This window comes from Chenopodium album, chromosome 15 (assembly GCF_948465745.1).
Source record: "Chenopodium album chromosome 15, dcCheAlbu1.1, whole genome shotgun sequence".
In the NCBI taxonomy this organism is placed as follows: Eukaryota; Viridiplantae; Streptophyta; class Magnoliopsida; order Caryophyllales; family Amaranthaceae; genus Chenopodium; species Chenopodium album.
The window spans coordinates 38,090,851-38,162,939 of record NC_137848.1 but is presented as its reverse complement, the minus strand read 5'-3'; the positions used below and the strand labels follow the sequence as shown (position 1 = coordinate 38,162,939).

The 72,089-nt window shown below is 35.8% G+C and overlaps 2 protein-coding genes across 2 annotated transcripts; one reads left to right on the top strand and one right to left on the bottom strand.

Annotated features, from left to right (window-relative positions):
• The first annotated feature begins 29,656 nt into the window (after positions 1 to 29,656).
• LOC145583127 (uncharacterized) lies at positions 29,657 to 57,684 on the top strand. The gene is made up of 43 exons (XM_081640282.1): positions 29,657 to 29,775; positions 30,023 to 30,152; positions 31,769 to 31,847; positions 34,216 to 34,296; positions 34,378 to 34,458; positions 36,653 to 36,729; positions 36,846 to 36,900; positions 37,059 to 37,107; positions 37,622 to 37,759; positions 38,405 to 38,486; positions 39,709 to 39,784; positions 39,881 to 39,927; positions 40,073 to 40,267; positions 41,626 to 41,701; positions 43,181 to 43,261; positions 43,744 to 43,824; positions 43,966 to 44,036; positions 44,455 to 44,509; positions 44,608 to 44,656; positions 45,113 to 45,250; positions 46,637 to 46,718; positions 46,804 to 46,882; positions 47,422 to 47,468; positions 47,701 to 47,912; positions 48,130 to 48,217; positions 48,300 to 48,416; positions 48,503 to 48,621; positions 48,698 to 48,770; positions 48,854 to 48,973; positions 49,229 to 49,297; positions 49,398 to 49,568; positions 49,665 to 49,712; positions 49,904 to 50,045; positions 50,760 to 50,857; positions 51,558 to 51,702; positions 51,875 to 51,963; positions 52,046 to 52,156; positions 54,008 to 54,082; positions 54,761 to 54,826; positions 54,963 to 55,151; positions 55,243 to 55,353; positions 55,796 to 55,876; positions 57,193 to 57,684. Exons 2-43 carry the CDS (start codon positions 30,042 to 30,044, stop codon positions 57,370 to 57,372), a joined length of 4,134 nt encoding a protein of 1,377 aa, XP_081496408.1. The 5' UTR covers positions 29,657 to 29,775; positions 30,023 to 30,041; the 3' UTR covers positions 57,373 to 57,684.
• Positions 57,685 to 66,725: 9,041 nt separating this feature from the next.
• Positions 66,726 to 70,755, bottom strand: LOC145581127 (uncharacterized). Its single transcript, XM_081638190.1, has 2 exons — positions 70,566 to 70,755; positions 66,726 to 67,129 (listed from the first exon to the last, which is right to left on the bottom strand). Exons 1-2 carry the CDS (start codon positions 70,753 to 70,755, stop codon positions 66,726 to 66,728), a joined length of 594 nt encoding a protein of 197 aa, XP_081494316.1.
• Between the last annotated feature and the right edge of the window lie 1,334 nt (positions 70,756 to 72,089).

The following is a 72,089-nucleotide window of genomic DNA, read 5'->3' as shown; positions in this document are numbered from 1 at the left end:
TAAGTCTTCAATTGATAAATTAAAGTTTTTGTGAGATAATTTAGGGAAATTGAGAGGGAGAAGCCATTGCTAACCTTGATTGAGCTAGGAGAGAGAAAGATGAAATTGGGAATTTTTTGAGGAAATTGATGAAGAAGATGAAGAAGAAAGGAGGGTGTAAGGGGGAAAGGGAGGCGGGTTGCCGGTGGTAGGGGGCAAGGCGGCGGCTCAATTGGGGGAGGGGGGCTGCTGCCGAGGGAAGGGGAAAGGGATGGAGAGGGAGGGGTGGCTAGCTGGTGGTGGGGGTGGTGGTTCTTTTTTATTATTATTATTATTGTTTTAATCTATAAATTAATTTAATTATTATGTACTAAAATGAGAATTAGAGCTTGATTAGAAGAAATTAGAGGTTAATTAAGTGAATTAGTGGGACTAGGTTGTTTTAAACAAAAAAATTTCAAGTTCGGGTTTTCTTTTACGATAAAGGTTTTAAAAGGTTTTCTTTTGCGAAATGGTGCTTTTAAAAGGTTTTTTTGACAAATTTGCCAAATTTTAATCGTTGTGTCATAAGAATTTTAATTGGCCCAAACCCACCTTCTGCTACCTTTGTTCAGCATATTATTAATCAAAGGTGGATAACTCGAGGGCATGTGCGTGTTCACCAAATTGGGGACTATTTCCTGTTTGAATGCCTCGTTCCCAGTGATATGGATGGGCTTCTTTGACAATATACAACTACCTTTGATGGTCGTCTAATTAATTTGAGATGCTATGATGCTACTCTCATCCCTCAGCAAATCAATTTCTCTACATCCAGAATCTGGGTTTGTGTGTATGGGCTGCCGCTTCCGTTTTTGACGGAGGCGTGGGCAAGAAGAATTTTTGTTCACTTGGGCTATCTTGACCAGCTGAAACCAATTGTGAATGGCTGACTTCCTCAAATAGCTGAGCTGCGTGCACTGATGGTGATTGACATGACACAGCCGCTAATTCCAGGATGCTATATTCCGATAGCAGGTGACCGTGTAATTTGGGTTTATTTCAGGTATGAGGGTGTTTATCGTTTTTGTAAGCGTTGTGGTAGAGTGGACATAATTCTAGTAACTGTGCTTTGAGAATTAATGTTGCGAAAAGGAGACTTTCTTGTCGTCTTGAAGCTGTTGAAAGGGATGGTTTGAGAGTGTTGCATGGCCCCTTAGACTATCCCTATTACACTAATTTTATCCGAGGTTTGCCAGATACTTTTAGGTTTCGCAACAAGGCTGTTAATTTGACTCAACTGGAAGAGCCGAAGGATGCACCTATGTGTGTAAGAAATCAATTTGATGATAATCCCGACTCTGATTTTAACTCGGATGAAAGTAATGATACGGTTTATTTCACCGGCTCTGATAGCTCGAGTAGCTCAAGGGTGGAGGACGGCAATTCGAGGGAGGTGCGAATTGGCCAACACGCGATGCGTCTCTCTTTAGGGCGACGACTAGGGATGAGACAGTACCCATATGCTGAGTATACCATGTCGAATCTTAACAATCCTCCTTCTCCGTCGAATCTGGGTTTGAATACTTTTTCAAACTTGGATAACAATATTCGCACTTCAACAACAAACTTCTCACCTGTAAGGGCGGCGTTTCAGCCTTATAGGGGGAATGGCAGAATTTCGATCAACGCTCTTTCTTCTTCCCCACCACCTACAGCACCTTGATTTGGTGGTTCCACTTATGAGGTGAGGGAGTCGTCTTCTACAGCGGCACACTGAGAGGTTGGGGAGGATTAGCCTCGTACTCTTTTTTAGGTGTTAGGGATTGATACTTGGGAACCAGATGGAACGAAAATGGCGGCGACTGGGTTATTGCAAGATGTTCCAAACTAGGATCTTGGTGGATCGGCTACTGGTGTACGGGCCATTGATTTACCTGAGGAGCTGCCGGTGGTAAATTCTGAATCTTATGATGAATTTCTTGATACTAATCACTTGAATTTTGTGGAAGCAGGACGAAGATTGGTACAATCTTTATCTCTTTCAAGAGCGCGAAGGGTGTTTCCAGATCACGCTAGAGCTTTGTTTTTACCAGACTCACTGACCTCCTTTGGTGGCGAGTTCCAAAACCTGCCAATGACTGAATTTAATCCACCAAATTCGCCTGTTTCCCAGCCTGGATCCTTTGATATTAATGAAATTGATCCGCCAAATTTGCCAGTTTCGCAACCTTGTTCTTTTGACATTAATGAATTCTTGTAGAAACAAAGTGTTAGTAAGGCCCTTGGAAAGAGACCAAGGAATATTGAATGTTCATCAGCAAATTCTTGTGATGATGAGAATGTTAGGGCTAGCTCATATGACTTGGGTTGGCTTGAGAAGAAAAGATCGAAAACCTTGCACAGGTGGGATGACAAGGGAAGCTTTAATATTTGGTGGCGTGATAAAAATGGGCTTTTTGAGTTTAAGTCTAAGGACATAACTGATGTGGATAGTGCGCGGCTGCGAGGGGTCCGTGCTAGCTCCGATTTACTCAAGAAGGGAGGCCGAAAGAGGGCTGCTGTTACCTCTTCATCCTCGTCGGGCCCAGCAAAGAAACAGCGAAGTGAAGAGGTCACTTCAAAGCCGTATGATTCCCTTGATGCTTTTAATATGGAAGTACAACAAGTCCTTATGGACTCCATGATTATTCACGATGGTGAGGATGCTGCGCCGAATCATCTCCCCAAGGAATTATGAAGATAATCACTTGGAATTGTAGGGGACTTAATGACCCACTCTCCCCTACTCATTCTTATCTAGTGTGGTTATTAGCTACTAATTTACCTTCTTTTATGTTTATTTCGGAAACTAAGATGTTGTTTAGTGATGTTAGTAAGTTGATTGTTAAGTTTGCTCCTAATTTTTCTTTTGGAGTAGACTCAAATGGTACTAGAGGAGGTCTTGCTTTGTTTTGTTGGTATTTGGGTGATGTCTTTTGTATTGCCTCATCTCCTAACTTCATCTTTTGTAAGTTAGTTGATGTTAATGGAACTAGTAGAAATGTTATATTTTTGTACGGAGCATCTAAGGTTGAGGATAGAGCTAAGGTGTAGGATTATTTATTTTTACTTTTACATAATACTCCTAATGTGTTGATTATGGGAGACATAAATCAATTGGAGTCCTTAAATGATAAGTTAGGGGGTTCAAGTTTGATAAAGGGACTGGATAGTTTTCTTGATTGGAGATTTCAAAGTGATTTATTTGAAGTTCCATTCTCCGGACCTCGTTTTACTTGGTCGAACAAAATATTGGGATCCGAATTGATAATGGAGCGGCTAGACAGGGCATACTCTTCGTCACAATGGTTTAATGACTTCCCTGAGGGCAGGGTAATTCATGAACCTATAACGATTTCGGATCATGCGGCGATTACTTATGATACTAACTCCATGGTATCAAAGTCAAATAAGCTGTATTAAATCGAAACATGGTGCTTGATTTTTCCAGAAATAAAGAATTTTATTGATGAAGTTTGGAGTATTGAATGTAGTGGTTCCACTATGATCAAGCAAGCTCAAAGATGTAAGTGGCTGCGTCATAAGATGCAAAGATGGTGCTTGAACAATAAAAAAACATTTGGGTTATAAATTGGAGGAATACTCGAGTGAGCTGCAAATTCAAGGAGCAAATATTACTACCTTACAAGAGGGGATTAATTATGTGCAAGCTATCAATGATCGTTTTTCGAAGAGTACTATTGTAATACCCCGTATTTTTATGTATTTTTATAAAGTATTTAAGTATTAATAAAATGTATTGTTAAGGGCTCAAGTATTTTAATTAAATATTTTAAAGGGTTAAAGTATTTTAAATATAAGGTTTTATAAAAGTAAAATATATTTTGGGCCAAACGTTTATTAATTATTGGGCAATGTAAATTATTCCTACATACTCTTATTGGAATAACCCATCCCAAAACCCATAACTTAAGCCCACATATTTATAAGCCCAAATTTAACCCTACATTCTCTACTCTACAAATACACCATGAATCCCCAAAAATTTCCCACACAAAAAGGTTGGTCTTATTTTCTCCTTTGTTTTATTAATTTATGTAATTATAATTATTGATTTATGGGTTTTGATTTTATTGTTTGAAATTAATTTAATTAGTATCAAATTGTATTTTGATGATTAAACTTTATAATTTCAGATTTTATAAATGTCATAATTTTCAGATTTTGTAAATTTTATAACATAGGGTTTTAATTATTGAAAATCACGATTTTAGGGTTTTTACGAACAATTGATTTAGGGCTTTTATAGTAATGATGTTTGAAATTTTAGTGATTATAACTACTGATTAGTTTAACTTAATCCCAGAATATTTTGAACACGTAAATTCGTGTTTTAATTCTTAGATTTCCATTCGTTAATATTAATCCCGTTTTAATCCCGATTAGGTTCTGAACTCATCCGATTTTGATAAAAAAAAGTAGTGTTTTCCATGTGGAAACAATGTTTTTGATTTTTAACGAAGTTTTTTTTCGTGGCTAAATTCAGCCTCTAAATATGATTTTCGGGCAGTTTTTGATTTTTAAAGAAGTTTTTTTTATGCTTTAAATTTTATCCTTGAGTTTTAAAGGGTTTTTGATTAGTTTAAAATGTTGGAATTTTATTTAAAGTAGTATAATTGTGATTTTAATGAAAGGGTGTGATTACCCATTAAAAAGGAGTTTAATTAGGGGTTTTTAAATAATTTTCAGATTTTTTTAAAGTAGTCTAAAGTAAATTTAAGTTGCTGGAAATTGTGTATACAAGGAGAATTAATATAGTATTATTGTCCCTTTATGTAGGAGACTTGATTAGGGAATTGTTGTAGTGTAATCGGCTATTTTAAGGGCTTATTTGATGTAAGTTCGCGTACTTAGCATAATTATGTTGATGTAATAGCATGCTAAATGTGTTTGATTGATTACAAGTAGTATCATGCTAGGTTTGGATTGGAAATTATGATTTGGATGTTATTGGTGATTGGATTATGAAGCATGATTTATTTGTGATGGATTATTGGATGGAAAATAATAGCTTGGAATATTATTTATGAACCACATATTTATTTATGGCATGATAGAGAGCATGTTTAATTAAACTAAATGTTTAATTTGGTTTGGATTATTGAAAAGGAATTTATTTATGGTTCATACAAATTTTATTGATACTATAAGCATGAGGAAATGAGCTATATAAGTGTCTATGTATACGAGGAGTAAATTGTATATTGGTGCCTTAGTGCACTTAAGGTGTTTTTAACACTGAGGGATAGAATTTGTGGCGCTTTATGCGTTTAAGGTGTCATTGGCACTGAGGTAGAATTAAAAAGGGTTCAACATTAAATATTATGTGGTCACTAATTATTCAAGAATTAAATTGATATATTTGATTGTTTGAATAATTATTGTTGATTGAATGATTATGTTTTGAGAGTCATCACCAAGTTTAATAATCGGTAAATAACGTAAAGTGAAAGAGATTGCGCACCAAAACTCTTGGAACGTATATACCTTGAGTATGAACATATGGGGGGAGTTATGTGACTTTATATTTGATCATAACTTCTAATGGAGTACAGGATGCTGTATATTCCTTTTATTATTATTATGCGCTAGAATTCCGCCACCTATGTGTGGTTTTTGATGCTGGCACGGTTAGCTCCCGTGTCAGTAACCTCAATTTATTTGGGGGAGGTTAGTGGGAAACCCGTTCGATGCGTAATCAACGCTAAGTAAATTATTTAGTGTCTAGTGAGAACTTTTATTGAATGTTGTATGCTTGAAAAACAGGTGCAACAAGGTAAGTAATGTATTGATAGAGAATTGTATGCTAGTGTATTAATTGCGCTTATGTACTCAGCTTTGCTGATTGTGTGTTTTGTGTGTTTGTTGGCCTTGTCTTTATCTTGGCCCTATGATGACCCATTTTTAATGGAGAGTAGTGGAAATAGGTAGAGATAAGCTTTTCAGGTGATGAAGCATTTTCATGAATGGGCATGAGTGAAGAGCGTATTATGCTAGTTTCTATAAGTATATGATGTGTTATTGCTTTAATTATTTATGATAATATTATTATGCGTGACTAATGAAAAGGTTTTGAATTTGGTTTGGTTAATAAGGGCCTATAATGGTTCCAAGTTGTAGGTTGATTTTATTTTACTTCGTTTGACTTTGGTTTGATTTTACTTTCGTTGATTGACTTTTCAAGTTGACTTGTTTTGAAAGGTTTTGAAATTAGTCTTCCGCTGTGTGTCTTTGATAGTTGCCTTAGCCGTTCTCACGGTGGCGGTAATGTCTTAGATATTCCTATTTAAAGTTTTAAACAGGACAAAACAGATATTTTAAAAGAAAGGAATTTCTAGGGTGTTACAACTATGGAGTTTCATTATTGGCAACAACGTATGAAGGACATGTGGATTAAGGAAGGGGATTGCCCTTCGACCATGATGTACAATCGTGTTAAGCAAAGGGAGAAAAGGAGAGAGATCATTACTTTGAGAAGAGGAGATGACGAGTGGGTGACTGGTCAAAAGTATTTGGAGGTTTTAATTCATGATACCCTCAAAAAAGTCTATATTCCAACTAGGACAGCTGCGGATAACCGAGAAGAACGGGTAGACTTAGTGCTTCGGGAACTAGCTTTACCAAAATTTTTGGAGGCGGATGCGATTGATCTGGTTAGACCCTTTAATGCACAAGAAATTCGAAAGGCGATGTTTTCTATTCATAACCTGAAAACCCCGGGGCCGGACAGTTTTATAGTGGAGTTTTTTCATCAACATTGGGATAAGGTTGGCAACTCAATAATTGAGTCGGTATAATCCTTTTTCTCTACAGGTTACTTGTTAAAAGAGGTTAATGCTTCTTTGTTAGTTATGCTACCGAAAGTGGATATTCCTGAGGATGGCTTCACAATTCCGTCCTATTAGCTTATGTAATACTATTTACAAGTGCATAGCCAAATGCCTTGTAAACAAAATGAAACATCTACTTCCTTCTCTTATTAGTGAATTTCAACATGCTTTCGTTCCAGGAAGATATGTGGAAGATAATGTTCATTTAAGCCATGAACTTCTCCATTAAGTGAATTTCAACTAGCAATGGGGCTTCTACTAAAGAGGTGATTAAGCTAGGTAAGTCCAAAGCTTATAACCGGGTCAATTGGGTGTTCTTGTTTAGAGTCCTAAAAGTGTATGGGTTTCCTCCAGCCCGGGTTCAATGGATTTCCCACTGTGTGACTACAGTGTCTTATAAAACACTAATCAATGGACAGGTTTCTGAGTTCGTTCTTCAAACCGACGTGTGGGTTGTGTCAAGGGGATCCTCTATCCCCATATTTGTTTCTCTTCTGTATGGATATCTTGTCCTGCATGCTCTATATGGCGGAGAATATTAATCAGATCCAGGACTTGCGGGCAACTCGGCGGTCGCCTCATATTTCACATTTATTTTTTGCAGATGATCCTATGTTATTTTTTCAGGCTACTAAAGTTTCCTACAGGAACGTGGTAGAAATCTTGAATAGGTTTGGTGATGTTTCAGGCCAACAACTAAACTTGGACAAGTCCTTTGTCAAGTTTAGCAAGTGTGCACAAGTAGCGGAAATTAAGGAGTATAAAAATATACTTTGTATTGGACAGGTTCCTCTGATGGAGAGGCATCTTGGGGCCCCTATTGATTTTTCTGCAGGCAAGAGGGGGGCTTTCCAGTTTTTGATAAATAAAGTTTCCAGGAGGATTATGTCTTGGAATACTATAAATTTATCTCAATCGGCTAAGTTAGTACTGACCAATACTGTGTTGATAAGTATTTCATCCGATGTTATGAAATGCTTCAAGTTACCACTTTTTGTTACTAATAGGATTGATTCTTTGGTTACGAGGTTCTTCTGGGCAAATAAAGGAGATAAGGGTATGCATTGGGTGAAGAGAGACACTTTGCACCTCCCAGAAGGAATGGGGGGGGTCTTGGAATTAGATCGATGGTGTGCTTAAACGAGGCTCTTTTGTTTAACAAATTGTTAGAATGCATTGCAACACACAGTTGCTTGTGGCTCGAGTGTTGGAGCCAAATCATAAATGCTCAATTTGTACTGGAAGACCTATGCCTGGGAGTACTGGTAATATTTCTTGGGGACGAAGAGTTCTTCGAGATGTGGGGAACAAACTAGTTTAGGGCTATGCCTGGAAGATAGGGAATGGGAAGAGAGTTAAAATTGTAAATATGAAGTGGATGCAGGTCGGGTGCTGTTCCTGAGCTGAAGTCGGATATTATCCTTCGTGGAGTAGGTTCTGGTAGGGTTAAAGACCTCATTTTGGATAATCCAAGACAATGGAATGCGGCTATTGTACGAGAAAGGTTCGAGTGGGAAACGGCTAAGAGAATTCTAGAGATGGAATTGTCAGAAGCCGATGAGAAGGATTTACTTTTCTGGAATTATCACCCTTTGGGCAAGTATATTGTTAAAACTGGGTATGCCTTTTTAATGCGTGTTTTTTATTTGGAACAGGTAAATGAGCAGGACTTCTCTTTCTTCAAACTCATTTGGAGGTTAAATATTCCCCCAAATGAAGTTTATTTTTATGGAAACTGTTTATGAATGGTTTGGCTGTCAAGTCCAACTTAATACAACGAGGGGTGGACATAGACGGAGAGTGTGACTCATGCGGCATGGTGGAAGAAGATTTACAACACCTCTTTAGGTTTTGCTCTTTTGAGAGGTATGCTTGGCAAAATTTCTCTTTGCATATTAGCTCTAAAATTAATGAATCTACTCCTTTGAGACACTGGATTCAGCAACATATCCTGCTCTTTCATAGCGAGGATGGGAAACAAAGTGAACGTCTACATATTTTTATGGGAGTTTTGTGGAGTCTTTGGTTAACGAGAAATGGTAGGGTTTTTAGGAATGAAGGGGGTTATCTGGCATACTATTTCAGACATTTCAGTCTCACAATGAATAGTCTTGAATCGTTCCTCAAGCCAAATGTACAATCTATTGGTGTCTTACGCAATTTGAATAGTAATGGGGATCCACCACCAGGATTTAGCAGGATCAACATTGGAAGTCGAGTGGATCTCCGTGGCACCCATTTAGAAGGAAATATAGTGGTGATTCTTATGGTGGATGGGTCTTGGAAGAAAAATACGGGGCAAGCTGGTTTTGGTTGGGCATATTCTTCTGATGCTGTCAACTTCTTGGATGGAGGAGGGGAGTTTGGTATGGCTCTCTCGGCTTTACATGCGGAATTGTTAGCTTGCTTAAAAGCTATCAAATAGGCACGCTTGAAAGGTTATCAACGCATTACAATTTTCACAGACTCTATAGCTCTTATCCAACTTTTGCGTTGTCCTAATCGTCGGGAGGTGAGACTACTTTGGACTATTAGGGAATTATTAAAGGAAGGAGGACTCTTTGATATGTGCATTATTTGGAAAGTAAGTAGGGACCAACTAACAAAAGCACATAATATTGCGGGTTGGTGTAGAAGCAATTTATTTAGTTTTTCGTTATAAGCTCTTTTTTAGTTGCTTTTGTCAAAAAAAAAAAAAAAAAAAAAAGACATACAAGTATATAATGAAATATTAGTATAATGAGAGTGTATTACGTGCGTCTTGCCGCACAAAATACCTCTTATGTCAAAGCTTAAATACAGGAAATAAAAAAAGGCGCGGGTTTAAAGCCCGGCTGGTACAATCGGGCTTCGTCAGCCCGATTTAAAAACGCGTGGATTTGAAGGCTCATTATACAGACTGATATCCTCAAATGATTTTATGGTATCATCTAAACAATAATTATTACTTGATATCCTTTAAAGACAAGATTTTATCATTCAACATATTACCATTAATCTTCAAACACAGGACTCTATCCTATATTAACTATATGATATCCTCAAACACTAAATACTTCTTGATATCCTTGAAATAAATATGATTCAATTTGCTCCAATCTATACTAATATTAATTTGATATCCTCCTAACTTAAGTTGATATCCTGTAAAGACTAAATAGTAGTTGATACTCTCCTAACTTAAGTTGATATCCTCTAAATACTAGATTTTATCATGCAACTGTTAATAATATAATCTAAACACTGGACGATATCCTACAACGACTGGTTGATATCCTCTAAAGACTAAATACTAGCTGATATCCTCCTAACGAAAGATCATTTCCTTAAATGGCTAGATGATGAATGTCATTTCTGACACTATTTTATATATATGTTCCTTAGATTTTGGATAAGTTCCTTTAGCATTTTAGTGTTTTTATTTAGGTTTTTGATATTTTGTGGCTTATTTCTCATTTGTGTGTTTTTATAGGTTATTGAGTGGTTTTAGAAGGTAAAAAGATCAACCAAATGAAGGAGTCAATGCAGAGCACAATTGGAAGTTCCAACCGAGGAACTTGAGAAACTGACGGAGATGAAAACAGCTTGCTGGGCACGTTTTGTTCGTCTAGGTTCATTGAATCCACGAATTTGGGAAATCTTGGGGAATAATTCACAAGATCTACAGCTGTTGGAAAAGATAAATATGAATGAAAAGAAGATCTTATCAATTGGTTAAGATATGGAAGAGATATATTTTTCACAATTTTATCTAATTACTTTCCTTATCTTTGAAAGATTCCCAATTATCTCTTAGCCTATTTAAAGCCACGAAATCATAGAGAAAATAAGCCAGGCACTGAAGAAGAGACGAGAGAGAAGGGAGGCTTCACTCCAAAACCCTTCTAGGGTTAGGAGTCGTTGGTCACTCTTCGTGATACATTGCAGCGAAGGAATTCGGAGTTTCCTGAGAGGAACTCAGATCCGAATCTGAGAAACTTGATGGGTTCTTGTTTCGTTTTCTTTTCTTATCTTTGTATTATGAGTCCTTAGCTTGTTATGCTCAGTAACTATTAGTTTGAAGCCATGTATTAAGTATTTGAGACGAGTATTGTTGGTTTTAATGATTAATGCTTTAGAGTATTCTTGAATTATTGTTTTGTTCATACGAATGATGATTTCTTATAAGTAGGTGTACAACTATTTGTTTGGGTCTGATTTCTTTTGCTAATTAATACTACTAAGTCCGTAATTGCTTGGGAACATTAATCGAGTAGCAAACAATTGTAGAGGAGGACGTTCCACTCTATTAATTGAAAAGTAATTCTTGATCGAGGCCAAATCACGTAAGTTCCGGAGTGTTGTGGTTGTCTTGGCCAGATGTTTTCCTAGTTCTTAATGCTGTCATCAGGTTAAATTCCTTGCTCGTAGTATAGGGGTTATCTGTTGGTTAGGGTTAGTGAAAGTCGTACGGGATCTAACCATTAATAAGGGAAAACAGAGGAACTTGTTCCATAAGTCAAGCTATTCTAAAGGGTTAAGTAATAAGTCCGTGATTATACATTTGCATGGTGGATTTCTATATGTAGTTGCTGAGTATCTCAAGTTCCTTATCTGTTCTTGTTCTTATTAGTTTAAGTTCCTAGTTGTTAGTTTATCTTTATCCTTAAACACCCCCCAATCATTCTTTTACTGTTTTGAGTCTTTGTTATTCTTAGTTATTTGCAAGCACATTCTTCGTGGGATCGACCCCTACTTCCGCTAATTACAAGTTAGTAGTTTTAGGGTAATTATTATTAATTTGTGTGTGTTTCGATACCGCATCACTAGATTTTATCAACCAACCTGTTACAAATATAATACAAAAATAGGATGATATCCTCCAACGACTGGATGATATCCTATGAAGTTAAAATATTAGCTGATATCCTCCAACAACTAAATAATATCCTGCAAAGACTAAATGATATCCTCTGAACACAAAATACTAGCTGATGTCCTTGAGCAAAGCTAAGGCAAAAGAGAACAAGAAGGAATTATTGAAAGCAAAAGAAACAAAAATAGAAACAAAGAGAAAGAATGTACAATAACTCACTGTCGTAGGAATCACGGTTGTTTTTAGCTACAACAAGCCCTTAAAACCCCAAAGTCGCCTATGAGGACGAGTGAGGTCTCGTGAGGGTTTCCTAAGAGCTTACCCCACAACTCTCGACAAAAACTAAGGCAAGGCAACAAAAGGAAAAGGAAAAGAAACACAAAGAGAAAAAGCAAAACACAAGCTCATATATGGACAAGAGATAAGGACAAGTACTAATGAATGCAAACCTTTCTAAATAGACATATGTATGCACGTTCCAAGATGTCAATGGTTGATTGAAACATAACACATGCTAAGCATAGAGAACTACTTAGGACTCAATCCACCCTAGCCCCAACCAAACGGGCCACGTTCTCTCCACTAGCTTCAAATCAACCCTTAAGCTAGCTTCTCAAGATTCTACGAAGGAACCGGAAAAAGATAAAGAAATGAAAAACTTTGAGAAGGTAATCCCGACGTCTCAACTATGCATACTCTTTCCATAGGTTTGAAGTCTATCTCTCTCCACCGTTCTTTTGACCTAACCCACTAGAGTCTAAGGGTCTTTTTATTGGTTATAACGTAAGGCTAAGGGTTAAGGCGGGGTAAAAATTTAAGATTTGGTGATATTTCCTAAGTGAAGCAAAAAGTGCGGCCGACACTCAAAAACACTCAAGAATTCACTAAATATAAAGCAAAAATACCACTAATGCCATTCCCCCAAGATTATTCAACACAAACACACAATATTCCCCCCAAGCTTGAACAAAGCATTGTCCTCAATGCTTAAACTAAGGAAGAAAATGAAACCAACTAAAATATTTTTGTTGTTTTTGTTTTTTTTTTTTTCAATTTTTTTTTTTTAACTTTATTCATTGTCCTTGCCTTTTTTAATTTTGGACGGCTTTATCTTGAAACTTCACTTGATTTTCATAAATTTGCATATTTCTTTACGAGCTCAACTCTAACCAAATCTCAAAGTGCTTCTTGTTTATAATCAACAACTCAAAACTCAAACCTCACATGCCAATGCTTCACTAACTAAAAGGGTTGCGAAACAAAGGCCATTAGGTTTGTAACTTGGTTTAATCAAGAGCGGGAAACATAAGGCTCAAATTGGTTAGCAAGTAGGTTTATGCAAAATAGAAAATCAAATTTGTAACAAAACAAAAAGAAGATAAAGAAAAATGAGAAAGTAGTGCCCTTTTCCTCCCCTAGAGTGCTTCGGTCACGATCTTGGGAGCTATAAGTCAAAACAAGGATCAAGACATGCATAGCTAAGGATCCAAATGCGCCACACAACAAAGTGATGAAGGCTAGAACAATGTTACCTCACACGGGATTATAACTAAGCAAATACCAACTAAGGGTGCCAAATCCACTATAGAGAGCAACACCATCTTACCACATACCCGTGAACTAAGGCTTCATGGCGCCCTAAAAGTTCTTAACCCGGCTACCTTAGCATGTAATATCCTAGAGTCAACCAATGACACTCTCAAATCGTGCACACATTAACCACTTAGGAAGAAAGGCATTCAAGAATAAACAAATCCAAAAGATATAATGTCCAAAATAAGATCAAACAAAACACAATTTTGCTAAACTTGCCTTGAAGTAAACAAAAATCTTTTTGGATTTTCCAAAAGCATGAAAAACATGGAAATGCATATACTCAAGTGCATGACATATATGAATCAACATCCCACCAAACATGATAGAATACCCTCCCCCAAGCTTGAATGAAACCAAGCTCTCAAATCATAAACGATGAAACCAAGGAGGGGAAAACAAGGAAAAATTAATCCAACATTACCAACACATGATCTTCAAGTCACAATAAGTAAGAGAGAGAGGGAAAAGAAGGATATTACCGGATGTGGGATAAATGCAAAATCACACAAAAAACCCGAAATAACCTCATATGAGCCACAATCTCTACAAATAAGGCTTGAATTCCACATGATATGTAAGTTGAGGCACATTTCCTTGATTCTTGATCATCACCAATGCGCAAGAGTATATCAAGTTGTGTACCTAGCAAGGAACACAAACACGTCCATGAGAGAAAATCTAATCTAAAAACAAAAGAAAATGAAAGCAATAAAACACGGGTTACTTCCCGCAAAGGCTTGTTTAACGTCCAAGCAAGACCGCTCGAGGAAATAATAATTCAACGCACGCAAGAGCTTGTCAAATGCACTACTACACATTTCATGGGGGTGTAAATAGGCAAATGACGGAATAAGAACGTGCAATAAAATCATTGCACGTAAGTGAAGAGGGAGATGCCAAAAGAAAGAAGAAGAAGGATCGAAAGGAAACTCAAGAAAGTAAGAAGTAGAAGAAGGAAAAGAAGAATGGAAAGAAAAGGAAAAAGGCAAATCCTCATCACAAAATTTTTTGTTGGCAAAATTCCTCTTATCCTCAACAATGATGGAAGGAAGGACATGAAAATCATCCATAGAGGGCGGATCCCCAATAGGCTCTTTGAGATAGGAAGGGAGAGAAATAGGGTAAGGAAGGATGTGGTCAAACCTTAGAGAAAGAGGGGTATGAGAAACGGGAAAAGGGGTAGCTACTCCCTCACCACAAAGCCTCGCATCGCCAATGAGGGCATGAAAATCAACCATAGAGTCCTCAAACGAAGGGCACTCACGATCTACACCTCCCTTAAGCTCAAAAACTCCAAGGGAATCAACCTTATCCTCCTTTTCACCACAATAGACAACCTTTCCTTCAACTATCTCTAAACCCAAGGTCCCAAAATCGTGCATGAATGGAGGTAGATTCATCTCAAACTCATCTAAGTCCCAAGAAGCGTTCTCGATGAAATCATCCAATAATCTATAAGTCCTCATATGACTCTCGAAAAATATGTGGGACATTACCTCAAAAGAGTCTATATACTCGTAGATTGAAGGGTCACAAATATACACTTGAGACTCATCAAGATGGGAAAGAGGATTAGGATTTTCAAAATCAACACTCTCTTCATTCTCTACTCCTTCACCATCACTCGAATGCTCTCTAATGGGATCCTTACTCATATGGGGAAGAGAAGAAGAAGGAAGGGCATTTTCTTGAGAGTTGGCTAATTGGAGAATTTGGCTCTCAAGCATCTTCATTCTAGCTTCCACCTCCCTATTCTCAACTTCCCTCATCTCGTTATACCTCTCCATCATCTCCATTATCTTCATTATCTTCTCTTCCTTCAAATTTTATATAGAATTACCCTCATAAAAGGATTCATTAAAAGCATAAGGGAAATCATTTGGAGCCATGTAAGAACAAGAAGATGAGGAGGGAGGATCATTCACATTATATACATGAGCATCATCATATTGGGGAAAGGGGGCATAATCAAGCAAATGAGATTCATTATCAACAATACGAGAAAAAGAGTTGAAATCACTTGTACTAGGTTCACATATAGGATCACAAGACAAATCATGGGGATTCATGCCACCAATAAAACTATTATCACATTGAGAATCAAAATTAGCAACATTACATGCCCTATTGCGTACATCCTTAGCGAACCGTACAAAAAAGCTCCAAGCACTATGAACCGTTAATGCTTGAAATTCACCATTAAACCTACTTTCAACTTCATATCTCGTTTGTTCATTCATGCCATAATAACAAATCTCACAAGCTTCACAAGGATTACAACCATTATAGTTCAAAAACTCTACAAGTCTATGGAAATAAACATAAAAAGGCTCACTATCATATTGAGGAAAAGAAAAACGTGCCATTTTTCAACAACAAAAACAAAACAAAGAGAACAAAAATAAATCAAAGGAAAAATATATACAATGGACTAGTCTCAATAAGATAACACAACGGTAATGGAAGCCGTTCCCCGGCAACGGCGCCAATTTGACGAGGGAATAAACGCGTCGTCAATTGTCTATCCCTAGATCAAATACAATTTATACAACCTAAACAAACCTAATACGAGTATAAGGCAAGCATAGGGGTCGAACCACAGAGAACGGATAAACACCACCAAATGTTATCGACAATTAAGCTAGTCCGGAATAGGAGATAAATAAACTAAAGTATAAATATGCTAAAACAAGAAATAAAACATTAAGGGAAATGGTTTAGGTATAGCATTCACTTGAACATAAACAAAGGCATAGAAATTGAATTAATTATGAACTAAACATGCTCAAATATCGAAGTAAAGGGTCCAATCTAGCCGCCTTCCGGGGTCAATTGGCTTCTCCTAACATAGCCTCTATGTTTCCACATTAGAACCATATACTAGGAGGTACTATTAAATAACAATCGATAATAATGAACCTTAACTAAGTCAACTTTCGTTCCTTGTTAGCAAAGATTCACCTTTAATCAACCAACAATGTGCACTTGCAAGAAGATTAAAGAATATCAAGCATATAAAGACTTTAATCACAAATAAATCAACTCTAAACCTAGAACATGCTCAAGATCCAACTACACCACAACCATCCCCTTAATGGGGAAATTACTCACTAATCATGATAATAACAAGATTAATTAACAAATAACCAAGAATCAACATGATTAACAAATAATACCAACAACTAAAACAATAATAAAAATAAAGCAATAAAAATAGAGGAGAGAGAGTTAGAGATTCTCTTTGATTGAAGATGTAAATCAATAGAAAAGATGATCAATTTCTTCTTCAAAATCCAAGTTCAACAATGGTGAAACCCTCACTTTCTCTCTCTAAACTACCCTAACCCTAAGCTAAACCTAGAGAGAGAAGCTCTCCTAAAAAATAATTAGAGAATAGAATAATAGATGGATCATGATCTTTCTAATTACCCCCAAAAATGGGTATAAATACTAAGCTAATAAAAATAAGAAAAATAAATAAAGAAAACAAAGAAAATAAAAAGAAATAAGAAAAGAGAAAGGAAAAGGGAAATAAAATAAAGGAAGAAAATAATAAAAACTCACATCCCCCAAACAAAAACATCAGACCCCCGATTTCACCCCCTTCATTTCGTGGCTGCTCTGCTTCCATCATCAGACATCACGCATCTTCAGCCACCCTCACCACCGTTCATCAACATCATCATCATCTAGCATCACCAAATTCTCAGCCTTTGGATTAATTGAAGGAATCGTGGCCGTTGAAGCTCATTAATTCCGTACAGCATCACGTGCAAGACCGGAGCGCCCGCGCATATCCTTAGGAGCGTCCGCTTTGAGCTTCTGCCTCAAATTGGTGAAATTAAACCAAGAATGGAGCGGCCGCTTCAGAGGAGTGAGCGTCCGCTCTGAAGGGTATTGCGAATTGAGATGAATTGGAGCTATGGGTTGCGGGCTGCTCTGATTTGGGGCTGCTGCTGTGTGCGGCGGCTTTGATTGGTGGATGCGGTGCTGTGAGTGTGGTGATGTGTGGTGGTTGCGAATTGTTGGTTGTTGTGGGTTTGTGATTGGGTTGATTGTGGGGTTGCGGTTGTGATTGCTGGTGGTTGTTGGGGTTGCGCGAGGTGTGTGAATTGGAGCAGGGGGTTTTGATTTCTGGTGTGCGTGAGAACAGGGGGTAGTGGTAAGGTTGGCTGGTAGCAGGGGAAGAGCAGGGAGTTGCGTGGTTCGTGGTGTTGGCTGGAATTGCTGTGTGGGCTGGTTGGTGCGTGGAGCAGGGGAGTTTGGTGTTTTGGTGTGGTGGAGGATAAGGGGAAAAGAGAGGAGGAGTGTGGTGAAGGATAAGGTGGCAGCTAGAAGCAGGGAAATGTGCACACACTTGTTTCATCCCCGAACTCCGAACTCACTTGACATGAAACCCGGGACCCTACACACAAAACCGAGAAAGGAATTGGGAAAAAGAATAAGAATAAAAATAAAATGAAAATAAATAAAGGACGAAATAAAATAAAACCAAGACAAATAAAATAGAAATAAATAAAATAAAAATAAATAAAATAAAATAGAAAATAAGAGACATAAAACTAAACTAAAAATAATTAAAACTATAAGCAAATAAAATAAAATAAAATACGAAAATAGACTAAAACTAATAAAATAAAGAAAATAAACTAAAACACACCAAAATTACCAAAATAAACTAGAAACTTTATTAAAGAGAAAACAAGAGAATAAAAGGAAAAATAAGGGGAAAAAAAACACGAAAATAACCTAAACACTACCCCTAGGAGTGACATAAATGTCACTTATCAATGTCCTCCTAAATAAATATGATATCCTCTAAAGACTAAATATAAGTTGATATCCTTCTAATTGAAAGTCATTTCCTTAAAATGACTTGACTTAAACTACTAATATAATACAAAGACAAGAATATATCCTGCAACAACTAGACTTAAGCTCCTATGACTGCATGATGATATCCTACAAATACTATATAACATTTTCTAAATACTAAATGAGTAATAAGTCAAATAAAATATATCCTTAAAAGACTAGTAAATATCATAAAAAGAATTTACATTAAATTTCATGTTAATCCACATATTCTTAAACAAATTTCTGATTTTTATGCCTTCACCTCACAATCACATAATTTTAAGAATTTTCAAGTCAAAACATTTATGTAAAAGGCTTTATGAATATTAAATGTATCTTTGACTTAGGTTTTATGACTATTGTATATATAATAAACAATTCTGTGAGTTGCTCTGCTTGCTTGTTCATTAAAAAAAAAAAAAAAAAAGAACAACACTATGAGTGACTTGTTAAGGAGATATATCATAAGAATGGCGAATAACCGTAGCAATACCAATAAAAGGCGTGGAAGAAAGCCTTTGATACAAGGATCTTCATCCAATATGATAGAGGCAAAAGCTTGGGCGGATAATATATCAGCTAGCTGTGAAGGGGATTGTTTTAATTTCATTTTTCTGAGTCTTATCATTCAGAAGGAATTATAGTAAGGCTTGTTTGTATATTAAATTATAGTTTATTTATTTTTTGTGAATTACATTGTAAAATTTTGTTTTATTGATGCAGAATGTTCCCTTAGATTTCGCTAAAAAACATTTCAGCGGGCTTGGGAATTAACTAATGTTAAGTTGCGAATTTATGATACTGAATTCGAAGAGCAATTAAAGATAAAAACTTCTGAGAATAAGATCATTTAATGTTTTTATTAAGAATGGTGTTGATACATTGATTGATGATTATGAAGTTCAACTTGATGAAGGTGTTGTACTTGAGCTTCTACAGGGGAATTCTATTATTTTTTTATGTTTATTTACAATTAAATTGTGATGATTAAGAGGGTTGGAATTTTGATTTTTTGAAATTTTAGTTGATATTTTTTTTTTTGTGAATAATGTTATTAAATTAATAAATTTGAAATATTAGTTACCTAAACATTTATTCAATTTTTCATGAATTTATAGTTATATATTCGTTGTTTTGATGAAAATGATACCCTCATAAAACTACTTTAATCACTAATCAAGATAATATCCTGATAAAATTACATCTAATGAAACTCAATGATATCCTCCAAACATTGAATGATATTCTCTAAAGATAGAATGCTATCTTCTAAAAATTGGATAATATTTTCTAAATAGTGAATGATATCATCTAAAGTTTGAATGATATCTTATTCAAGCCACCTTATTCAAAGCACTGAAATTTTTATTTTTTGGAAACTATAAACACTGCAAATTTTGTATTTTATTCAAACCATTTTATTAAAAGGAACTGAAATTTTAACAATGTCTAGTCTTTTTAACCATTTTGTAGTGTTTAGTCTTTGTTTTGCACCATAATTTATAGCTTTTTTAGGAAATAATAATTCATTCTATTTCTGAATACTAGACAAACCTCCAATGTTTGCATCATATCCTCCAAAGATTGAATAATGTCCTCCAATGACTATATAATATCCTTCAATGACTGCACGATATCCTCTAACAACTGAATGATATCATCTAATTACCTTCATGATATCCTTAAAAGACTATATTTTATCTTCCAACCTATCCTAAAAATACTCATTAATATCTTAAAAAGACTATATTTTATCTTCCAACCTATCCTACAAAGAATGGACGATATCCTCAAATGCCTTGATTATCCTCCAAAAAATGAACAATGTCCTCCAATGACTGCATAATATCCTCTTATGACGAAATGATATCATCTAAATAACAACAAATACTAGTTCATATCCTTGAATGATTGTATTTTATCTTTCAATCTATCCTACAAAGACCGGATGATATCCTGCAATATCTAAATGATATCCTTCAAAGTTGGATAATGTAATTCTAATACAATACAATTTGTTCTAAATAGTATATGATATCAGGTAAAACGTGAATTATATCATGCAGTCATCATATCCTACAATGACTGCATGATATCTTCAAAGACACTAACTTTCATGTATCCTGCAATAACTGCAAGATATCCTCAAATGACTACAAGATATCCTCCAAAAACTCAATGATATCATCTAAATAACAAACACTAGTTTATATCCTTAAAAGACAATATTATATCTTTCAACCTACTCTACAAACACTGGATGATATCCTGCAATGACTGCATGATATCCTCCAAAGATTAGATAATGCCTCCTTATACTATACAATATTTTCTAAATAGTGAATGATAACATCTAAAGTTGAATGATATCTTATTCAAACCACTTTATACAAAGCATCTGAAACTTTGACAGTGTTTATTTTTTGGAAACTATAAACACTGCAAATTTTTATCCACATTTTATTCAAACCACTTTATGAAAAGGAACTGAAATTTTAACAATGTCTAGTCTTTTCAACCATTTTGCAGTGTTTAGTCTTTCTTTTGCAACATAATTTTTAGCTTTTTTAGGAAATAATAAATTTATTCTATTTCCTATATGTATTTAGTCAAATAAAACATTATATTTTCAGACGTAAAGGATAAAAATCATGTTAATTTGCATGAAAAAGTCAAGATTCATTTTCTTAATATATAACTATTTAAAACATTTAACTATAAAAAACAGTTGCCTATATATAGCCTAATTCTATGCAATCCTTTGTCTATCAAAATTTAACTTACTTTCTTTCTTATTCATCATCTTCTTCTTCTTTTCAAAAAAAAAAAAAAAAAAAAAAAAAACACATAATTACTTTCTTTCTTATTCATCATCATCTTCTTCTTCTTTTCATCTTCTTCTTCTTCTTGTCAAAATGAGCTTTGACTCGAGCATTCAAAGAATCTGAATCCCAGTTTCTCATAAAAGGAAATTTAACTTCTGCATGTTCACCAAAATGCACTTTTTGCACAAAACCAATCAATAAAGCTGACAAACACCCACCAATCTTCTTCAAATGATTACTACCAATTGGAGCCTGTTTTTTCTTTTAAACCAAAAACTTTTGAAAATCATATATAGAACTGCACATTTCCCTTAGAATATAACCACACCAGTCAAAATCTTTGATTTTATTAACATCTCTCAAAAATTTAACACAACTAATGTTAAGAGACTTGTCACCATACGGTGCTAGAAAATTAGTCATTGCATAAACCACAAAAAGTCTCTTAAACTCATTACCACCATCCTGTAAAGACTTAAATTTATGCTTAAAAACTTCCAAAGGAACATATCTCTTCTTTGAAACAGATTTAACTCCTCCAGCCTCCTCTTCATTCAGAGACATATCTTCAGAAGACTTCTTCTCAGTCTCAGAAGATGTAGGAGCTAGAGATACAAAAAATCATTACATTAGCATACATAAAGAAGATATCATTAAAGATATGGAAAATATCAATAAAACAATAAAGGATATCAATACAGCAATAACCATATCAATTAAGAACTAAACTAGAGGATATCAATCAAAGAATTGAAGATACAATATCAAACAATAAAGGAAATTAATACCTTTCTCACCAACTTTTTCTCCTTTTAAAGGAGTTGTTCTAGATACAAAATTAAATTTCTTCTTCTGGGGCTTCACAGCTCCAACATTCTCCTCATCGTCTAAACCAAAATAGTCTCTCAATCCCTTGATTATCTCCTTATCTGGATTTTCACCTTGCTTCTTTTTTGACAATTCAATAACTGGAGTAGTAGTGTGAGGAATGCCAAGAACATTGTGTAAATCAACATGTTAAAGGAAATCTTCTGATCACCAACCAACAAAATTTTTGTAGTAGGATTATAATTCAGAACAAGAGGCTGATACAAAGATCTATTTAGATCTTTAGAAAAGTTCATATACAAAAGTCCACCAAACTCAATATCTTCAACAGCAGACTTTTGTTCATCAGATAAAAGACTTATAAAATATGACATTGAATGTGCACTAGATTGACTAGAAACTGTTACATGTCTCATATCATCTGCAGTTATATCACTGGAAGAACAAAAAAAAATACCAAAAAATGATTAGACCAGGAAAAAAGATATAAAATATAAATATAATATTATTTTAACAATCTAATACCACAAATCAAAAGCTTGTTTTTCCGACTTCTTTCTTTTTTGAGGCTTTGGAACATCAATTTTAACTTTTTTTACAGAAGATTCTTTTGCTTGTTTTCTGAAATATAAAATAAAGTATAAGATTGTTAATAAAGGATAAAGGATATCAACAAGATATTATATTCAGCATAAAGGATATAATGTCCAACAATACGGGAAATCACCAAAGCAGTATAGAATATCATAAACAAACACAAAATAAAATCATTACAAAGTGAGACAACGGTAAAAGAAAAGAAATATTATACACATAATATAGGATAATGAAGTACAAGGCATAAAAAAGACAATAGAGGATATCATCTAAAGAATTACAGGACATCATCAAAATAATAGAAGACATCATCAAAAGAATATAAAACATCATCAAGAGAATAGAGCACATCGTTCACATGATTAAAGACATCATCAAGAGGATAGAGGACATCACCAAAAGAATAGAGGACATCATTTATGGAATAAAGAACATTATGTTAAGAATGCAAAACATCGACAAGACAATAAAGGAAATCATCTAAAGAACTCAGGACAAGTTTAGCTAAGGATTGTGATGATCATCTAAAATAACAGAGCACATCATCAAAAGAATATAACACATGATCAATAGAATAATAGACAATATCAACAGAATAAAAAATATCAACAAAAGAATAGAAGACATAATTAATAGAATAGAGGACATCATCAACACAAAAGAGGACATGAATTTATGGGATAAATGACATCATCAACAGAATGCAAAACAGTAGCCAAAGTATTACAAGATATTATATACAGCATAAAGGATACAATGTCCAACAATACAGGAAATCACCAACGCAATATTGGATATCATAAACTAACACAAAATAAAATCATTACAAAGTGAGACAACAGTAAAAGAAAAGAAGATATTATACACATAATACAGGATATAATGACTTACAAGCAATCAAAAAGACAATAGACGAAATTATCTAAACAATTACAAGACATCATCAAAATATTAGAAGACATAATCAAAAGAATAGAGCAAATCATTAACAGAATTAAAGACATCATAAAGAGAATAGATGACATCACCAACAGAATAGAGGACAACAATTATGGAATACAGGACATCATTTAAAGAATGCAAAACATCAACAAGATAATACAGGAAATCATCTAAAGAACACAGGACATCATCTATATTATTAAGGACATCATCAAAAAAATTAAAAAAATCAGACAAAGTATTATAGGATATTGAGAACAGCATTTTTTAGAATAGAGGACATTAGTTAATAGATAAAGGACATCAAAAACAAAATTGAGGACATCATTTGTTATATAAAAGACAACATAAAGACAATACATGACATCATTCACATAATAGAGGACTTCAATTATTACATATAAGACATCATCAACGCAATAGAGGATATAACTTAAGAATAAGATGATACAATAAAAAAAACGAAACATATATTTCGGCAACAACAAAACAAACCTAGTTTCGGCATTTAACTTTCTCTTCGACGATTTCTTCGGAGATTTTCTGCAAATCAACAATGAAATTTTGAACACAAATTTTGAAAACAAAATGTAATTGAACTAAAAACCTAAAAAAAACACAGAAGAATCACGATGAGTTGAAAATCGAAATTCAACAATAATAATAAACAATTGAATAAGTAAATTAGAATAAAACATAAAATAACTTCAACAATCATAATCAAATATAACTACATCAACAGTAAAATCAAAGAACATTTAACATATAACTCAAAAACTGGAAAACCCAAATCAAAACGAAAAAATTCAAATAAAAAACGTTAAAATGTATACCTAGAAGCAGAATTGGACTTAGAAGAACCAATATCATTGGAAGTTAACGGAGGTTTATTAGCATTCTTCGACCTCATCGTTGATTTACGACGATAATAAGTATGACTAAAATCTTTCATATAACAAAACAATGAAGAGAAGAAGAAGAAAAATGCAGAGAAAATAAATCGAAAATGAGTGAAGAGAAGAAGAAGAAAAATGGAGAAAACTACAAACTGATGAAGATGATGAACAAATGGCGGTTTATTTTGGAAAAAGAAAAGAAAAAGGAAATATAAACGTGGAGAGATATAGGACTGGACAAATAAAACGTTGAAAGAAATTGGGCTGAACATCGTTAATAAGGTTATTGGGCTAAACAATATAAGGCCGGGCCAACAAACCCGCGCGACTGACACAACTATTGGTCAGGCAGGATTGACCCAATAGTTTGTGTAGTATAATACTAGTAGTTAATGTTATGAAACTTTATAATAATACCTATTTAACAATATATTTAATGATAAAATTTATTTTTCATGTGTTACTAAATACAATGGTCAAAGTTAGTATATGAATTATGAAAATAAGCCAAACGAGTCAATTATTCAGGACAAAGTATGAAACAAATGTAAAAAAAGTTTGCAATTATTCTTATCCCATCCATCAATGGTCTATTCTCTTTTTATTTATTTATTTATTTATTTATTTTATTTTTACCTTTTATTCCTATCCCTTATACAATTGCACTAAATTCCACGACATGGTTTTGGACTAGATTGAACCCATAAGCAATAAATTATGTGTTTCAACTCAAACACAAGACCAATATCTTTCAATCCGGTACAATTAAAGTTCAGTCTGATCTAATTCACTTTTCGATCTGGATAGGTATTCGAACACCATTAGCATTTAGCACAAACGTCTCCTTACCAAACACCCCAAGAAGTTTGGATAAAAATTGGATAGAGGTGAATCATGTACACGGATGCTTAATTTGGAAACTTGAAGGCATTAACCAGCTAAAGATGTGCTGGCTCTGTTGACACTTTTCCACATCATCATCATAATTAGTGCTGTCAAATTTCAAACCGAAACCGTTTAACTGCCCGAAACCGACCGACCTAAATGAGAACCGAACCGATTAAAAACCGAGTTTTTTGAAACCGAAAACCGACCCAAACCGTATTTTAGTAAACCCGAAACCGAATCGACCCGAATAATGTTAAACCGTATAAGAACCGAACCCGTTAACAAACCGAACCGAATATAAACCGAACTGAAAGAAAACCGAACCGAAAAAGAACCGAACCGTATCTAACCCGAAACCGGTTCCAACCCGAAACCGTTTAAACTGGCATAAAAACCGTTTACACCGAACCGTTAGCAAACTGCTACCCGTTTGCACCGAACCATTTAAAAACCGAACTGATTGTAAACCGAACTGGTTATAAACCGAACCGTTTATGAACCAAACCGCTTATAAATCGAACCGTTTACAAACTTATTTATTTTTTTTTATTTTGAATAGTACAAACTTTTTTATATAATTAAATGGATTGAATATTAGAAATCTTAGAATATATTTAGCATATATTCCAAATTTATTAATTTTTCTAAAGAGCCACACACAATATTCCAAACTTATCATTAAACCTGCAGACTATCGGTTTCTCTATTACAGTCAAAGATGGAAATTTTGGAACTTGGTTAGGACAAATTCAAGTGTCTCAAACTGTTAGACATGGATTCAATGGAAAAAAAGCTTTTCATTAAATCCTTAGGAAGATTCTAACTCCATAGGCCATTGAATATCACAGTTAATTGCACATCCTGAATAGTTTGAAAAATCATAAAGGTTAGGATCCCTTAGAGTCAATTCAAAGGCTTGCTATATTTTTCTCAATTGTTTTGAATGAACTTCAAATGTAAGAGGAGAGCTACCTTCAAAATACCAAGGTTTTATACTTCCAACTTCTAAATTCATCAAGTTTTCATCTACATGAAACACGATAACAATGTACTCAAATTTACCCCAAGCAAATAATACAATCACAAAGTGCATTGACCAACAATGCCACTCATCACCATCATCATCATCACTATCAACAGAAATAACCAAAAGCAGCCAAACTGCCAGTTTACATAATATTTTTTTAAATGCATTTAGCAAAAAAGTTTCTTGAAATTACTCAACAAAAGCCACAGCATTTACCTACACCCTTAAAGGCTTAAAACCCGCGGATGTCAAGTAACTAAAACAGTCAGTAGACACAGCAGACACAGCAGAGACAGCAGCAACAGCAGAGAAGAGCAGCAGAACAGCAGAGACACAACAGAACATTCACCCCAATGTAGCATCGCCTAGGCTTGAGGAAAAAGAAAAGCTATCTTGATTCTGAACAGTGTCTTGAGAATCTATAGTGTGCTCATCATAATTTCCAAACTCTTGCTCCATTACTAAAAAAATAGAAACAAAACAACAAATTTCATCATAAGTGGATTTAGTTGAGCAAACCATATTTGAAACAAAATCAATACTAGGCCACATATTCAGCAATCTTAACAAGAATTACAAATTTACAACACATTCAGCAATCTATCTTGATGAAAATGAAGCACATGTTAGAGTTAAAATGCAGCATATATTCAGCAACAATATTATGCAGCATATATTCAGCAACAATAAAATGCAGGCACATAGCAAGATTAAAATGCAGGATATACTCAACAATCTATCTTAATAAGATTAAAATGCAGGATATACTCAGCAATCTATCTTAATATGATTGAAATGCAGATACAAAAATGCCTAATACCAATTGCATAAATCATGAAATAAAATCAAGCGAAAAATAGAATAATCAAGCACTAAAGACTGGTCTAAACTTAGAAGAATCAACAATTTAGATGAATAATAGGACATAAAGCAAGGAAACATGCCACAATAACATAGGCACATACAAAAGATACATAGCATAATAACATATTAACATGACTTTCTGAAAAGTGAATGAATAACATAATATCAAAGAAAACTACCTATAAATCTAAACATGTATAACAATGACAAAACCCAAAATAATCAATTAAAACACTAAAAAAGGCTTAAAAACAGGATACCAATTTGATATCTCAGTATAAATTGAGACTTCCACTAAGTAAACGAAACTAAATTGACGGAAGGTACATCAAAAAATATATGCCAAGTAGTGATTATGCCTCTTATCCATGCAAGGAAATAAGGAGAGTACAAAACCAATATATCCTTAAAATAAAAATAAAAACTAAAAGGGGCACTCAAGATTTACCAACACCCACATCTCCCTGCTTAATGAGACTCTTTCCCAAAAGTTTTAACTTGTAACACTACTATACCATATTTTTTCACTCCAAGTTTAAAACAGCAATGATGAACCGCTTTTGTTCATCTTAATCATCACAACCCCATTTTTCAACACTTTCAGTCAATTCATCCATTCATCCCCAAATTTACATTTTCAATTGCCATGCATTACAAGAAATACATATACAAAATATAAATAATAAAAAACTAATTCATACCATGATACCAACAAAACATATCAATTAAAATCTAGAGAGAGAGAGTGGTTACCTGAATTTGGAGCATTTAGGGCAGCAAACACCAATGACTCAATGAGAGAGAGGCGCCAGGACAGCTTCAGAAATCAGGATAGCAAAAACCGTGATTGAATGTATGTGAGAATGAGAGGCACCGTGAGACGGAGAGGCGATGAGACGTGAGAAGGAGAGGCGCCGTGAGGATGAGTGGTAAAGTGAGAGTGAGAGTGAAAGGGTTTCAAAAGGGTGAGAGTGGTTTCATGTAAATCTAACCATTGATTTTTTAATCTATGGTTCAGATTGGTGATCCGTGTGTGTTGTGGGAGAAAGAATCTAACCATTGATTTTTTTAATCTATGGTTGAGAATGGTGATCCGTGTGTGTTGTGGGAGAAAGAATCTAACCATTGATTTTTTAATCTATGGTTGAGAGTGGTGATCCGTGTGTGTTTGTGTGTTGTACATTCATCTACAAAAATATTATTCCCTCAATTCTTTAGTATTTTTTTGCCCCATTTGATCGGGATCAGTGCCCAAGACACGTATTAAAACATCTACTAGTATATCTTTATTTTCATACACGTAATAATTATAAAAACGTTATATTAATAAAATTTATAAATAGATTAATTTAAAAAGATCACTATTGAGCTATAACTTTGTACTAATACATACGAATAACGATGATACGAATATTTATCTATGAGATACTGAGATGGTTAGATAACACGCGTTAATAATGTGTACATATGATCGATTGAACTAATCAATATGACCTTGTTAATTAGTCATTAGTGTTTTCTTTCATTATACAAATCAAAGCACTTTGTAATATCTTCATAATTTCATGAAAATATATAATGATAAACGAGTCATAATTATCAGTCTTGTTGACTAATCAAGTATCGAATTACCAAATTGCAAATTTTCATTTCACAAGAAGTCAAGAACTCATCAAGTCATGATTATGATTGTATGCGTAGTATATAAATGATTAAATAAGAAGCATATAATAACCTAATTTGTATAACAATAATACATTAATACACTAACTCTTATAATCTACTTCGTAATAAACTAGTAAAATCAGTATGACTAAATTTGAAACAGAACATAATATGTATTTATAAAATAAATAAGAATTTGTTTTATAATATGTTGCCTAAATATGAAATGATTCGCGACTTGTCGACTTTATTTAAAACTTGTGAACGCAAAAGGTTGCAAGTACTATCAAATTTCAAACCAAAGCCATTTAACTGCCTGAATCCAAACAACTCGATAAACAATTTATTTTTTGAAACTGAAAACCGACCCGAACCGTAATTTAGTAAACTTGAAATGGAACCGATATGAATAACATTAAATTGGTTAAACCGTCGAAGAACCGAACCAATTATAAATTGAACCGAAAAAGTACCGAACCAGTTAAAAATCGAACCGAAAAAGATCCGAACCAGTTATAAACTGAACCAAAAAAGAACCGAACTGTTTCTAACCCGAAACCGTTTCCAACCCGAAACTGTTTGAACCGGGATAAAAACCGTTTACACCGCACCGTTAACAAACCGCAACCCGCCTGCACCGAACCGTTTACTACCCGGACTGTTTACAACCCGAACCGAATTAAAACCGCTTAAGAATAAACCGAAATTGAATCGAACCGATAACTATTTTAACCGAACCAAAACTGACCCGCGAGACAATTAAACCGATTCCAAACCGACCCGATTAACTGCCGAACCGATTTCAAACCAAACCGAAACCGAACTGTCAAACCGTTTTGACAGTGCTAATCATAATCATGTACTGTATTAATTATCACCATCTTTTGATTTTGTTACTAAATGAAAACAATACAATTTGTTTCTATATAAAAAAGGAATACAATTTATTTTATATTATGGCATGCACTAAAATTATTCAGAAATTCTTTGTCTTCTGTTTTTCATCTTGCTTTGACTTTCACTCCATTTTTCGCACTGATCAGTTCAAAGCTTAATACTCTTTTCGCCCTTTTCTCAATTTCTGGTTAAGTTACAAATTCAGTTATTTTGATCATTTATTTGTGTTAATTTGAGTAATTTCCATTTTTAAATTCAAATTCCCTATTGTATAAATTAGTTATTTGATTTTTGAATCATGTTTTTATCAATAATATTATGTTTTTGCTGATAAATACTTCTAAGGTTTTTAATTCTGATCATATATGAAATTTTTGCCGCATTTCGAACAATTGATCATATTACAGTCTAATCAATTACTTATATTATTGCAGGAGAAATTTAGACAAAGAAATGGGTTCGTCCAAAAATGTGGTGGGTTTTGTGGGATTTGATGATATAAGTTTGGAGTTGGCTGCTTCACTTGTTGGCTCTGGTTATGCTATCCAAGCTTTTGACTCTCAGGTTGTTTCTATTTTTAGTTTTGGATTTTTTAAATTCATGTACAGTATTTAGAATTGCAGTGCTTGATAATGCGCGTAAATTGACAAATTATTCAATAATGTTATGGCATTGATCGATCGCCTTTGGTGCGGTTCTAGTTGTAGGCTGCTTGGTTTTTTGTAATGTGATATAGCTCTACAAAATGTTAATTGTGGTGTCGATTGAAAGCTTGCCCATTGTAGTTACGTAGTACTCCATCCGTGTTTTTTTGTTATTCTTTGTGTTTTGTCGTGCATGTTTGTTAGTGCACATCTTTGACTATTAATATCTTTATGTATGTATAGGCAAAATTATAAAACTTTGCTATTCTTCTAACATTCATTTAGTCGAATCAAACAAGACCCCACTTGACTATGATTTATCATTTGTGATGGGAATAATTTGAATATTCTTTCAAACTGGGAATACAGACAATATTTAAACAAGAAGAACCAAAAAACAAAAAAAAAAAAAAAAAAAAAAGAAAAAAACAAAAAAACGAAGGGAGTATAATTGAAGTGCGGGAGCTTGATGCTTCTGCTGGATTTAGAAATTGAATGAAAATCTAACTTTGATGTTTAGTGAGTAGCTTTCGAGGCCTAAGTTGCTTGTATTTCTTGGTGTTAGTGTTTCATAAGACAAGCTCTAAAATTTTCGACTATGATGTGAATATGTGATAAAGAAATAACTGTACAAGGATTCTGAAAAAATATTCTGTCTACAGAAAATATGAGTATCGTTAAGATTATAGCTCATAAGTATGCTTCTATCCATGTATATTAACCGTGCCACAATAGACATTACAGAGTGGTTTTGTTGCCCTTTTGGCTGCACCTTTGAAGCTATTGGTTGGTAACACTTTTTAATTCAATGGAAAATGATGAAGTTGTGATCCTTTTTCTACTCTTATCTATTGCTATTAGACATAAATGTGTCAAATAGAAAGGCTAAGGAATAATATTGGATGCCCATGTCCTTTGAAAATTGAATTTGTCCTTATCAACCCTATCACCATGTCAATGACCTCTTGAATGAGTATCACCTAATTGATTCTCCCCTGTAGTCAATGTGAAAACTTTTCTTCATTTTACTATTCATATATCATGATGTCTCTTTTTTTACAGGCTAATCAGGCTAATCTAAGATTGCTAGCTTATATTGCCAAGATGAAGATCTGAATAAGCTGAGACCTTGACTAACACTTGCTGGAACTTTGGTTCGGCGAGAGATATACTTCATTCTTACACCCCATATTATTAAGATTTGTTACAATTATTAAAAAAAAAATGAAATATGGTCGTTTGCAACTTTATATTCTAAATAAAATACTCACTTTTTTAATTAGCTTATTTTCCCAAAATTTTAATGTGCATAGGTTTAGGGTTTAGTTGAATGATATGATTATAATTGTGGTTCATTGGTTAAATATATGCCAATTTCGTATTGTCGTGAAATGGAAGAATGTGGTGACTGGAACTAGAGCAAAGTATTCATTTGAATACATGTTGGATAAAGTTTATTACTTCATATATGAGTAGCTTGTCGGAATGTTATTTTTACTCAATTTATTCTTGTGCTGTCTTCCTTTTCTCTTTCAGCTTGATAGCCCCTTGATGGTTGAATTTTCAAAGAGGCTTGGGGGAACTAGATGTGCAAATGCAGTGGAGGCTACTAAAGGTAAAATTTAAAAAAATCAACTATTGTCCTTACCTTTCACAACCTACTTGTCAAGATCTTAATATACTTATCTGAATATAAGGTCCAAAAGATTGATAAGATGGATTATTTTTAACTAGATAATTGTCATGAAGGTTTCCTCATAAATGAAAATTTTAGGAAATAGTGCTACTTTATGTGTTTTGTTGAAGTGAAATGCAGTTGAAGTTAATTACAGTATTGCCTTAAGATGGATGGAGGCAAGGTGATTGGCTTGGATTTGTTTAAGCTGTAGGCAACAATAAATTGATTGGTTTAAACTTTTTTGTATTAAATGGAATAGGAAGGTAATTTTTATTCTATTGTATCAAAGATTGAAGTAGTTTGAGTGACTAGTGGTATTTTTTTTGGTGAGAAGGGGTGTCAAAAGTCCACTTTTAGTATGACATATGCTGTAAAGAATCCTAAAATTTTCCTTGAAAAACTCATTTCCATGTTTATTTGCGATGATATCTTATACAAGACCAAGATCAACCAATTTAAGAAATAGGTTCTCATAGTGCTATTTTCAGGAAAAAGGTTGTAACACAAGTCCATAAGCAAGCCTTCCCCCCACCCACCCACCAAAAAAGGAGCTTGTTCTTGCTCTGTCCTGAATTTTCCTGTGAATACTTGATGTTCAAGCATTGTGGTCATACTATGGTCTCAATGCCCGATTGCAGGAACCAAATTTATGTGTTAATTACGGTTTGTGTTGTGGTTTTAGCATTCAAATTTGACTTCAAAGTTTTTTTTTTTTTTTTTTTTTTTTTTTTTTTTTTTTTTTTTTTTTTTTTTTGTTGTTGATGGACATAAATGTCTGGTTGAGTATGTGATTATTTATGATTAGAAGTTGGGTGAGTTTGTTAACTTATTGTGAATCCTTTCTCTGTCAGATTCTGTAGTGAAGAGTCTGGGTGGCAGACTATTCAGGGTCATATTTCTGTATTTCTTTTTACAGTTACAAAATAAAAAAAATAAAAAATAAAAATCAGTATTGACTTTCCTTCCACTACTTTCCTTTGGAAGGCAAAGGATCTGAATTAGATGAAAGCTTTTGCTTTGGTAGCTAGTTTGTGGAAGCTTAGGTATAAAAATATCATGTGTGTACTTTCTACCCTGTTAATTAAGAGAGGAATTCATTTGTATTTGGGTTGTTGGGATCTATTGCATTGGTCCTTTTACTTCTGGGTCATCTGCTTAGCAAAATATGAAATTTAGAAGGCTCAAAGGGCCATAATTTGGTGGCAGGATGTATTTTGACTTTTGGTCAATTTGTGCCTTTTGTGGTAATTTTGTTTGGAGAAAAATGATAGGATTTTCCTTGGTTAAGAGTCTACTTTAGTTGATTCATGGGAGAAAGTGGTGTATTTAGCTTTTCTTTGTTCTCACACACATGGGGGATTTTATTAATGTTTCCATTTTACGATAATGCAAGATTATATATCTTTTCTTTTGCTTAGATTGTTGGTGGAATATTGATCCTTCTTATTTGTATCATTTCTTTTGTTGAATGATGGTTATGAACAAAAGGGAAAAAAAATTTCATATAGGTTGGAGCAACACTTGTCATTTCTTTAGATTGTAGATAACCTCATGAGTAATTTGCTGGCTTGAGGGCGTTATCGCATGCATTTCTTGCTCTACCCTTTAAGTGTCATTCAACTTTGAGATGGAGAGCTTGTTAATATTGTCCTTATCCCTCTATTGTGGGGGAATTCCTCTGGATGTCTTTTTGTTAGAATTCTTTAGGCTTAGAGCATTTTTATTGGGGCTCTTAGAGTAGCTTTTCAAGCGACTCTCCAAGGAGAGAGAGAATCAAGAGCCAACTCTATCCCAACAACGGGGATCTTGGGTGGCTTTTAAGTAGCTTTTTGTGAAGAGCCACTTGAGGAAGACTCTTGGCCAAGAACTGTTTAATTATTTTTGGAGAGTTAGCTTTATCTCTAATTGTGTGGCATGTGTCCATGAGGGGCCATGACTCTCCGATTTGTTTTTGGCCTGTACATGGATAATTTTGTATGAAGAGACAATCACCAATTTTGGGGGTAATTTTGGGTGGGTATCGTTTAGAGAGATAATGGTAGAGAGGGAGGGAAAGCCGTTTGGAGGGTCATGTATTGGTACATACTCTTATTATTTAGGTTGTTGGGGGGGGGGGTGTCTAGGGCTTTGTGGAAAGTAAGTGTTGGTTTAAAAATCTATTAGTTTTGTTTGGTGTTTAAGTTTCTGTTTGCTCTGTGCTTAGCTGAGATTGTTTTTCTTGGCTAATCTTGAATTTTCTCTGATATTTGATCTATTTATCATTATGAAATTAAATTCTTGTCTTGCTTTTAACTGTTACTTGCAGGCGTTTCAGCTATTATCCTCCTGATACCGCATCCAGCTCAAATTGCTGACATGATATTCGGCCAAGAGGGTATTTTGGAAGGTGAAGCTCATAACACTTGTTGGACTTTATTTCATATTAATTTTTGTTCACTGTTATATTTACTCATGTCAATGTCTTCAGGTTTGAAGAAAAATGTGGTGGTAGTTCTTCGTACAGTCACAGTGTCTGCTGAAGTTCAGAAACTAGAAAAACTTCTTATGGGTGAATCAATTATCTTTATCTAATGACATTTGCTTTTATAGCAAGAACCTTCCTATATTACTATTATCTGATGCAATATTATTTATGTATGATTTTTGTGATTGGTTGTTGATGCATTTTACTGCAAGACCTCTATAAAGTACTTGAATTTTTAAGAAAATGTACAGTCTGAGATAGTATCATGACTAATGAATGTGGTATTCTGCAAAATTATATTATCAACAAATAGTTGTACTACTATACCAATCTTTGATCTGGGGTACAGATTTACGAGAAAACATGACAATAGCAACGCACATTTAAAACATGCGTGGAAAACCTTTCACTCACAAGTCCGGATAAACAGCCACCAATACTGTTTTACAGTCAACAATTATTAACAATACCTCATAAATCCACACAATATCCCTATAACACATAAACCCAACCCAGGAACTCTTTTAAGGTGATGAGGATTACAATAACAATCCTGGGAACGCTCTGTACCCTAACTTCCTATGATTACATTGACATACTTCATGAACTCTCTCTACTTCCCAAGATTACATAAAAATCCATATGAGACATGAACGTCTTTAAATTTCCACAAATATCATAAAACCCATTCTTACACACCCATCCTTAGTAGTATTGACACAAATTACCATATGATTGACTCTGTATGCATATCTAAAGGATCCTAAGTAAATTTTTTTTTTTTTTCTATCCAATGCATTCTAGATCTACAATAGTGTGATTTAAAAAGTTAAAGGACATTTTATTATTATTATATCCCACTGCAGCCATATGAAAACAAGAAACAAAAAACCTTATTGAGAAAAGCTATGAAATAATGCATTTAAAAAAAAAAAAAAGCGGCTAGAGGGTACATAGTATCGTTGTGCCTTGCCTAGCAGTGTTGCACAGTTGTGTCTCGGCACAACTCATATTCTTCTTTGTTTCATTTGGTGGCCATCTGAAATTCACTTGATGTTGCTTGTGCTCTCCTCGGACTACTCTATATAGCCCGAAGAGTTTTATTTCAAATATCCAAAAGGAAGATACAAATTTTTACTTGAGTAATTTTGCTTTGAATTTTATTTCAAATCTTAGTCACCAATGTGATATTAGATGTTGATTGAATGTATATGAAAATTTTTGAGTATGTGAAATGTTTGTAAAATGTTACCCACTTGGATTTTATGTGGATCATGAAGATGTTCTTCTCTTCTAAAATAGAAAGGTAGTTTGATTTGAGTGCCTGTTGCTGCTCTCAATATGTAATTGATGAGTGAATTTATAGGATTTTGTGGAGTAATAGAGTCTCTAGGACACGTGGCCGGTTTCCTTGTGTAGAATCAATTGAAGGACTATACTTATGTGAAATTGCTTTCCAAAAGCTTTGGGCTGTGTGTTCATTAGATTTATGACTAAGACTAATATACAACCACACCTGTTTACAATGAAGTGTGTATTCTGCTGATGTGTGGAAGAAAGTCCTTTTACTTGGTTTATGGAGATCTGTTACTAATTTGAATGGAGCACTAACTTGTGTGCTCATAGTTGCAAGGAAAACCACTTTTAAGCATTTTCTGCATTGATCTTATTGATGATTTAGTTGCAAAGGAACTCCACAGTATCTAATCATAATTGCAGAGTTAAAGCAGCAGTGTTTATAAAATATAATATGCATATGACAAATGATGATCTTCAATTTTATTGAAAATTGGAAGTGTGTTATACTGATCAATGCAATTGTGATATTTTTAGCTAGTGAGGATATTTGATTTACTCTGCTTGTGGAGTGGTGGCTGTTATAATGGTTGCATTATGTCTATAAAATGCAAGACGCGAACTCTATCCATAATTACATGGCCCAGTTTAGATTCAAACCAAAATCTACCACCGTGAAAGTTGATGTTTCTCATATTGATTATCATCATTATAAGCTAATTGACATTATCCTGAATTTGACCCAATTCGACCCACTTTATCTCCTATATTTGACTTAGTTCAAGTTCATACTGAACTTGACCTGATTTCCATGTCTTCCTTCTTAAGGGTATTAGGGGCTGTGGTATAGTGTTACTATAGTAACATTACATGTTTTGTGTAAGACTTGTACACTCTATGAGATTAAAAGGATGACTTGTTAATTTAAATCGTGGCATTGCCGTTTTAAATCAGGCAATTAATTTATTCTATCATTTTGCAGAGGAATATGAAATAAATACAGTGGTTGATGCTCATACCTATAGGGGAACTTCTGAAGATCTGAATGGGAAAATCATGGTTTATATTTCCTCCCTCAAAAAGAATGCTCACTTTGTTAAGAACTATAGTTTCATCTTTATTCACATTGTAGATGTTCTTCTGTATCTAATTATGTTTTCTTCTCAAATTTGCAGGTAATTTCATCAGGGAAATCTAATGCAATCAATGTAGCGCATCCTGTGCTTTCTGGTAGCCATTAGTTATTTATTTTTTTCCATTTTATTATATTATGATTTTTTTTTTAATCAGTAATAAAAAGTGTGTAAGTTATTTTGTTTACCACAAATGAAATTGCGCAAACCGGAAAGCCTGTTCATTGACTGTATGACTTGATTATTTTGTGACAGCTATGTGTGAAAAACTATTTGTTCTGGAAGGTGAAATTGGTGCTGGAAGGTAAATATCTGTCTTGTATAGTTTTATGCGTATATTGTATTTTTTTATGTAATCATATAAACAAGCTTTGGGTTTGGTTGAATGGTTACTAATATGGATTTGGTTTTTCCTAGTATATTGGGATCAACTTTGACTCTCACGTTCCTCAGAAAGGCATTAATATTTACTTTAGGAAACGACCATCTCCTACTTTCATTGGTACTTCTTTAAATGGTGTATAATTTTGACTTTTAGTTCAGGACAGTAGATTACAGATTACAATTTAATAATTGCTGTATACAAGTTAGATCCTGATATCTATCTTTTAACTATCTATTTTTAGTCTGTTGATGTTTGTTTGCATTGTAAAATTGAGATTTTTATTTTTTCAAGCCATTACGAAACATGTATTATGTGTTGCATGTTATTTGCACCTGTGGCTGTCAAGGATATTAAATTTCACTTGTCAATGGTATGTGTTGCATGAATTTGCGATGCCTTAATGAAGTATTCTATTTCATTTTTCATTCTGCAGTAAAGTAAAAATGGTTACAGAGCTACTTGAAGCCATCCATCTTGTTGCTTCAGTTGAGGCAATTTGTCTTGGAGTGCAAGCAAAAATTCATCCTTGGATACTTTATGACATTATCTCTAATGCTGCCGGTAATTCATGGTAAGTATCTCAGTACCACTAATGTCTTTTGTTGATGTAATTATCAGTGGTGAAAGACCATGGTTTTAAGTCTAGGATCTGGATGAGATCACATTAACAGGCACAGAACCACTTTTGCGGGCATTGCAGATGGTTTGTGGCTGTTGCAGCCTAAAAAAGCTGTCGTGGTATGCTAAAAAACTTTTAGAATCCTGGTGATGCGGTTGTGACTTTATATCATGGCGAAGATTATAAATTACTTTGGAACATGAAAATGATTGAATACAAAAGCATAATTAGACACAGGGCTTGAGAAAGGCAGAATGCCATGACATTTAGACTTGTTTATAATTTAATTATTCATACATAATTGTCAATTAGTGTCGGGGCAGGCTATTCTGCAAGTTTGCTACTCTACTGTTGCAGTTGATTCACACTTAAATGGGTTTATGACTGGAGATTTGAAAATAAAATAAGTTATGCTTACTTCAAAGCCAGATAGTCGAAGAATGTTTTAATTTTAAAAAATTTAAGTAAATTATCCTGGTTAAAAATATTCTGAAAAAAAAAAAAAAAAAAAAAAAAAAGATTTAGCAATCTGTACAACAATATGAAATGGTTTATTTGCTCCCATTTTATCTGAAGCCATACCTTGCATATATGCAGGGTTTTCAAGCATCATGTTCAACAATGGTTAAGGGCTGACCATATGAAGGATCAGACTTTAAGTACCCTAGTTGAGAATTTGGTAAGACTGTTAGGTGTATTAATGTTTTTTTTTGGAAACAGTTAGATGTATTATTGTTATTATACTTGTCATTGTCCAGCTATACTGGGTGACATGATGTGGTGTGTTGCATCTGTGCAACTTTTTAATTCAATCCTTAAATGCCTTCTTTATCCATCCATAAGAATCCAACTTTGATTTGGAGAAACAAAAGGCATTGATACTGTGAAGCATTTAATTACATGACACATTCCCAAATCCATGGCCATGTTAAAGGATATCTTACCAATCAAAAATTTGAACCAGCCACCATTCTAGTTTTGACAGATTAGGGTTAAATTGGAGTTACCACTGGGTAGTTTATGCTGTTTTTATAGTTAATTAAGCATCGATAATTTGTTATCCCTGTGTGATGTTCCCAAATTTTTACTGTGGGGCATAGATAATTATTTTCCCTGATCTTTTGAAAATAAATTCACAAGGGGACTTTTTCTTTATCCTTGGCGTTGGAAATTAGAGGAAACATGAAGTGGCTCAATAAGATGAGACGTCCTGGAGTGGATGCTGATATATAGGATGAGCATCCAGATCTGTGATATATATAAGTTGAAAAAGGATCTCAGAGAATAACCATGTGGAAATCCTAGCATTCTCTTGCCAAATGCTGAAAGTTGGTAAATGTATCCAATCATAAACCTTGCAAGCAATTTTCTAATTTTCTTTATTTCATCCGCTGAAATAACCTTGCAAGGATTCTCATGCAATGCAAGTCCTTGACCTATTTGTAGTGCCTAGACAGTGTCAACAAAATTATGTGCCCATTCACGTACTTAATTCCTGATTTATGAAGCGTATGTAATATACTTGTAAGAGAGTATACAATGGAGACAGTAGAAATCCTAAAAGTGCTAATTTTTTTATTCTTATTTGTTGCCCCCCCCCACCCCCCCTCTTCAATTACCCTTTTTCATTTTTTTATTGAATTGCTTGTTTATTATTATTATTTTTACTTTAAATTAAATTAAGAAGTGCCAACAAGAGAATTTGTTCTGTTTATTGGATTATATACTCTAGTTATGTGAATTATTGTCAAGTAATTTGATTTATTTCAAAAGATCTGCTACTGTTATAATTTCATTTGTATTGTTTTTGTACTTTCTTATTTACTCAATGTCTGACATGTATTTTAACTGGTATAGTTATGCTGTGTTTAAAATGTTGCTAACATATACTGCAAATAAAGGGAGCTATTTTAGGTTTGGCAAAATCTCTTCCATTTCCATTGCCACTTCTTGGAGTTTCGCATCAACAACTTCTTGGTACTAATAGCCAAATCTTTATTCTTTTTGCTCATGTATTGTCTTCACCTGCTAAATTTCTTATTCTTTGTTGATTATTTTTGATTGTTTTCAAAGGGTGTTCTCATGTGGGCGGAGAGGAAGGCATTGCACCATTGTTTAAGGTGATTCTGGCTTATTCTGGCTTTGTAATATCTATTTAAAAGATGCTGTTCCTGTTGTGCTGGACTTCAGCCTATAGGTAGTAGTGTCCATAACTGCATACAATATGGTTGTTACACATCTGGTGCTTGCCATTTTCAAATATAGGTATGGGAGAAAGTTCTAGGAATCAAACTCAACGAAGCTGCCAATGAAGATACTTACAACCCTTTGGAACTAGCAAGAGAGCTGGAGTCTAGATCAAAATTGGTAAACCGAGTTGGTTTCATTGGTCTTGGAGCAATGGGGTTCGGCATGGCAACTCACCTACTGAAGTCAAATTTGACTGTCATTGGCTATGATGTAATTCCACTTTCTCTATTTTCTGCATTTATTTTTTTTATCTTAAATGGGCTAGAAGAGACCATGGTTTCCATATATTGATTTTATTAATTTTTAAAATCTATTTATAGTATTCTGTTTTTTTAGACGTTCCTGCTGTTGCTATCCTTATCCTACCTTTGGTTTGGGCTATGCTGTTAGGTGAAATAGCTTTCCACAGAGATCTGTTTCTGTGAAGGTACTAAAGGATATTGTAAGGGTGAAATATTGGTCTCTATTAGGGAACTTCTTGTCTAAGTATCTATACCAATCTGTTGTTACTAACCCAGAGCATGTCACTGGATACTCACACATACCTTTTCTAAAATGACATAGAAAGTGTTCCAGGCAGAATGTAGTATGATCTGGAGAAGCTCCAGCAAAAGCAACAAGTGAATTCTACTAACTTATTGCCTCATAGAAAAGCTTTTGTTCAACTTGTGCTTCTTTTAATACATCATCGACTTTAGCTATCTATCTTCTTGGACCCTTGGTCTTTTTCTTTTCCCTGAATGAATTTGAAAATTATGGTTCTAATCTATTTTATTGTAGTTGGATATGTAGAACTCGAGTATTGTAGGAGTTTGAGAACAATTTTCTTTATGGTTCCAAAAGTAAACTGAGGTTGAATTGGGCCTGAAAGAATCCTGGCATTTGCATCCTCATTTGCTGGTGATCAGTCCACATAATTGGTTGTCTTCTAGGGTTGCCTTAGTTCTGTTTTCTTGGAAGGCTCCGTGCCTCCACATCAAGTTTCTTCCTGATAAACAGTTGGGAGAATTTGTAGCCTGGAGACATGTACACCAGAAAAGAATTTCTTTTATAAATAGCTACTTTGAATCATGTTGACAAATAAGTAATTCCAGTTTACATGATGGTTAATGGACAAACCAGGATTTAATTATCTATATCTCAGTCACGAATGAACTTTTACACCATGGAAAAACTCTCCAGTTCTTACATATAGACAAATAATGTAATTTTGCTTGACTAAGGTTGCTTATTGATGCCATCATTAATTGTGCTGACGATGGCATTAAAGGATATAGAAGTATAGAACCCACAAATTTATTATAGCAGCACAGGATTGTTTGCCTCTTGTTGTTCCTCCACCCCCCCCCCCCCCCCCCCCCCCTTCTTTTTTTCTTTTATATTGGTCTTCAGCAGACTGGATATTGTTGCTGTCAAAATCTTCTACTCATTCGATGATGCTCCTAAGTAATTTGGTTATGTCTGCTTATATATGTTTTGTTTGTTGCAAATAAGAAAAATACTTACCGTTATTATAATATAATAATAATAAAATGTAATATCATATAATGTAATATAATGCATGGCAGGTGTATAAACCAACACTTTCTCGATTTGTCGAAGCGGGAGGATTAGTGGGTAACTCTCCTCTAGAAGTAGCGGAAGGTATATTAATTTTTTTCACCCCCTCTGTTGGGACTTTGGATGCTAGATTTGCATGTAGTGTGGAAGAAGTCAGTGTAGGACTGTTGGGTTTCGTGGTTTTACTAATAATATTATGCATCCATGATGTTTGGTACTTTGTTGTTTCCTGAATTTAATTGCACACCATAAATCAAAGAGCTTTACCCTATAACCCCAGGTGGAGCCAATGAGGTTGCAAACACTGGCGGACCTACATAGTAACAAATGCTACCCCTAAAAAAAAAAAATACTGTTAATAAAAGAGACCTGTTTTTTTTTTTTAAAATAACAGGTCTCTTTGATGATGCTACAGCTAACTAACACCTAACCTTCCCCTTTTAAATCTAAAGAGACCGGTTTTATGAAAACAGGTCTCTTAGATTTTTTTTTTTTTTTTTTTTTAAACTTTAGCTTCTACTTGTATAGTTGTATGTGTTGATGTGTGCATTATTAATTTTTTTTTTCATCTAATTATTTTTTTTCTAAAGACTCTCAGTTAGGTAGAGTATATGATTTTTAAATAATAATATAAATTTATATTCAAATTAACTTTAATTATTTTCTAAATATTGCTCATGATACCAATTAAATATAAAGAAAAAAAATATAGAAAATGAGTAGCTTATTACTCTTTATATTAAGACCCGTTCATTAGATGATTATTTTTATTTTTATTTATTTTATATATATATATATATATATATATATATATATATATATATATATATATATATATATATATATATATATATATATATGTGAGTATTAATTTCTTTTATTTATATAAGATACCTATATAAATTACCATATAGTTTTTAACCTTATGAATAATAGATGCGAAGCACATACAAAAGTAATAATTTATCGAACATATGGAGTACTTTTTAATTTGATCATTGTGTTATATTGAAAAGTAGAATACAAATTATTCTATATTTGTAAAATAAATATTTATCCACCAAAATAAATGTTAAAAATTTAAAAGCTAATTATCAAACAATAATGTAGATATAATAACTCGTTTCTATTTTTTTTTTCTTCCTTCTTATTGTTCAATGCTACCCCTAACTACAAATCTTGGATCTACCACTGATTGCAAAAAGGGCTTGTTCATCTCCTGCCTCATTTTGTCTCTGTATTTTCCTACACTTGTTATATTATAAACTATAGAACATGTATAATATTTATTAAGATGACCATAAATTGTGAATTAACTGCCTTATTGCTACACTGTATTACTTGAAATTTTAGAAGACATTTTTTCATGGAAACATCTGGTCCTGACATGTCAAGTTTGTCTATGTTTCCATGCTTTCCACATTAAGTTTCAGTATAGGATGTTTCTCTACATATCAAGTGTTATTTGAGAAACATACGACAAAGTTACAAAGCTTCGTTTTGGGCAGTTGCCAAATGGAATATTTTATGTCATCTTGATTCAGTCTGAATGTTTATCTTCAGGTGCTGATGTGCTTGTAATAATGGTTACAAATGAAGCTCAAGCAGAAAGTGTCCTTTTTGGAGATCTGGGCGCAGTCCAGGGTATGTGCCTGCAGCTTGTCTGCCTAGAGGATTAATTTTATTGGATTGGTTTATTCAAAACTTTAAATATTTTTATATGCTGGATTTAAAAGACATTGTAAATTTTGTCAGAAATGACATCAGAATATTTTCTTTGTCATTTAAGTGGCTTGTGGATCTTTTTGTATTATGGTGTAACTGCTCAGAAAAAGTACAAGCAAAGGAGGATGAGCTGTCCTATAGAATAGATATAGTAAATTACAGACCAACCCAATTGCTCTGAATCTCCCCAATAGGGCAATCCTTGAAATCCCCCGCCGCCTTCGTCCATATGCTTGACAAGACTTTTTGGCCTACAATAAATTAGAGGAAATATTAACACGTGCAATGACCTGGATGTTTTTCTCCAGCAACACACACTACAAAATTGTCATGAAAGTGTTTTATGGAGACTATTAACATGATGTTTTCTGGTTTTTGGTTATGGGTCTCTTGCATTTCAGCTCTTTCAGCGGGAGCAACTATTATTTTGTCATCCACAGTTTCTCCAGCATATGTGAACCAACTGGATCAACGTCTACAAGGTATGTATATTATTGTTTATATATCCCCCCTTTTTTTTAATTATCTCTAGCATGAATGTTGCACTTGCTTAGAACTCCTGTACATCGTCAAATTTGTGACCAGTGTCCTATCAAATTAATGCCTACGATAAATGAGTGCAGGCAAGAACTTAAAACTGGTGGATGCACCTGTTTCTGGTGGTGTGAAAAGAGCATCCTCAGGAACTCTTACGGTGTGTAAATAACTTTCGGCTTGGCGCTCCATTTACTGAATTTAAAAATCGTAACTATTTTTTTTAGCTGTGTGAAGTCTTATACATGAATAATTAAGATCTTTGGTTCTTTGCAAATCAATCACTGTGCATGTAAGAAAAAGGCATCTCCACAATATTATATCAGGACCAAATACATGCGTAAAGAACAATAAATTGTAAAATTTCAGAATCAATTTGAATGTAGCATCCATGGTGTTATTTGTGTTGAAGAACTTTTGCATTAGTTGCAAAGATCTCATTTATTTGGCTAAATGGGTGCTAATTTCTTCCGATGACTTGAACTATAAGTTAATAGTCACGAATATATGGCACTTTTCTGTGCTGTTAGATCATTTGGTGACTACTATAACTGACAATTGCAGCACATATTCATCAGGTTATGGCATCTGGAACAGATGAAGCTCTGGAGCAGTGTATTTCAGTGCTTTCTGGTAATGGGTACTAATCCATCTGTTCATAATATTTTCCAATATTTTCCTTCTGTTATATAATGATTAAACTGATTAGTACTTGCATGTCTTGTTCATAGCATTGAGTGAGAAGCTATACATCATTAAAGGAGGATGTGGAGCTGGAAGGTAGCTTTGGAACATTTCATTTTTTTTTGGAGAATTTGTACTTATCTGATTGTGTTGTTTTGCTAATTGCTGGTGGTGACAGGCTGACAGCATATAATCATGTCATCTTTTCATATAATGTGATCCATCATGATTCTGCTTATATTTGCTTAAAGTTTGGTCATCCAAATACTAAACAAGAAGAAAATCATTTTAGTTGGTTTATTTTCATTTCTCTATCTGTACTGGACCATCAGACTCTGTAGTGTCATTTCATGTACACTTTATCTCTACATTTATTCTGAATGGAAGGAGGAAAAATGTAACTGGCCACTGCATCTATTGAAATTCTATCACTGCAATGATGAAATTTCACGGTTATAGTCATTTCATCTACACTTAATCTCTAATTAATTTCTGAAAAAAATAGAGGGAGACCAAGCATTATGTGACTGACCCTTTTTTTATGTTATGTAGCTGTGTTAAGATGGTTAATCAACTACTTGCTGGAGTTCATATCGCATCTGCAGCTGAGGCATTAGCCTTTGGTGCTCGCTTGGGTCTTCCAACAAAAAACTTATTTCAAATCATAACCACCACCAGCGGAACATCCTGGTAATTATTGACATTTGCAATTGCAAATTTGATATTGGATTTTTACCCTATGTAACATGTAGTGCATTTTGTTAAAAGCTTCTTTCACTGATGCTCACAAGTGCTTTGTCTAAATTTTTTGCTACTCTTTTTTATGTAACAAAAATCAAAAGGCATGCTTGTTTGGAATACTGTTCTGGAGTACGTGAATCTTCAGCATACTAGGGTTTCTATTACATGAATAAAACAGTAGAAACCACCGTCGTATATTTCACTGTCTTAGGAAATTCACGAGTTGATAGTTGTACTGTATTGCAAACATTCTAGCTTTATGTTGAATTTTACTGTTCGTTTTACTTAATTTTCCTCCCTTGATGTTTATACAATTTTTACCTATACAATATAAAACAACAAAGCCTTAGTCTCAAAATGATTTGAGCTCAGCTAACAAGAATTGTCATAAGGAACTGTCCAATTTTGAAACACTCAAATGGTATAAAAAAAAAAGGCAAGTTTAGTAGAAGAGAATGAGGAGACACATAATTTGGTTTGGCCATCCCAAAAGGCACTTTCATGATTTGTGACAATATTTATGATCAGATTCAGTGGTTTTAGAGGTCATAAGGAAGTACTCCATGTACTCTTTCTTTGCTCAATTTAAGTCTTATTTTTATCTTACTATTTTTAAAAAGGTTTGATAGGATACTGGTCAGTAGCTATTGTAAGTGTCGTTTCCTGGTGTGATTGATAAGGAAAGTTGGTAGTTGAATCTGAACTTCTTAATGTGATTACGTCAAAGCGTTTATTGCAGGATGCATCAGGATGTGGAAGGTTACAGTGATGGCGTTGTCGGTTTTACTTCATTTTCAATTTTATCAAACAGTAAAATCCTTTTGCCTTTCCTTATAAGACACCTTAATGTTGATAATAAGTTTGTTGACGCTCTTTGCAATCGACAGCAATATATTACCTATTATTTCCAGTCAGCCTACCACAGAAGATTCAATTTCGTTTATTGTATGCCTACAAGTTTCAGCCACAGACCAAACTCTTCATCTTGTGATAAGATTATTAATGTCATACAGTGATTATCACATTATTTGGGATTTGCTCAGGAAGCTGGTTTGGGTTTGCAATGAAGTTAGATCTTGAAATTTGATTCCATGATTTTGGTTCAGTTATGGATAAAGTGTGTTTTAAAGACAATAGTATACTTTAAAAATGATTCCATTATGAGTGATATGGATGATATACATATGTACGAGTATAAATCTGTTAGAGGCTTGCACTCATTCTGTTCTCATTGCACAACTGACTTCCTTATTTGTCAAAACAATCATGTTGCTAAAGACCCTTAAGTTCACGGTTAATATGGTTATCATTATTCTTACCTCCTTCCTTTTGCAGGATGTTAGAAAACCGAGGTCCACACATGGTGGACAATGATTTTACTCCTTATTCTGCACTTAACATCTTTGTGAAAGACCTGGTTAGCTAAAGTTACTTACGCACAATCAATTTATATGCCTTCAAATGTATGTTTGTTATAATATGGTTATCATTACTCATTTCAGGGAATTGTTTCACATGAATGCTCATCTCGGAAAATTCCACTTCATGTAGCCGTCACAGCACACCAATTATTTTTAGCAGGCACGTATACTGGATTTTTCTCTCTTTATATGACAACATTTTACACATTTTTTTCCAATTTTTATTCAATTGATAATTTTGCTATGCTCTTTTCCTTTTTGGACTGTTCCTTACGATTATTCATGTTAGCCGACCCCAATCTTTTTGGGACTAATGCTTTGTTGTTGTTGTTATTGTTGCTGTTGTTGTTGTTGTTGTTGTTGTTGTTGTTGTTGTTGTAGTATATGACAAATTCAATTCTTGCATTAATTAGGAATCTAGAAACCAAGTATAGCTTTCCTGTTGCACATACTTGGATTGTAACTCTGTTGGTGTTTAATGGAATGGGTCTGAGGCACATTTACCTTATTAATTGTGCTAATTCTATGGAGGTGACGGCTGAAAAGCTGGTTAACATGCAACATCCAATTTGTCAGAGCTGGTTGATGTAGCTAATAATTTAATTTGTAAAGAGTTGCGTCTTGATTGCTAGTCAAAGTTTTTATTAACTCTTACATTTTCCTTACATGGAAGCAATGCTTCATTGTTCTGGCTGGCAGGTTCTGCTGCTGGCTGGGGTGCCCTTGATGATGCTGCAGTTGTCAAGGTATGTATGATGTGTTCCTTTACACTATTAAAATGTAAAACTCTTTTTGATATGAAGTCATGTTTAATTGGACCAATAGGTAATATTAAATCTTAAGGAATTTTTTGTTGGAAAGAAGTTGATACGAGGCCATTGCAAATTATCTTTGCTGATTAGTGTGAATAGGTATACGGACTTTCACATTAAGTTTCATTGGAATCTTTTAACACTGACATTTTTCATCTGTTTTTAGTTCTATGAGTCTCTGACTGGAGTCAAAGTTGAGGGAAAGCTCCCAGTCCTTAGTAAAGAACATGTGATGAAATCTCTTCTGCCCGAGTGGCCTGTGGATCTTACCAGTGACATAATCAAGCTATGCGAGAACAATAGGAAGCCTTTGGTCGTTCTCGATGATGATCCAACAGGAACACAAACCGTTCACGATATTGAAGTTCTAACAGAATGGTAGGCAACCTATGTTTATACTAATGTCTTTTGTTGGAAGACACATTTTTTCTAAACAGTCAAATATAGGGTAAAATATTTTGCTTGATTTGAGAAAAGAGTACAACAGTTTACTTAATGAGTTTGTATCAAGGTATTGCTGCAATAAATATCCATAGTGTATTGCTTAATTTGCTAGAGATAATTGCTGGTGTCAATGCTTCTGTTTCTCTTGCAGGAGTGTCGATAAACTTGTTGAGCAATTCAGAAAAAATCCCAAGTGCTTTTTTATGTTGACAAACTCAAGGGCTCTTAGTTCTAACAAGGTATTGTAGAGGAATGGATGTATGCTTCTATTATGATTAACTTTGTTGAGTTTATGTGTTTTTGAATTATGAATTTACACAGGCTAGTGCTCTGGTGGCTGAAATCTGCCGCAATCTTCAGACTGCAGCTAAATCAGCTGATATTGAGTTTACAGTGGTATTAAGAGGTGATTCAACTTTGAGGGGTCACTTTCCCCAGGTAAAGCTCTTCATGCATATACACTATTTATTTCCTTGGGTTTTATATTTTTTATTTTGTTGATGTGATGTTTGTTGGATTATCAGGAAGCTGATGCTGTTATTTCGGTCTTGGGGGATATTGATGCATCGATCATTTGCCCGTTCTTTCTTCAAGGAGGTCGCTTCACTATAGGAGACGTACACTATGTTGCAGAAGCTGACCGGTAAACATTTACTTAGTTTACTGTTGATTTGTTGATTGACTTTATCTGCCGTTTTATGCTGGAATATGTTATTTAGGCTTGTTCCTGCTGGAGACACAGAGTTCGCCAAAGATTCCGCTTTTGGCTATAAATCTTCAAATCTGCGACAGGTTTGGCTTCATGACCATGTCCCACTCTTAATGAGTTCTGTCTATAAAGTAATTAGCCTTATATCTTGGTTTCTGTTAATTAGTGGGTTGAAGAGAAAACAGAAGGGCGTATAGCAGCTAGTAATGTTGTTTCTGTTTCCATCGAACTGTTGCGCAAAGGTGGTCCTAATGCCGTTTGTGAGCATCTGTGCAGTTTGGATAAGGTAATGATTATTTGTTTGAGATAGGCCTTTAGATTTCATAGGTTTTCCTCACATTTATCACCTTGGATATGCATGAAATATTGTGCATAGCTCTGTGTGTCATCAGATTGGGATGGAGAGAGTTATTTTCTGTCTATTCCAATTGTGTTGGTATGTTCACAAAAGAGAATTAAAACATCAGTGTAGTTCACATAATTCAGTTGTTGGTAGCATCTAGTGGGAATTTGAAACTTGTGCTATACCTGGGTATGACAGGGGTCAACATGCATAGTTAATGCAGCTAGCGAAAGAGATATGGCTGTGTTTGCTGCTGGGATGATCCTGGTAAATTTTTATTCTCATTCAGTGTTGCCTCTGTTATTATCTGGTTAAGTAACATAAATATTAAATACTTTTCCTCCATTTGTGGTTGTGTTCTTTCCAGGCAGAGCTGAAGGGAAAGCGTTATTTATGTCGCACTGCTGCTAGTTTTGTTTCTGCTAGAGTAGGAATAACTTCAAGACCTCTAATTTCCCCAAAGGATTTAGGAATTCACAAGAAAACCACTGGCGGTCTTATTATTGTCGGATCTTATGTTCCAAAAACTACAAGACAGGTGATAACCATATAAAGCTTCATAGTCCTGCTGCTCTCAATGAATTGTTCGCTTTATTTCTGAGGCCTAGTTATTTGAAATCTTTATGTTATGCAGGTTGAAGAACTAAAAGTTCAATTTGGACATGCATTAAGATGGATTGAGGTAATTCATATTGTTTAATTCACAAGCCAAAGCATGAAAGTTCTTGTCAACTCCTCTTTCCATGGAGGGAAACACATTAACAGTAGGAAAATTTGAAATATGTGTGTTGCATGACTATTGAACCTTTCTGTGTGAATTTTTTTATCTTATACTTTGACAAGAGATTTGATTGTGATCCTTGTTCTCCCCAGATATCGGTGGACAAGGTTGCAATGAAGTCGCTAGAAGAAAGAGCGAAAGAAATTAATCAGGCTGCGGAATTGGCTGATATATTTCTTAGGAACGGCATGGACACAGTAATTATGACCAGTCGAGATCTTATCTCTGGAAGAAGTTAGTTGTCTTGAACCTTCTGCTTTCTTATTTTCTGATGATCTCTTTGTTGCTCTTAGTTATATGGACCAACTGGTGTTGGGGGGTGGGGGGGATACAAAATTTATGTTTATGTTCATGTTCATGTTCATGTCATTTGCAATTGCATGAGTAAGCTTTTTCTGCATTCCTTTGGCAGAAGGTCCCAAACTTTCCAGTTTTTATCATTTTTGTATCTGCAGGCTGTATGACACCTTTTGGTCTATACCTCTTGTACAGTCTTCATTTCACAATTCCTTAAGTCATTTTGCTTTCCAAGCTTAACATATGGTGTGCCATGCTGATTTTGATTAATGTCCTGGAATGTTCTAATTTCAGCAACAATCTTGTTTTTCTTACACTATATTTGTTGGCTTTCTCTCAAAGCTGTTAAATTTCTCCAAGGAATGCCTGTTGGTTACAGTATCAGGATTGGTGCAGTCTTGTTTGTTATAATTGACAATGTATTGAATTCTTAGCATTAATGAGTTGAAAACCATCACACTTTGGTTAGCATTTGTGGAAGGAAGAAAAGCAGAGGTAAAAAGAGGGAGGAAAAAGGAGGTGAGGGGAATGAAGACTCAAGATTGAGCTTCCATGTTCTTTCCAAACCATTCCAACATTGGAAGGATCTGATTTTTAAAAATGGAGGGAAAATGAATGTCTCCTTTACATTTAATTTCTTTCGTTTTTCAGCCCCTTCTGAAAGTCTGGAGATCAATTTCAAAGTAAGCTCTGCCTTGGTGGAAATTGTTAGGCTCATAAGTACAAGACCTCGGTATATTCTCGCTAAGGTACTTTTCTTGATATTACCTTCTTGTGCTTGGTAGGTTTGTAGAATAATTGCATTTTGCATTTCCTCCCTTGTGCTCTGTAAAAGCAAAATAAACCTCAGCTGATAAAGGTCATAATCTCAAATTCATACTTCAGTTAGGTCTAGCCCATTACATTGTGTCAGGTTGGCATATTCAGCTGGTTAAAGCTCTTAAAGCGAACTGGGAAGTGTCAGTTTTAATGATTGTTACTGTTTAAGCATCTCATTTCTGGTTTTTAGCAGCAAAATAATACCCCGTAAGTTATTAAACAATCCAACAGTTAAAATTAGGTCAAGTGACTTTGCATTGAACCTTGACCGTAATATCAAAAATTTGTGAAGGGGCAGTGAAACTGTAGATGAAGTTTTATGATCCATCTAATGAACTGAAGCCGGAACGCATGATTAACCTTTTTAATTTTTTTTTTTTTTTTTGGGGGGTGGGGGGGGGGGGGGGGGGGAGAGGGAGGGGAGGGGGTGTGGCTCTCCTTGTTATTTAATTAAATGGAAGAGTGTTCCTGTTTTTGTTCATATATTTTTCTATCTGAATCAGGTCTTACAATAATCCTATTAGCTTTCTAAAGGAAATGTATTTATAGGCAGTTCAATCTAAGGTAGTTGCATCAACTTAGATGACTGTGCTTACAGAGTTCATAAAGCAGATTTGTTGCTTTTTTCAGGGTGGAATCACTTCATCGGATATTGCTACCAAAGCTCTTGATACCCGATTGGCTAAAGTAGCTGGACAAGCCTTGGCCGGTGTTCCCTTATGGCAGCTTGGTGGTGAGAGTAGACACCCAGGAGTACCATACATAGTTTTCCCAGGTAAGGTGGCGTTTTTGCATTTTCATGCTTGGTCCATGCAATATTTGTTGCAATTTCTCCCTCACGTAGCTTGCTGGGTTTTACACCAACTCCCTGAAATTAAGACTTGTGCTCTATATTTGTTAACATATTCTGGATCTCTTATGCTGACTATTACTTCAATAAAACACAGGCAATGTTGGTGATCATAAAGCTCTTGCTGAAGTTGTACAATCTTGGGCTCGTCCTGCAAAAATTACATCAACCAAAGAACTTTTCCTTGTCAGAACTCATATACATTGTCTTTTAGATTCAATCATTAAAGGGTTTATACAATTCTAACTAACTAAATTTTGTTTCAAAGAATGCCGAAAAAGGTGGTTATGCTGTTGGAGCCTTCAATGTTTACAATTTGGAAGGGATTGCTTCTGTTGTAGCTGCTGCTGAAGAAGAATGCAGTCCTGCTATTTTACAGGTTAGAAGTCATTATTCAGAAAGATGACAATTACATTGACAATACTTCAACTCACCAAATTATCAAAGTATTCAGAAGGAAATATATCCCAGAATAAACATTTGAGTTTAAAAAGCTATATAAAACATGACCTCAGTGGAACAATCTTAATGAATTCAGCTGATTGAATAGAGTAAACATGGGCCCATAATTCTTAGTTACCATAGTAGTTGAATTGGATACACTTAGATAGCTATGATTGAACTCTTAGAAAATGGATAATTTGTGAGGATCATTTCTAGGTTTTCTCTATCTGAACCCATGACGGAGCTCTCCTTTTTTAGGATACCATTAAAATTCAGTTTATTTTTAGATTTTTGTTAAAATCATATGTTATATTCATTTCATTATGCTTAAAAGTTTGTTCAGATATACTTTTTTTTTCTTTTTTTTTTTGGTTGTTTTGAATCAACATGATTTAATTACCATAATTACAAACAGCACCAGAGCAAAACCTGCCATTGGTATAGTCCTGGTTTGCTGCGTTATTTTCTGCCTTACATATCATTAAATTACCTTTTTTAAATTACTTTTTTTTCACAATATTGCAACTGTCTGTCTTAGGTAGATGGTAGAGATCAGAAATAAAAGCTAAGCTTTAGGTAGACAAGCAGTCTATTTGCATTCCTTCACATGTCTTGTTTACTTTGTCCAAATATTGCCCTAGTCTTGGATTTATTTGTCGGAGCCAGTTGTGAACTTGTGATATTATTGGAGTTTTATCTTCTGAAATAACCCATTTCATAGGAGGCAAGAAGACTCAAATTTCTTTTGTTGATTGTTTATAATGGACAGAGTATGATTGGGGTTCCTTTTAGTTCTTCCAATTCCCTATATAGAGTTGCCATAATCTTGTCATTTGTTTTCGTTTTTCATTTCCAGCCTGCATGTCTTGTTCATAGGGTTTCAACAGTTATGATAAATGAACTCCAGATCGATCGTCTGAATAAATCTTGTTTGTGTCTTTCTAATGGTTAGACTACTAATGGCACTGTAAGCTGGCTTGTCTTATTTGGAATATATTATTATTACAAATGCCGTCTTCCTACCTATTGTTTTGGGTATGCAAAAAATATAAGCTGGTTTGGCTATGCCACGGGCATTCTCCTGAGCAGATTCTTTAATTCATGAATCTCGATAGCTGATATTGTTTCTGTTTGGATTGTTGCTTTGTGCTGTAGGTTATTTTTAGGGGTGATCTCTGAGTGATCTTTCATCATGGTTGGCATGCATGTACACTGAATTAAGACATATGTAGTTAGTTTTGGTTAGTTGCACTAATGTATGCCATCATACAGACATACAGTCTTACATTGATACATACGATCACCTTTCTAATTTGTTAGCATAGATTAAAAAACATGCTATTCAGAATACTACTTTGAACAAAGAAATTTGACACTTTGACACTTTAACACTTTAACGTTAATTGTTTGGGAAATTTTTGATGATGGAATATCTTCATGATTATGCCTGTATTATTCACTCAGCATAAATAGGAAGGCACTAATTGATGTTCACAACCAATGGTACAATAGAAAAATAAAGATGTATTGATGATATCTCAAGAAGAGAAAACACACATACATAACAAGTTGTACAGATAATTACATGAATGCGGAGACTTCTTACACGTAACTATATAACCAACACCACCACCGCCACCCCATATTTATTAGTCATGTAATTTTAGATTCTTTGTTGCATCAGTATATCTTGCCAATGAAATTGACTATTTTTTGCAAGTACTCATTGCTCTATTATGGTTCAGCGATATCCAGTTACTGACTTCTTTTTTTGTTTGTTTGAAAGATTCATCCTGGTGCCTTGAAGCAGGGAGGAATTCCTTTGGTTGCTTGTTGTCTGTCAGCTGCTGAGAAAGCCAGTGTAAGTAGTCTTTCATACAGGATACCTAGGCCAATGGTGAAACAAAGTGAGAGAACAAGGTTATTTGAGAGAAATTTTGAAAAAAATTTGCTACCAATGAGAATGCGCAATTATATATGGCTACCATTGAAAATTTCCCTAAATCCTCTTTTAAATATATAATAATTCTCCTGTCAAATTATCTTCCATTATTTAATTCTACATTTTCTAAAAAGAACAAGGTTTGAAATTGATGATAGCATTTGTGTGGGTAGCTAGTTCAATGAACCACTATCCTGAGTCATACACGTAACTTGTGTCCTGCTAATAGAGAGAGCAAAAGCACTTACTTCGTATAATTGTGTTACTATTTATGATAATTGCTTTTTCACCAAGTGCAAGGTATTCTAAGGTGTAGTGGTTTTTGGGAGCAGCGATGTGAGACATGAGACTAGTGTGTGTTTGTTATGCCCATGAGACACTGTTTCTCAATATGCTTATGAATTATTTCACATATACTTATTTCGTTTTTACAATAATGCTCTCCACTTTTCAGCATTTTAGAAGAGAACAGTAATTTTATGAAAGTAACAAGCAAAAATAAGAACATTATGCTCAAGATTAGTATTTTGACGTGGAAATGGAGAAGTCTTTCTATTTTTGGGCAATACTAAACTCCCTGTGGAATTGGTATAACAGGTTCCAATTACTGTTCATTTTGACCACGGAACATCCAAGCCAGAGTTAATTGAAATGCTAGAGTTGGTGAGTTTCTTTCAACTGTCAAACTATTAAGGTGGCAATATACAATCAGCTCAACACAAGCCTTAACATTCTAAATGCATTGTGGAGTAGATTTTTTTTATGACTTGTCTGTTAATGTCCGAGGAAATAATGCCAGGGATATGATTCAGTGATGGTGGATGGCTCACATCTTCCTATTGAGGAAAATATATTGTATACGAAATACATTGTCGATTTGGCTCGTCAGAAAAACATCTGTGTTGAAGCTGAATTAGGCAGATTATCAGGGACTGAAGATGACTTGACTGTTGAAGAGTATGAAGCAAGGCTTACTGACATTAATCAGGTTCAATTTCTAGTATTTATTTCCACTCTTTTATCTTCTTGTCCACTGTCGTTTTGGCCACTTTACCAAAGGCGTGTCTTTTGTATTTCAGGCAGAAGAGTTCATTGACAAAACTGGTATTGATGCTCTGGCAGTGTGCATTGGCAATGTCCATGGGAAATACCCTGCGAATGGCCCAAATCTGAGGCTTGATTTACTTAAGGTAGGGTTTTTCGTTCTTTTATAAATTTTTCATCAAATAATATGTAACAAAGAACAAAAAAAGAATAAGAGAAGAGAGAAGTTTAATATGGTTCTCCACAAATTCTTATATGTGGCTAGCCAAACCATCAATTGATAGTGTGGCCACTTCACATATAAGGCAATTAAATGAGTGATATGGGTTAAGTGATGATCAAATGATTCTCAAGTGGCCGATGGTTCTTTAATTCTAGATCGAGTGTAATTTTGAAACATCTTTTTTGACAAGTCACAAATTCAAGGCTTAATGTATACAACTACAACTCTACCTATTGATGGAGGAATTTTTTTGAAGCGATTGAGTCTGATCACTAATGTTGATATAAATGTTTATCACTTTCTTTAGGCGTACAATTATTATACATATCTTTGATCCAGAGCCTTCTTTTCTTATCTTTTGGCAGGACTTGCATGTTTTGGCGTCCAAAAAAGGCGTGGTTCTGGTCCTTCATGGAGCTTCTGGTGTACCCAAGGAGCTTGTCAAGGTAATCTCTTCTTGAATCATGCAGCATCGATATTATGTAGCTAGTAGTTATTGTGTGAATTTACTCTGATATCTTCCCAAAGTCTGGTAAATTACATGCACACACATCATGAACTACATCGACTAATATTGCTTCAGGACAATGACAAGATTGACAACAGCTGCGTTTCTTACTTTCTTTTTCTTTACTTTACTTACATATTTTATTGTATCATCTTTCCTTGGAAGAGTTGAGAGAGCAGTAGGCCTGTGCTGATTTAGATTCGAACTTAAATTCAAATTGTATACTACTCCCTCCGTCCCATAATTACAAGCAAATATACTATTTTGGGTGTCCCAAAATGTTCCTCCTATTACTAAAAATAATACCTAATCATTACTTACTTTTTAGTTTTTCCATAAAAATTACACACGGACCTAAAAAATCATTACTTACTTTTTCTCTTTTTCATACAAAATACACACATACCTAAAAAATCATTACTTACTTTTTAACTTTTCCATACAATATTCTCTACTTTTTATTATCCCCATACAATATTCTTCACTTTTTATCTTTTTTCATACAATATTCCTCTAGTTTTTCCATCCTCCTTAAAAACCGTACTTTTTAGAGTTATTTGCCTGTAATTATGGGACTGAGGGAGTATATGGTTTGCAATTAACTATAAGTTGTCAAAAGTGCTAAGAGAAAAGATAAAAGCTGTATCTAACACTGTGTTTGGTTAGGAGGGTATCTTCTAGGAAAACTTATATTTCCCATTTCTCGTCTGTTTATAGTGAAGAGTACTATTTTCTCATTTTCTTGGGTCAAAGATAATTTTTGCAGGGTTGGAAATACTTCTTTCCCTTTATTTTACAAACAAATACTGTATATCTCTCCTTGTATCCTCACCTTCTTCCTCTCCACCCCTCCCTTTAAATTTTCCATTTCCCCTCTAACTAACAAAACCGAACAAAAGAAAATGAAGTTTGAAACTTTTTAAAGACAAAGGATACTAGTGCTTTCGATTGTGAAAAAAAAACAGTTCAAAATGTTTAACTTCGAATCAAACATACTAATGAGAAGACGATGAGTATAATTCATTATGCAGGTTCTGCATCATGTTTTACATTAGATGACTTGAGGCTAACACTTCTTTGTTAAGCTTTGTCATATATTTGAATTAATTCGGTAAAAACTTCCGCTCCTTGAATGTTCATAAAGCTGTTTACATATCGATTTATACCATTATAGAGTAGTCTGAATATGATATAATGTATATAGAAGAATGTTATCTTTTCTCCCACTTACAAAACTATGTATGGTATGAGCAGAGCTGCATAGAATTTGGTGTGCGAAAGTTCAACGTGAATACTGAAGTAAGGAAGGCATACATGGATTCATTAACCAATCCTGGAAAAGATCTTGTAAATGTATTGGCTTCTGCCAAGGATGCTATGAAAGCTGTTGTTGTGGAGAAGATGCGTCTGTTTGGATCCAGTGGAAAAGCTTGAGAGTATTGTAAAAGGACAAAGAGGCAAAAACTCTTGTTTGATCGAGCATACATGTTTATACATCAGCAGAAAAACTTGAAAATATTGTGAGAGGCCAAAAACCCCTTGTTTGATTTGAAGATCGCCCAACACACAGAGTTACACATTATTTAAGATAGTGAAAAATCGATATCTATGTAACTATGATCCATTCTATAATATTTGTCACATTGATAATGTAATTCGAAATACTAGTGTGACAACTTAATACCGATAGAAATGACTAAACATTATTTTCTTCTCCTAATTTATGAGAAAGCCCCTTTTAATCATCTTGATAAACATCCAAAGTTGACATATTTTAGGGCAAAATTAGGTAAAACCGCTAATGGCGTTAGTGATTTTACCCATGAATAGTGGAATTTTAGCCTTTAGGTCAAAATTAGGTGAAATCGCTAATGCCGTTAGTGATTTTACCCATGTATAGTGGAATTTTAGCCCTTTTTTTACAAGTTTGTCATTGGATAAATAACTAATGTTTATCAAGATGATAAACTTGTATTTTCTCTTTGTTTTCCATTTTGTTTTCTCGTTGGATGTATAATGTATGCAATAGCAAGGTTCAAAACGAAAAGGCAATTGACTAGACACTTATCTCTAAAAATTCTTCTCATTAAAATATTAAATTTTGTTTTCTAACTTTACATGTCATGGCAAATATCTCCCATAAATAGTGGTATTTTAGCTCATTTATTTACAAGCTCAATTTTTTGTGTGCGCTCCCCCAATGATGCAAAATTAATATCAAGGAAGTGTAAGGGATTGTGATGTTTAAGCAATGTATATATATATGATTATTAGTGTTATCGCAATGTACAAATGTGTTATCATTTGTGATGGTTTTAATTAGAATGTGGTGATTTTGTTCTATTTATTATTGATTATGAGGAATTTTGATTTTGGGCGTCTTTCTTGATTGCATTATATTGGTGGATTTATCATATTAGACTACCTAGTAATTTACCAAAATCTATTAATTGATTGAGTTTTGATGTAAATTTGAATTGATCCAATACATTGTTTATCTTTTCAATTTGAAATCCAAAGAAAATAAAAACCCTAAAGGTAACTTTAGTCATGATTGATTTTATTTTTACAAAAACAAGGCACCATAATTTTGGTCAATTAAAGGAAGATTTTGATTAAATTATATATAATGATAACTATTATTTTTACATTAGTAGTAGTAATGTTGATTTTTTTTGAATGAAGATTGATTCATAAATAAAAAGTCATACGACATTTACAAAGAAATTTAGATAATCTAATAAATACATGACAATTGAATCAACGGAATTTTCACCATATACCACTGAGTTTTAACTTAATTCACCATATACCACCAAAAACTTTCTAATTCACCATGTACCACCAAAAACTTTCTAATTCACCATGTACCACTGAGTTCCTGTGCAATACCACAAAATACATTTTTTGATAACTGTCGTTAGTCTTCCGTTTGGGGTATTTTACTAATTCACCATATACCCATGTTTATAAAGTTATTTCACCAGATACTATTAAATTAAAAGATATTTCACCATATACCTAGAATTTGCATCTACTATTTTTTGCTGCTTCACTACTTTTCTGTTGAGCTCCTTCAACATGCTCTCATCTCCATGACATTGTGTGTCTATGCTTCCCCTACTTTGAAATTCATAACTCGAAAGGACATTTTTCTCAACATTACCCTGGCACCATCGAAATTTCTCTCATATATCACACTTATAGTACAACTTTTATGGATATTTTGCCGAATCACAGCTCCTTATTGCAAATTTCTTCCCACATGTACAAGCTTTGTTTGACATTCTTATGTATGCATATTCGTAAGATGACGATGATGATTTCGACTGTGTTGACATCTTTGCAAATGCTTTTAGAAGGGTGAAGTGCTGCTTCAATCCCTCCAGTATTATGTTTATATACATAAACTATCCGTTATAATAGTCAACGACTAAATTTTTTTTTTTTTTAAATAACCGTTGTAATTTCTAGGTATATAGTGAAATATCTTTTAATTTTAATGGTGAAATAACTTTATAAACATGGGTATATGGTGAATTAGTAAAATACCCCAAACGGCAAGCTAACGGCAGGCTAACGGTAGTTACCAAAAAAGGTATTTCATGGTATTGCACAGGAACTCAATGGTATATGGTGAAATAGAAAGTTTTTGGTGGTATATGGTGAATTAAGTTAAAACTCAGTGGTATATGGTTTATTTTTTTTGAATGAAGATTGATTCATAAATAAAAAGTCATACGACATTTACAAAGAAATTTAGATAATCTAATAAATACATGACAATTGAATCAAATAAAAACATTCTTTCAGCAAAGCAACAACCGTTGTTGCAAATCATACATTCTTCATAGCCTATTTCATATCGCTGTGCTTTATAGTCTTTTTTGATGAGGGGATCTACAGATTTGTTGTAGTCATGAAGAAAATTTTCGTCTAATTGAAATTGAAGAATTAACCTTTTTTTCGATCTCGTATATATATTTACCCATGCTTGAAAAATCATGTACCAAACTACACTAAAAACACAAAAACAAAACAAAAACAAAGCCCACCATAGGGGCACTTACTACACTTAAACCCACTACAGCAGTTCTTTTTTTTTTTTTTTTTTTTTTTTTTTTTTTTTGAGGAACACTATAGGGGTACTTAATACCTTCAAACAGTGTAGTATTATTAAATTTAATAACAAAAATATAAAGAAACTAAAGGAAAAGGGTTGAAAATAGCAAATTTCAGGAGAAATTTGATTATTTTCGGCCTATAAATACTTATTTTTTAAAGAACCCTAGAGAGAAAAAAAAGGGAGGAGACGGCTAGGTTTTATTTTATTTTTTTTTAATGATTTTAGTAGTGTTCATTAATAATGAAAAATTAGAAAATAACACCACATATTTCTCAAAAATTGGATTATAACACCATAAAATTTCATACTTTTATAATAACACAACAAAAAAACCAAAAAAAATTGGATTTTTGGATGGAATACTTTAGTAGGACCTACAATAAACATGTGTTAATAAAACATTGGTTAAATAAAAAAAAACACCTAAACCCTAACCCAGCCCCTACCCCACCACCAGTGGCCGTGACCCCACTGCCGGAAACCCTAAATCTTAAGCAGGCGTGACTCCACCCCTTCCCCCTCCTCAAAAAATCACCCCAACCCCTCTTAACCGGCGACCAATCCCTTTCCCAAACCCGTTCTCCTTTTCCCCTTCCTGAAAACCACCACAACCACCATCCTCACACACACTAATAGAAAACAGGCAAGTAATGACGGAATTTTTCCGTCGAAAACACCCTGATTTCCGTCGGAACCAGTTGTCGGAATACATTTTGTAGGAAAAATAGCCTTTTTCGATGGAATTTCCGACGAAATTCAGTTTGTTGGAAGAGATTTTCCAGTCCGGAAAAGTCCGTCGGAAATTTTCGATGGAGTGTATTTCGCCGGAGATTTTCGACGGAAATTCAGTCGGAAAATGATTTTAAAAAAAGCAAAAAAAAAAAAAGGCCTACCCACCACCCCCCATCAACAGTCCACACCACCAGCCCCCCATTATTATTATTATTATTAATTAATATTTTTTTATTGATGTATTTATAATTACACTTAATAATTTTATAATACTACAACACTAATTGTTATAACACAACTTTTTATGAGTGGCTGACCACACCGTGTGGCCAGGGTTACTTATTTAAGGGTTACTTATTCTGAGATTACTCGGTCGATCAGGGATTACTAAATATTCAGGGGTTACTCGTCGGTCAGGGGTTACTTGATCAGGAGTTACTCAGTCGGTTAGGAGTTACTCTCACATGGAAAACGAGCTAAACGACTTAGTAACCCCTAAATCAGTTACCCTAGAATAAGTAACCCTTGACCGATTGAGTAACCCCTAAATCAGTTACCCCTGAAAAAGGAACCCCAGCAAAAACGCGCTAACCGACTGAGCAACTCCATAATTAGTAACTCTTGACTGAGTGAGTAACCTCTGAATGAGTAACCCTAGTGAAAATGCGCTAATTGACTAAGTAACTCTAAAATAAGTAACCATGAACTAACTAATTAACCCTTCAATAAGTAACCCTGGCGAGACAGTGTGGCCAGCCATACTAAAAAAGCACCGAATAATATATATATGTATATATATATAATAATTGTTTAGGGGTATTTTTGGAATCCCTCGGGATACTGGTCACGCTCTGCTGGCAAGTAGTCTTTGACACCTGCAAAATAACGGAACTCCGGTTTATCGGAGATCCGCCTCCGACGATCAAGTAAATAATCGGAAAACGGAATAAACTAGGGAGAGGAAGTAGAGAGAAGTTGGAGCTTTTTTGTGCTCTTTTCAAGGTTATGTCACAATCCACCCCTCCCATCATAAATGATTGGGGTATTTATAGGGGTGGGAAATTATGCCCCCTTTAGGGTTGATACCCTAGATTTCTTTGCCCTAATTGGCTGCGCAATCAGCTGATGATACATGTTAGATGGGGGTGCCGTTTTGCGGCAATCTTGGAATTTGGGCCTCCTGATGTAAGGAGGCCCTTTTACTCTTTTTTCAGGTGCTCTCTTGAAGCTGACACGTGTCACCTTACTATAGGGACACATGTCACCCTTTGATTGGGCCACGTGTCACTATGAGATTGGACCACGTGTTGGGGTGTATTTTTACCCTAAACATTTTCCCCTCAGAGGGGGTGACTCGTACGCAACGGGCCGCCTCCTCTGACTCTCTACTCGTCCTGATGTGTCCGAGTATATAGAGATAGAGCATTTTTCTGAGTAGGCGGATGAAATCGTCTGCCCATTTAGGGGATGGCTTCATTCATAGGGCTAATTTCCTTGCTCTGTTCGCCTGAAACTCCTCCAAGGGACGTTAGAGTCTGGGAGACAGGCGGACAGAGCATGCCGTCTAAAATTTTGAGGGGAAGTTCGGGCGCCCGGGTTTTCAGGATGGCGGTTTAAATCCCGCTGACTTGGCCGTTTATTTGGATGTACCGTTAACTCGTTCGTTCTTTTTTACCGTCCAAAATAACATAATCATCTTTTAACCTTTTCGAATTCTAGGTTAACTTTTTTAAAAAGTAACCGTTTGGATTCTTGGGCGAGAAAGGTTGATTTACCGTTTTGCCCTTATAAATTCAGCCTATAAATAGAAGAGGTTTGACTTCATTTTCTTACTTTGAAACTTTGAGAATTCTAGAGAGAAGTCAGAGCTTTTTAGAGAGAGAAAGTGATCTTCCCTTAATCTTCAAGAGCTCCGCCGTGTGATTGAATTTTCCGGTCACATTTTTTGAGTTTTCCGATCAATCTCCAAGACTTCCAAGAATTTCCAAAGTTTTCTACACGTATAGAGGTAAGCCGCCTGCTCTTCTTACTTCTCTTTTTATTTGCCTTAGTTTTTTCTTTTTGCTTAAACCTGGCTCAACACTCGGCTTCATCCGTTTTTCCTCATGAGGCCGGTCATTCTCCTGGGACTGAGGAGTCTAGAGTGGACGGAGACGAGCTGTCTCCTTCATGGAGTGGGTCCATTTCTAGTGTGTACTGACTCTCATCCACCTATTCTTCTCTGTCCCTGCAGTCGTAAATGGCCTGGACGATGCAAACATATGACAAGCACGCTGCTAGAAATCCAGACGGCAGTCTGGTAAACCCAAGGGTCCCTTATGACCCGAACAACACGAACGTAGAGAGTGAGTCAACCACCAATACGGCCACAACTAGTGGCACTGAATGTTCAGTGGTCCGGGTAGACTCCGGAACTAAGGTTCCCCCAATATGCCAACTCGGTCATGGATCCAGCCGAGTTACTATTTCAAGAGAAGCCTCCTACCTCTTCTCGGGTGGACGCTGGACCGTCCGTCCCAATTTCTAAACAACCCCATCTCCAACATAGCAGGTTTGACATACCTAGAACTGACATTGTGATTGACGAACCGTCCGACTTGCCCCCTCGCAGCACTCTTCCTTCTAAACAATCCCTTGGCGCTTGAGGGCGTTGTGGTTTTTGGAGGCGCTCAGGGCTCCAGGAGCAGGAGCTCGGCCGAGGCCGCTGAATTGGACAATGTCTTGTCCTCTGAGTTTAGGGCCGCCCCTCACCCTAATGAAGAAGAGGCGGTGATGAACCACGTGGCAAAATGGCGAGACTGAAAGAACCGATTATACCACATCAAGACAAAGGACGTTGAATTTAACTTGTGGATGAATCGGTTTAATGCTAAGCCGATCCAGCTTGGCCGGGGGCAGCACAAACCATACAAACCACCCGTCCACCCTAGCCAGGCGCACCAACTTGACTACTTCAGTGTCAAGAAAGTACAAAGGGGCGGCAAGACGGTGGCCGTGCCAAAGAACTAGATTCCTTTGGCCGGTTGGCTTCGGTACTCGGTATTTATGTCGGTATGCGGCCTATACCGGAACATTCCCCTAAGTGGGGCTTTGAAACTTTCATCGTTCGCATGGTAGCTTTTTATTGAAAATTTTTCTAACTCTTTCTCTTCTTTCCTTGTGCAAAAAAAGCCTTTGCCATGTTGGACAAGGAGCAAAAGGGAGAGGTTGACATGTCCGAGCTAGATTTGGCTCGGTACAAGGCTCGGCAGTGACTGTACGAGGAAACCAAGGAGGTACGGTCGATTAACTCAAGCCAGTAACCTTTTCTTCCTTTTTTTTTTGCCGTGCTGGTATGTTGAGGGGAGGGGTCCTTCCCTTCTTCACTTGGACGCCTTTCGCCCAGGTTGATATGTTGGTAAGGGACTCCTTCCTGTTTTTGCACGGACGCTGATTTATTTTTCCATGTCTTATTTCATACTAACTTTTTGCTTGTCTTTTTCAGTTGGCCACTCCTACTCCCAAAGCAAAACGGAAGCAGTCGACCACTGCTTCCAAGGACGGCCAGGAGTCCAAGACTAGGAAGACGGGTGCATCTAAGACCCCTTCCAACCTGGCGGCCAGGAAAAAATCGCGGACTGCTCCTAAGCAGTCCAAAGGAGAGCCACCCCGGTTGTCACCAAGCAGAGACTCCAAGCCCATGGATCCGACAACTGAGTCGGTCCATGATGAGTCCGTGAAAGCAGACGATGGGGTTAAGTTGTCCTCGGCAAAATCGACCGGCCCTGTCTCGACTCCACATGTCGAGAGAGTTAAAAAATCTAATTGGCAGGCGGTTGCCAGTCAGTCGGCTGAGGAGCAACCCAGCCGCATCAACGAGGGGGGTGACGAGCCGCTGCCGCCCCCTCCATTTGTCTTTCCTTCTCCTCCAAGCTTCTTAGACGGTTAGTCAGAGTTTTGTTGTATTGCAATCATACTTGTTTTTATAAGCCCATATTGCTTGATTTAACACCATTCATGGCCGTTTGTAGATATTGCGGAGGAGATGAACATCAAGCTGCTCGGTCAGTCACTTACTGGCGCTGACCGAAAGGTCATGAGAGAAGCCATGGTCCGGGCTATTCCCCAAGCACAGGGTGATAAGCTGAGGGGAATCAATGAGGGCTTCCTCGGCCCTATGATTAACTGCAGCGCCGAGGTAACCATCAGTAGTTTCTGTCGTCTTGAATTCCATACTTAAAATATTTTTAACAATTTTGGTTTTACTAACTCTTTATGTCTGCATGCAGCTTTTTCTCAGGCTCAATGCCTTCCAGATTGGAAGGATAAAGAGAACGAGAAGCTGAGAGAGGGCTGGGAGCTGTTGCGGATGGCTGAAGACGCCAACATTGGGAACCTTGCCCTTCAACATATATTTTAAAACGACCATGCAGGCACTTACGGACAAGGCGGCGTGGCAGAACGAGGACCTCGTCAAGCTAGGCAAGGCTTTTGAAAGGGAGACATTGGCTAGGGAGGCCCTTCGGTAGGAAAGAGATAAGGCGGTCTTGAATGCCCAACAATGGAAGGAGGGTTTTAAGACCTCCGAGAAGCTGAAGGAGGAGCTATACTCAGCCTAGCAGGCCCTCAAAACGGCCTTGGACCAGGCGGACTCCCTCAAGCTTGAGGTGGATCAATTGAAGCAATCCGTTTCGGATTTGATTGAGCAGCTGAAGGCACCTCGGCTGCCCAACCCCACAGAAGTCATCTACATCGAGCATGATGCCGAGGAGAGGCTGAAAAGCCACTTCTTCGAGGCCTTCGTATTGATGGTCAACGAAGGGGAGGCCGCCTACTACCAGGAGCACTTTACCAAGCGCCTCAGCTATATTTGCCTCAGGGATGAGGCAAAGAAAGCGGGGCAACCCCTTCTCGAACTCGTTGTCACTTCACCCAAATCCAGGGAAGATGACGAAATGGAGGAGGAGGAGGTGGAGCCAACTAGCGAGGAGGTACCAGCTTAGGAGCCGTCTGCCACTGCTACGACCGCTGACGGGGAGCCGGCCTTGGAGGAGCCTACCAATGAAGAAAAACTGGTTGAATAGAGCTCAGGTCCTCCAACAGCAGCTATCAAGCTTTTAGTCTTCAAGTTTCTATACGTAGTTTATTTTCGCCCTCTTTTTGTTGAACAATTTTATTTGCAGCCTGTTTTGAGCGAATCTGTAAGATATTTTGCCGCTTTTTGAGCGGTTTTAACTTATATTAAGTGGTTTGATTAACTTGGTAGTTTTTATACCTAGAAGGGTATGACGACTGGTAAGTTAATCAAATCATAGTAATGATTGCCCTTGGACTAGGTGAATCGCCGAATCAACATTAAGTATACGGCCGTTTGGCTGGCTATATATGAGTCGTCCATTGAAACCATCGCTCGAACATACTCATGAAATCTCAAGTAATATTTTAACTTAAAAATTTCTAAGTTTAGGCTGGGCTAGCATGCCTAGGTATGCCCTTGCCCCTTCTTTGGGAATAAATGCCTTAGGCAAATTTAGGCTACTTGGTGCCTAGTCGTCAGACCTGGTTGAGGTCGGACGCTTCCTTTGGCCTTTCAGTCTCTAGCTGAATTAATTAACTTAAGGATGCCCTTGCTAAATAGTTGCATGGCTGCTTGGTTGTACCCTTTGCAGCCGAGCTGCTAAATCGCAAGTAACTTCGTTATCGTTTTTATTCGGTCTTTTGTTTAGTCTCTTTTGTGGCCGAGCTGCTATGTTGCAAGCAACATCGTTATTACTTTCATTCGGCATTTTTGCTAAATAATAAATAGACATAAACAAATAAGGTAACAATGCTTGACTTTTTCATTAATTTGTCAAAATTACATTTTTGGGGGCCGTACGACTTTAATTACATTGCGCGGTCATCTGGACCTAGCTGTATATACACCTTTTTGGCTAAGTAAAAAGAAAACTTAAACATAGTATTTCTTCAAATTGTCCGTGTTCCAAGTACGAGGAATAGGACGGCCATCTAAGGCTTCAAGACGATAAGTGCCATCTCGGACCTCTTCTCTAATTTGGTAGGGCCCTTCCCAGTTTGGGGTTAACTTTCCATCCTCATAGGCACGGCCTACCGCTTCCATTTTTCTTAAGACCAAGTCTCCCATCTTAAGCGGTCGCTTAGACACTCGGCGATTGTAAGCTCTCGTCATTCTAAGACGATAAATTTCATGTCTAAGCGCTACGTTTCCCTTTACCTCTGGAAGGAAATCTAAGGCAGTCTTCATAGCTTCCCAATTGACGTTCTCATCATATAACATTACTCGGAGAGTAGGCTCGTACATTTCAATTGGGAGCACAGCCTCAGCGCCATAGACTAGGAAAAATGGGGTTTCTCCCGTTGAACTTTTAGCAGTTGTACGTATGGACCATAAGACATTGACCAACTCATCTGCCCATAGGCCGCCCGCTTTTTCAAGCTTGCGCTTGATGCCATTAGAAATTAGCTTGTTATAGGCCTCAACTTGGCCGTTAGCCTGCGGACGTCCAACCGAGGCAAAACAATGAGTGATGCCCTGGTCACTTAGCCAATTTTTGAGTTGGGGCGTCTCGAATTGGGGTCCATTATCGAACACCATTGACTGTGGCACACCATAGCGAGTGATTATACTTTTCCAGATAAAGGCAGACACATTCGTCCACTTGATTCCTCGAACAGCCTCAGCTTCAACCCATTTGGTGAAGTAGTCTACTGCTACTAACACATACCGCCTCTGGCCGGACGCAGGAGTATACGGCCCCAAGATATCCATGCCCCATTTGGCAAAGGGGAGTGGACTACTTATGGCCGACAAGCTATTTATAGGTCAGTGAATAAAGGTGGCAAACCTCTGGCACTTGTCACATTTTTTCACCATTTTCATGGCGTCCGAATTCATTCTCGGCTAGTAATACCCCAAATGGATAGCCTTTTCCGCTAAGGCCCGTCTGCCTATATGGGATCCACATTGCCCTTGGTGGAGGTCGCCCAACACATCATGCCCTCTTTCCGGGGTGATACATTTCAAGTATGGTTTCACAAAAGCTTTCTTGAATAATTCCCCTCTCTTCATTTCGAATCAAGCCGCTCTCTTCTTCATCAGCCAGCTCTCTTTTGGATCGGCTGGAAATATCCCATCCCTTAAGTAGGAGACGATTGCATCCATCTAAGTAGAGCTTCTGTCAATGATTTCCACGGGCTCGACATCAATACTCCTCTTTTCCTTAACTTCCCAAAACACTAATCTGGGAGTATCACATGATGTCGAGGATGCTAACTTAGAGAGGGCGTTCGCTTGATGATTTTCTAAACGGAGGACTTGCTGCAACGTGAAATACTCTAGGCCCTCGGCCTCATCTTTTACCATCTGCAGATATTTCATCATGTCCGGCTCTCTGGCCTCATAGTCACCATTCACTTGGCTGACTATCAGTTGAAAGTCCGAACTTGCATCAATTTTTGTTGCCCCGGCCGCCTTACACATTCTAAGGTCGACCAGTAGGGCTTCGTATTCGGCCTCGTTATTGGAGGCTTGGAATTGAAATCTCATTGCATATTCAAACTTATCTCCCTCAGGAGATTGACAAATGATACCAGCACCGCATCCGGTAGCTGTTGCACTACCATCCACATAAACCTTTCAAATCTGGTCCCCTGCCGGCTGCAAGTCCGGCCGAGTCATTTCAGCCAAGAAATCAGCAAAGGCCTGCCCCTTGATTGCTTTCCTGGGCTCAAACGTTATATCAAAACCTCTTAGTTCCAAGGCCCACTTAAGCATCCGGCCACTGGCCTCCAATGTTACGAACGACTTCTTCAACTGTTGGTCTGTGTAGACCACTATTGAATGACCTAGAAAATACGGTCGTAGCTTCTTTGACGCCATAAACAAAGCTAGGCCGAACTTCTCAATGGGTGGATACCTAATTTTAACATTATGCAGTATGTGGCTGATGAAATAGACTGGGATCTGGTGGCCGTCCCTTTCAACAAGCAGGACGACACTTAAGGAGTGCTCTGAAATGGCAAGGTACATGTATAGCTTTTCATCCTTGAGTGGACTGACGAGGCGAGGTAATGTATGTAGGTGTCTTTTTAATTGTACGAATGCTTCCTCGACCTCCTCTGTCCACTCGAACATGGCTTTCTTCTTGATAGTCTGAAAGAAGTATCGGCACTTATCCCCTGATCTTGACAAAAATCAGCCGTGTGCAGCTAAACAGCGGGTCAATCTTTGCACTTCTTTGATTGTCCTTGGTGACTTCATGTCCAAGATAGCTTGAATTTTTTCAGGATTGGCCTCAATTCCGCGTTGATCGATCAAAAATCCGAGAAATTTGCCGGACTCAACACCAAAGACACACTTCTTTGGATTTAACATCATCTTATGCCGCCTGAGTTCGGTGAATGTTTCTCGGAGATCATTTAGATGGTCGGCCGGCTTTTTTGATTTGACGATCCTGTCATCAATGTACGCTTCCATGTTTCGGCCGATCTGATCTCTAAAGACCATATTGACCAACCTTTGGAAAGTGGCAGGGGCATTCTTCAAGCTGAACGGCATGACTTTGTAGCAATACAGCCCCTGCTCGGTCACAAGTGCGATTTTTTCTTGATCTTCTTCCATAAAGGGATCTAATGGAATCCGGAGTATGCGTCCATGAAGCTCATAAGGGCATGCCCGGTCGTAGAATCAACCAAACAGTCGATCTTGGACAAGGGAAAGCTATCCTTGGGGCATGCCTTGTTCAGATCAGTGTAATCTACGCACATTCTCCAAGTTCCATTCGACTTTTTTCACAAGAACTACATTGGCTACCCAGTCAGGGTAGTAATATTGCCAAATGAAACCAGCGTCCAGCAGCTTTCTTACTTCTGCTGTGGCCGCCTGATTCCTTTCTTTCCCGTGGTTTCTTTTCTTCTGTTGAACAGGTTAATTATTGGATTCACGGCCAGGTTATGCACGGCCAGGTCTAGGCTTATACCTGGAATTTCACTAACTTCAAATGTAAACACATCTTTAAATTCCCTCATCAGCTTGACTAGGTCGTCTCCAAGCAGACCCACAGCTATAGTGCCTACCTTAATCGTCCGATCAGGTTAATCGGGGTCAAGCACTATATCTTGGTGATCGCCGGCCGGCTGGGGCCTCAACTCTTCTGGCTGGCTGACGGTCATTAGCTGTTATGCTTGGTCGGCCATGGCCGACTTACGCTTTTGGCCAACTTGGTATTTTTGGAGTGACTCTTCTTCGATTTTTAGCTCGAACAGCTTTCCTCGTCCGCGTACTGTTGGCTTTACTGCTAGCTGATTACACTTCTTAGCCATTTTCTGGCTTCCTTGGATTGAGCCGATTTTCCCGCCCGACCTCGGATTGAGCCGATTTTCCCGTCCGACCTCTCAAACTTCAACAACATCAAATGAGGGACGAAAACTGCTTTTGTTGTGTTTAACGTGGGGCGACCGAGTATGACATTGTAGCCAGTGAGCTCTTTAACCACTAGGAAGCGGACTACCATGTCTCTTCCTTTCCCCTTCTGCCCGATCCGGACGAGTAAATCGATCTGTCCCACTGGATGTATGATGGGGCCCCCAAACCCAACCAACGGGTGGGAAATGTCCTTGAGAGCATTTTCTAGGAACTTCAAATTTTTTAAGGCAGCCAAGCTGATAATATCGGACGATTTGCCCAAATTTATTAATATCCAGACGACCTTTAAATTGGCTATTTACATAACAAATATCATGGGGTCATTGTGTAGGGCTTTGACCTTACCTCGGTCCGCCTCACTGACCGTCACTTCTGGGAAAGGCTTAACTTTCACCCCTTCAGCATGTATCACTTTGTCAAATTTTCTAAGCATCTTGCTTGATTCCTTTAATGGTAGGGCCGCTTGCCGCGAGGCCCCCTGATATAACAGCCACTTAACCAGAATCAGTGCTATTTCCATCATCTTCCTTGTCATTTTGCTTTTTCTTCTCGGATTTGTTGTCTGTCCGAGTGTAAGTTGTAGACACCCAAAAGTGTCTCCCCAAAACCAAACCCAATGATGAATACCTTTCGCGTCATTTGATTATCGAACGAAGTGAAAGTGTGGAAAGTCTAGTGATGTGGATGTTTTTATTAAAATATTTCTCTTTCTGATTTCAAAAATATTTCTTTTCTTACTCTATTTATATAAAAATAGCCAGTCCAATTTGGTTTGGTCCATGATAAGGGTCCAATAATAGTGTGGTTGGATTGGGCTTGAAAAGAGCTTTCCAATGATATATTATAAGCCCGATTCCGATGAATTATGAGGAAGTTATGGATTAAATTAAATTAGGCCCAATGATTTTTAAGTGTGGCCCAATGATCTAGAGGAGGGCATATTAATTATTATTCCTAAAGTAATTAGGATTGATTTTGATCTTCTAGGAATATTAGAAGGTTCTCTTTAATTCTAATAAGATTAGGATTGATAATTATATTTTTAAAAGATGTTTTATTTTGAATAAAATATATTAAATTTGATTTTAAATCTGCTTGGACACATAATTACTTGTAACCGGTTTTAAAGGTAATTACGCGTCTAAAAGCGCGTTGAATTTTAAACCAGCGCGAGAGGACAGAGTTGTCGCTAGGCGCTGACTTTCGCCACCTGGTGCTGGCCTTCGTCGTCTGGCGACGAGCTTGTCGTCTAGCGCCGACTCCTATCGTTTGCGACAGGAGGCATTTTATTCCGAATATGATTTTCTTTTATCCCGTGCTATTTTTTTCTATAAATAGGGGTCGTATCTCCTTATTTTCAATAATCAACAATATTCAACAATCATCTCTCTTTATTCTCTTCTCTCTAAAAGCTAGTAGCTTATTATTTCTCCCTCTTTCTAAACCTTCCCTCTTACAAAATTCCACATTCACAAGTTCTAGACACACCTAGCCAAGTTCGAAGTTGCCTTCGCCCTAGACGTGAAAGGTTGATAATTTCTGAGGGTTTGGTCCCAAATCCCTATTTCAATTATTTGATTTAATTGTTTTGTTTATTATTTTCCTTGAAGTTACTAACGTGTGTATTTTGTTATTAGAAAGAGATATGAGGCATCCAAGTAAGTAATTTAATTGTTTAATTGCTTTATTATTATAGAAATCATGCTTAAATTATTTTGTTAATTCCTAGTATCATGTTTAGGGTTAACTAATATTTCTGATATTATGATGCTTCCTATTTCTTTCCTAATATCATGTTAGTATCATGCTAGGAATAAAGCTTTGATTTTTATTGTTTAGTGACATGCTAGATTTTGTTATTAATCTTGT

Coding starts and splice junctions, on each gene's coding strand:
- LOC145581127 (XM_081638190.1), bottom strand. CDS start 70,755: ATGACAAGGAAGATGATGGAAATAGCACTGATTCTGGTTAAGTGGCTG. Junction 67,130..70,565: donor GGTCAGTGAGGCGGACCGAG/GTAAGGTCAAAG, acceptor CATTTTTCCTAG/TCTATGGCGCTGAGGCTGTG.
- LOC145583127 (XM_081640282.1), top strand. CDS start 30,042: ATGGGTTCGTCCAAAAATGTGGTGGGTTTTGTGGGATTTGATGATATA. Junction 41,702..43,180: donor TCCTCTAGAAGTAGCGGAAG/GTATATTAATTT, acceptor GTTTATCTTCAG/GTGCTGATGTGCTTGTAATA. Junction 48,771..48,853: donor AATCTTCAAATCTGCGACAG/GTTTGGCTTCAT, acceptor TCTGTTAATTAG/TGGGTTGAAGAGAAAACAGA.